This window comes from Mesoplodon densirostris, chromosome 20 (genome assembly GCF_025265405.1).
Source record: "Mesoplodon densirostris isolate mMesDen1 chromosome 20, mMesDen1 primary haplotype, whole genome shotgun sequence".
NCBI classification, from domain to species: Eukaryota; Metazoa; Chordata; class Mammalia; order Artiodactyla; family Ziphiidae; genus Mesoplodon; species Mesoplodon densirostris.
This window is the reverse complement of record NC_082680.1, coordinates 15,111,825-15,183,913: the sequence shown is the minus strand read 5'-3', so window position 1 is coordinate 15,183,913 and position 72,089 is coordinate 15,111,825. Positions and strand designations below refer to the sequence as shown.

The window sequence follows — 72,089 nt, the reverse complement described above, 5'->3', positions numbered from 1 at the left end:
AGTGGGGTGAAAAAAGTAAAATTCTTTTCCTTTCCTGTAAAACAATACTATATTTTAGGAAATGAACAGAAATTAAGTGTTTATTAGATACAACCATCAGGGATGAAATGTGAATTAGGTTCCCTGCTCCTCCGCTGATTCATTTTGTAACCTTGGTAAACTTCTCAACCTTTTTGGTGTGTGTGTGTGTGTGTGTGTGTGTGTGTGTGTAGTTTCAGAAGTAAACACTACATAAATAGAAAAGGTTTTTGAAGATCTTTTCAGTGTATTGTGCCATGTTTGATTACTTATTTGAAAAAGTTAGATCGTAAGTTCTAACATAAGATCAACAACAACCATATATATATATATATATATATATATATTAGTTCCTTGTTATAGAACTTTGTTTATATTTTTCTACAAATAAAAATATAACCTTGGTCTAGGTGTTTAAGATAAAAAGCTAATTTCTTTTGTTTAGAATTTAGTCACAGTAGTGGAACAGGTAATTAAATTCCTGCAATGTAGAATTGTGAATATTTAGAAATGCCTAATAATAAGATTTGTCTTATTTTATCTATTTTTATAGTCTTTCAATTAAAAAATTAGTTATCCTAATTATATATTTTAGTATGCTTTTAACTTTTTACTGTATTAGAGCTTGCTTCTGTTTATATCAAGGGGGCACATTTTGCAGTATTGGGACATTTTTCTGTGGTTAGAGAAGAGGAAAAAAAATGAAACTAGAAAACCTAAATTAAAAATTGCCACTAAATCAAATCAGAAGTCATTTTTCACATAAACTAAAAGGGCTTTCTGCAACAAACAAAATCTGATAAGAAATCTATAGTGGCAAATAGCTTCTTTTCAAAGTATAGTGCAGGGCCTCCCTGGTGGCGCAGTGGTTAAGAGTCCGCCTGCCGATGCAGGGGATACGGGTTCGTGCCCCGGTCTGGGAGGATCCCATATGCCGCGGAGCGGCTGGGCCCGTGAGCCATGGCCGCTGGGCCTGCGCATCCGGAGCCTGTGCTCCGCAACGGGAGAGGCCACAACAGTGAGAGGCCCGCATACAGCAAAAAGAAAAAAAATAAATAAATTAAAAAAAAAAAGTATAGTGCAATTGGCATTCAGTGTTTTTGGAAGTTGGTTATAAACAACTTTAAATAAAATGCTCCTGTGACTTAGGTTCTGGTAAAGACTTTTATGGAGCGTTGCAGAGAAAAATTCTCACAGACAACCAGAGAAGGACAATTTTGAGATGATGTTTTATATAGAAGTCAAGCTAATGTGTATTTCAAGATTTTGGAAGGAGAAAAAGACGAAGATGAAATAGTTAAACTTACAAAAATTATTATTAGCAAAAAAACAAGAATTCTCTTGATTTTTAATGTGAAAGAATGCTATTTAAAAATGACTTAGCATTATTTTGGAGAATAATTTTATGTAGGATAAAGTTATACATATTTTATCCAGTCTTTTTTTATACACAGTTTGTATGAAAATTATAAATGATAATAATATAATATATAAACAATTATTACGTGTAATATATAAACAAAATTAAATGTAACAGAGATGACCATATATAATATGTATATTTATATATTTATGTACAGTTGATTCTCATTATTCATGGCAGTTATGTTCCAGAAAGTTGCCACCAACACTGAATTAGCAAATGCTGATCCATTGCTCCTGAGAGGAATAGATGGATGGATAGTTAGATAGGTATAGATAATACCTATAGATATGTATACATAGATAGATATGTATAGATACAAAGATAAATGTAGATAGGACTTACATAGATTATAGTCTTAAATGCTGGAAACAACTCATTACTTGAGGCCCCTCCACTAACAAGTGCCAGAGTAGGGATTCAAACCCTAGTCCAAGTAACTCCTGAGCTGGACCTTCTCACACTACACTGCACAGCACTACCCCCTGCCGTCCTCATCTCTGATCATCTCTATCACAGCTGAAACAAGGCCGGGGTAGCTTTGGTGACCTCATCTGAGAACATGTGAAACGGGAGTCAAAATTTTTTCTTTCCCTTTGTATGTCCATGATTGACCAAGAAAGCACCATGAGTATTGATTTTAGGGTTACAAATAAATTTTAGTGAGTAAACAGATTTGTAAATGTAGAATCTGTGAATAATGAGATGGACTGTGGTTAACCCAGGAAGCTACTTACAGTCTTTACGAACCATACCACTCAGGCATGGACTTAACCAGAATGGATGTGTGCAGTAAGTAAATGGCATGGCTGTATTGGTCTGTACTAGCCATCATCCTGAGTTACCCCAAACTATCACATTCGAAAAGCTTTCAAAAACGTATTTCTGCTTTTCCATATAAGATTGCTTTTGTCCTCACAACTGTTACACAGCAGTTCTACATCGTGCAGGTATACTAGATAACTTCTCTTCCCTGATTTTTCAGCTTTGTGCAAATCCTTAAAGATTTCTTCCATTTAATTTGAGGTGTACAAACCCTGAAAAAATATTAAACTATTGTTTTTCCCTTTTACTCTACAGCTCGTTATATAACTTATTTTCTCTTAAAATTCTTAGAAACTTGTATTTGAATGAAATGTAATAATGATTACAAGTATCTGAAGATAACTGGGTTTCAGTAAAAATAACTGTGAATCAAGAGGGTGATAAGTCTCAGGTGAAGGGCAGCCGAGGTCAGTTCCACTTTATATGCTGTATTACTTTAAATACCTGTGAATACTTAGATTCCTCCAGAAAATGCTTTTAATTTTTGATTTACAGGTTTTAAAGTCTAAGGGACAGCAATATCATCTACTTAATTTTTTTTATTTGTAGGTGATTTCAATGGCAATTTTCAATTTTACATATTTACAAAAGGCTACATGTCATAAATATTGAAGTGTGAGGAACAAATTTTCTCTATGCTCTAAATTAAGCACTAGTAATTATTAGCAGGCCTGTGTCTAAAAGTAAAGTCAATAACTTACAAATAAAGCATCCGTATTTCATTAATATTCTACTTGAAAACTTTTCTTCTGATAGCAGGAGTTTGTAGTTTCTTTTCATCCTTCACTTTCCAGTAAAAATGTTTTCCCTTGACATTGGGATTTTTTTTTTTTTACATCTTTATTGGAGTATAGTTGCTTTACAATGGTGTGCTAGTTTCTGCTTTATAACAAAGTGAATCAATTATACATATACATATGTTCCCATATCTCTTCCCTCTTGCATCTGCCTCCCTCCCACCCTCCCTATCCCACCCCTCTAGGTGGTCACAAAGCAGCGAGCTGATCTCCCTGTGCTATGTGGCTGCTTCCCACTAGCTATCTATTTTACGTTTGGTAGTGTATATATGTCCGTGCCACTCTCTCGCTTTGTCACAGCTTACCCTTCCTCCTCCCCATATCCTCAAGTCCATTCTCTAGTAGGTCTGTGACATTGGGATTTTGATTTCATATATTCAATTTTAGTAGCAGAAAGGATATTCAAGAAATATTTCTGCTCTAAAGTGAGCAAGAAGTCTCAGGATAGAATTTGGCACTTATGCCACCCATCATATAGAAGAGGTCTTTTCATTCAAAAGAAGACCAGGCATGCAAAAGATATAATTATTAGCTATTTTATTTGCATGGAGTGCACCAGGCAGCTAGAGTGCGGATACATCCTAGAAATGATTCTCTGCTCATCTGAGAAATAACTAGGAATGCTGGTGACTGTGATAATCCCAGATACCCAGCACGTTTCCATTAACTAGAATTACATAGATGGTGATCTGGTGAATGTCTGTCAGTCTTTCTGCAGTACAGGGCTTAGGGCAATGGAGATGAGCCCTGAAGCACCTCCTGCTCTCCTATAATGTATAGGTCACAGCTCCATTTCAAACTGTAAAAAGGACTTGGCAATACAGATACTTTCTCTGGGCCGGCTCAGACCTGCATCCTCTTCTGGCCTATGTGGATTATATTTATAATTTTCTTTCTTTTAAAAAAATTTTCTGGCCTTCTCTATTGTTAATATCCACTCTGTTGAGCCATTTAGTGTATTGTTTGCCTAGACCAGGTTTTCTCTAGAATTCAAGTATGTCAGTCACTTGGAGATCTTGTTAAATTAATAGATTCTAGTTCCGTAGGTTTGGGGAGGGACCTGAAGTTTTCCGTTGCTTCCGTGCTCTTAGATGCTGCTGATGCTGCTGCACCGCTAGCCAATATGAAGAATCTGGGCCTAAGCTACTCCACCTGCTACTCCACCTGCTTGTTCCAATCAAATGCTTTCCCATAACACACTAAAGTCTTTCCTGTAGTCAAGAAGCTTTTCCTATAGAACCCTCAGAACCCCTGCACATCACTACCTCTTTCTTCCTTACAATGGTAACTTCTATCCTGACTTCTCTAGTTATAACTCTCCAGCCTACGCCCCACTTTGTTAGTGTTTTCCACATAAGCATTCATTCCTACACACTGTAATTTAGTTTTGCTTGTTTTCGTGAACTTTTAAATGAATGGTATTTAATAAATAAAATCACAATATGACATCTTATGTGCCTGGCTTCTTTGCTCAAAATTATCCTTTGTGAGATTTATCTATATTATTGTATATATATATTTTTCTGTCCTGGATAGTATTACATTGTAAGCATTATCACTGTCTATGTATCTTTGGACCCTTGATGAGTATTTGGGTTTTCTTTAGCACTACCAATAATGTTGCAATAAACATCTGGTACATGCACTAGAATACATTTTAGTTTGTTTTTTACCTAGGAGTGAAATATTTGACTTATAACGTATGTGGACTATATATTTTTTGCAACTTTAGTATATAGAACCAAACTCTTTTTCAAAGTGATTAATTTGCTGACCCAGCTTCTGAGTATAAGAGTTCCTGTTGCTGTATAATCTTACCAACACTTGCTATTGTCTATTTTTAATTTTAGGAAAGTCAGAAGGGTATATAAATGGTATCTTCTGTGGTTTTAATTTGCTTATTACTGAGGTTAAACACTTTAAAAATATGTTTATTGGTCAGTTACAATATCTTCTTCTGTAGGACTTTGTTCAAGCTTTCTATCAGTTTGTCAGTCATTTTCTTATTGCTTTGTAGGAGTCATGTTGCTTATATGTGTTGTAAATATTTTCTCCCACCTGTAGCTGGTTTTATCACTCCCTTAATCATTTCTTTGGATACACAGAAGTTCTTAACATAGTCCAATTGAGCAATATTTTATTTGAAAATTCATGCTTTTTTGGTCCTATTTAAGAAATATTTTCCTATTCCAGTCATGAAATCTCATATTATTGATATCTTCTAGAAGCTTCACAAATTTGTTTTCATTTTTAGCATTTAATGTACTTGGAATTAATTATTGTATATGTTATGAAGTAGGAGTCAAGCTTAACATACATTTTTAAACAGATATCCAGTTGACCCAGCGCCATTTATTGAAAAGACCATTTTTTCCATGCTGCTACTTTTGTCATACACCAAGTATACATAAAAACATGGAACTGTCTGTGGACTTTCTGTTGTAATGAATATTTAATTGATCTCTTTTTTAAAAATCCTACTGCCAATATAACACACTGTCTTAATTGCTGTAGCTTTTTTTTGTTTGTTTTTTTGATGTGGACCATTTTTTTTTGAAGTCTTTATTGAATCTGTTACAATATTGCTTCTGTTTTCTGTTTTGTTTTTTTGGCCACGAGGCATGTGGGACCCTAGCTCCCTGACCAGGGATCGAACCCACACCCCCTGAATTGGAAGGCGAGGTCTTAACCACTGGACTGCCAAGGAAGTCCCGCTGTAGCTTTCTTTTGAGTCTTGATATTGGGTAGAGTAAGTTCAAGAGTGCCTTGACTATTGTTGTCTCTTTGCATTCACATATAAATTTTAGTATCTGTCAATAAAAAAAAAGCTTGGATATTTGTTAGATTGCATTCAATCTATAGATCAACTTGAAAGAAAAGACATCTTCACCACACTGGCTCTTTCAATCTATAAATATGTTATATACCTCTATTTATTTAGGCTTTCTTTTAACTTGTTTCAGTAACGTTTTATTGTCCTTGTAGAAGTCCTGCATGTAAATTGTTAAATGTATTCCTAATTTTTATTTTTCCATAAATAGCATTTAAACTTTCTTTGCCTTAGAACATGTTTTTTTAATTAGTTATTTTTGTCATAATATTTTAAAATTATAGATGTAAATAGTACTTTTAACCAATTAAATTTTCTTTGTTGCTAATAGACTTTGGATCTACTAATACTGCAACATTTACTTATTATTTCTAATGATTTATCAGATAGAAAATAAACTCAGATGTGTTTTTAAAGAGGTAGGTCAAAGCCTATCATAATTAACATCATTTAAGCTTATTATTCCATATTTAAGTTGCCTGTTTCTACTTATTTAAGTTTATGCAGTTGTAATCAAAGTACGTACTTTCTACAAGCTCTGTACTTAGGCATCTGAACTAACTAAAAGATAAGACATATGATCCATAGCTGGCTCCTTCTCAAAGAGGTAAAGGTCAGTAATGCCAATAAAAGCAATAAACACTTTTATACTCCTCTTGGCTGATTTCTCCATCAGGTGATTGAATATAAAGCAACAACAAATTGGGATATAAACACATCAGTATATTTTGTGATTCCACAATAAAATATGGACCTGAGGGACCAATATGTACAGATTTAAAAAGAAAACTGGCATGATTTAAAAGAAATTGTAGGAGAATAAACATAACAAAATATCAAATCTTAAGTATGCAACTCAATGACTTTTATATACTTTAATTATATTTTATATTAGAAAATATTAAATATATTTTATATATCCATGTAGCCTCAGCACATATTAAAACAAATTTATAATACTATAGAAGTTTATCTTTTGCCTCTTCACCAATTGCATACTCCAGAGAAAATTAGTATTCTGAATGCAATCCCTGATGTATGATACTTGGGTATCATACATTATCATTTTTTAATGCACTGATGACTTCACTTTGCAAATGTTTTATTTAGAATTTTTAAAATTTATGTTCTAGATGGTCAAAAATTTCTTTTACTGTCCTTTTTTATCTGTTAAATATTTTTCAGTTTTATTGAGGTATATTTGACAAATACAATTGTAATATATTTAAAGTGTGCATGATGATTTCACATACATACACATTGTGAAAAGATTCCCACAATTGAGTTAATATATTGATCACCTCACATTTTTGTCTTTATTTTTTCTTTTACTGTTCTTATCAGTTATATTATCTTTATAAACCAAGGTTAATTTTGCCTCACACAATGAGATAGGTAATTTTCCCCTATTTTTTTGTTCTCTGAAAATTTTGTATAAAATAAGAAATTCTTCATAGACTAAATGTCTTTATTATTTATTTTTCAGATTTTGTTCTTCTTGAATCAAATTTAACATATTTTCTAGAAAATCATTCCTTTGTTTAATTTTGAAATATTCATTTAAAGTTTTTAAATAATCCCATTATGAGTCTTTAAATCCTAAAGTATATCTTTTAAAAACTTTCTCATATTGTATATTGTGTCTTTTCTTATTTTGTTATTCTAAGAGAGCTGTTATTCAGCTCTCTTAGAATGTTATATATCCATATCCCATATTTTCTGTTTCTCTGTAGAGCCCTGACTTCCCATTCCACAGTTTTATTTGCAGAGCAGCTAAATCCAATCCAGTGGAAGCTACACATTTTACTGCCTAAGGAAATGTATAGCTATATGAAAGAAAAAGCAGCGCACAAGTGATTTAAGAGAGGATGGTCCATACTTCCTCCCTGACATAGTGTTACTCTGGGTAATTGTTATACCAAAGTCATTATGTCAAGTTCACATTAAATGTTAACAAAGTTTCCAGCTGAGTTTAATAAGGGAGATGGAAATTCTAGTAAAGCTAATGGAAAGCTCTGGAAGACTATTAAAAAAAAGAGAAGGATTTCCAAAGGGGAAAAGATGGTGGTAGTGGAGGGACTGCTCAATTATACACAAAAAAGGAGAAAGAAAAAAAGAAACGAGAGTGATGAGATATGGTCAAAGCCACAGCACTGGAGTCGGCATCATTCTAACAGACACACGGAGTCCAGAAGGAAGGGAGAAAGGAGCCTTAAGCTTCTAAAAAAAACTGCTAAATTGAAGGAACACGAGGAAGCCAATCTGAGCAGATAAGGAGGCAAGAGAGCCTAGAGATCAGAGGCTGAGGGCCTGCCAGTGGATCACGATTCGGGGCAATCAGGTGGGAGTTAAGATGTTACAGGCCACCAAGTCTGTGCCTTGAGAAGTGAGAGGAAAACTGAGAAGAGCTGAGAGACAGTGGAAGCCCTCTCTGTTTTTGCTCGACTCCCCTGGGAGTGCCAGCCTTCTGTTTCAGCTTCCGGGGTATTTTCATGTTTACACTCAAGGCACCATCTGTTATTTTGCTGCCTGACTCATTACGAAATCCCCTATGTGCTGGAGCCGCTGAAATCTCTGTACCTTTACTCCCTCTGGGAGTGGACATTGTGAATGGCTAGGAATTTAGAGCTGCATGCAATTTTCTCCCTGATCCAACCTGTCCGTTGCTCTGGGTCACACTGGGTGATTGTGACCGCCCACATCTCCAACTGCTGGTCATTGGCAGGTTGCTGCAGGCTTCTGCCTGGCCTGATTAATGAGAGGTTGCTTTGGAATGGTTTATAAGCAGATGCAGCAGTGGATACTGGAGGAATGTGACCAACACCTTGCTCTAAGGGATAACTAAACTGGGATGTATCACAAGCATCCCAGTTACATCTGAAGAGCTCAAGTAGGTATTGAAGATTTCCCCCCAACCATATTATTTAAGTGTAGGGAAAAAAGACTGGGAAATTAAATCTGAGCTCTACTTTCTTAATAAATGCTTAGAGTCTCTGAACCAATTTTCCCAGCTCAATGTAAAGGTAAATGTTTACATACAACTGATAAAACTCATGTAGAAGGGAGCTAGGGAAGGAAAGGATTAAAAGATTATTGGTGACAAATCTTGAAATTAGAGTGTAAATTGAAGCTTCTTTTTGCATCTTCTTTAGATTAAGAGTTTTATTTTTTGTAGGGCTGGAAAAAGGAATACAAATCATAATAAGCTAAGGGTTTCTAACCTAATGGCATTAGTTTTAGGCCAAGGGACCCGCAGCAGAGCCAGAATGTGTGGTGTGTAGCACAGAGGCCTCTAGGGCCTTCTCTGGGCTCCACATCTGTCAACATGGTGCTCCATTGTCAAAGGCTTCTGTTGTGGTTTCTATCAAAATGGCAACACTGTTCTCTCTCTTAAGGATGGATATAGCAGCATCCTCTAAACCTTTAGACAAAAATACCTGGTTCTGATCCTGAGGAAACGGTGTAAGCATTTGACTCAAGTACTCAATGTATACCATCTCACTCTACCCCTGGGAAGACAACTAAGAAGGATTTATGTAGATATCAAAGAGGAGAACACATTATTTAAATTTAGAAACTTCTATAATATATATCAGTGTGTACACTTGTACATTTATATATGTCATTGTAATATATATATATAACATATGCTTTATGTATAATATATGTGTAAAAATCTCAAAAGGAGACTTTTGACCTGTATCTCTAACAAACAAGAAGCACAGTTCTTAAAGAATCACAACTGGAGGATAAACATTTAATCTTTGAAAGAGGAGACAAACTCTGGAGCATAGTACAAAGAGATGAATGACATTGTCACAAAATTCTCACAGATTATCATGTTCTACCTGAAACTGTTTTCAGTTCATTGAATTTTCTAGTTTTGATCTGAGATAATTTTCTCTGAAATGGTAGAAGGACATGTTAAGCTCTGAAGACATCCATATCCCTTCAGAGTGACAGGTATCATTTGATTAGTTTTATCTGTTTTACAAACTCTGGCTCCTACCTATTTACCACAGTACTATGTTACTGTTTTTTCATTCAAGCATTCTATGGTACTTTCTTGACATTGGAGACTTTCTAAAACCCTAGAAAAGCAGCACATTTCCTTGACTTGAACAGAAAATTCGTTCTTATTACTTTTTCTGCTGCTTAATTTCTTAGTTTCAGGTCAATAGAGAGCAATAAAAAATAACCAGCAAACTAAGGGAAAAAAATACATATACATATCAGTGTTTAATGAATTAGTCTATATTTTCAATAGACAGATGGCATTGTGAATTCTAATACTTGCTAGATTGCCTTCTGTGTGCTATTCTGAAGAGTAAAAAATTAACAGAAGTATTTTTATACTTTCCAGCAACATCAGCAGGAGTGTGAAATAATTCTTCTTTTCAGTCTGCTCATCTTGTACTTGGTTAGTCTATTATGCTATATAAAGGCTATGGAAAAAAAAAAGCATACTTCAAGCATGTTGTCTGGCACATCCCAGACTGGAAAAGGGTACTAGACTGTTTGCTCAAGAATATGATTTTTCCCTTTGTCATAATTAGCAGTTGGAAGACTGCAAGGCATAAAAATGGGGTGACATAGAAAAATAAATGCATACTCACCTGCAGCCAGCAGTGTTCTAAATTATTTTCTCTTTTTCTGAAACTGACATAGTCATGCTAGAAAAACAATGATCTGATTTAAAAATGTGAGAGAAAATGTATGAACCAGAAATATAGTGCTTTATATAAGTATGAAGATCTTTCTGTGACCCACATAAGCATTCTTCACTCTCTACATTTTGTTTTTTATTAAGTCACATTTGAATAGTGTGATTATTCAGAATTTATTTTAAAAAGAGAAAGCACTGCCTCTGGCCTTTGAAAAGGCACTGCAGAAATATAGAGAACATTGTTATTTTGGTTTTAATTATTATTACTAGTGATGAGATTTGTGTCTGGAATCAGATTAGAGTCTGATGACATCCAAAGGTTAGTGAAGCCATGATACCACGCCATTAAGTGGAATTGCAAAAAGTGCCATTCAGTATTCAAATAGCATTTATTGAACATCTCTTCTATGGCAGGACTGTATTTGGCATTTTTCTCTAAGTAGGGTTACCAATTTAGCAAAAAGCAAATCAGAATGAAACAAACCAATAACCAGAATAGGATGCCCGGTTAAATTTGAATTTCAGATTAACAGTAAATTACTTTATCATTATGATCATATTCTTATTCCAGTATTATTCAAATACTGCATGGGCATACTTATACTAAAATGATTTATTTACTTGAAACTCATATTTAATTGAGCATCTTGAGTTTATCTGGCAACCTTGTTTCAAAGAAAAAGTCGTAATCTCTGATGAGAAACTTGCTGTATTGAGGAAGTCAGTGTGTACGTATTACTGGTTGGAGCTGCAAAAGAAACAGAGCAGCCTGCTTTATGCACACAGAGGAAGGTGTAAACTAACTTCATTGGCCCAGCCCTTTTTTTTCCCTCACTAGAAAAATGCCTACAGCCTGATCAAAAATATTTTGTTGTCCTCCAGTGCTGAGGTCTTCCAACCCTACATAAGACTGATTTTTCTCCCCACCTCTACTCTTGGTAAAGTCATGTTCTCAAAAACAGCACAGAATTGGAAGTGAATAAATAAAGCCAGTTCATCTCATCTGACCAAGGCTGTGGAACTCTCCCTTCCCTGGGTTTGTGTAACTGGGAAACTTCTGAAGTCATGATAGCAAATACTGATTTTAAGCAGCATATAGTACAAAAGTAAAGTTTCTAACTGATCTGGAAGTTGCATCTGGTGACATGCTTTATTTTTTACCTTTAAGAAATGGATGGTGCCATTAGAACTACATGTTTGTTTTTCACCACCAACACACACAGGCCCTAGCTGAGTCCCTATCCAAATGCTGAATTTCTGTCATGAACTCATAACCACCCAGTTGTTGACCCTTAGTGAAGTGGAAGCTAGATTTAGAATCTCTGCACTCTAGCCCTTGCTCTGCCTAATTTGCTACATGCCTCGATTCTAAATTAAATTAGTTGAAATAGATGCTTTCTAAAGATTTTGTAACTCTACAAATTCATAGCTTTAAAATTAAGAAATACAGATCTAACCCTCTATTTATCCTCGATTTAAAGCCGGGGCCCCCAAAGTCAAATGCCTACAGGGGTCAGTTTGGTAACTAAACAAGTGACAAACCAAATGGAGTCCACCATGGCTTGGAGGCCATATGCAATTTCAGGCTAGTAGGTGGATCGTCAGCTCCAGACAGTGGTTATGATGAGGGAATGAGGGCCTTTTCGGCTAGATCCTGAAAAGTCAGCAACATATTTACAGTAGATGAAAATGTATATTTTTACATGAAATATTCTGATCATTAAATGGGAGTAATTAATAAAATAATTTTTTAAATTGAGAAGAAAAACTCTGCCATGTAGATGTGGTCTTTATACCTTGAGTTTGTCTCTGATTAAAAGCATCATTACATCTGTAAGGTTTTTTTACCCGCCCCCCCGCCAGCTTTCAAATCACTGGAGTTTCTGTCCTACTTATTGCCTTTTTCTTATATTATAAAGTAATATGCAGATTTTAAATAAATACTCTAGAATTTGCATGTGTAAATTAGTGTTGTCTTCTTCCAATTAGTTATCTTGTAGTAATAAGTATGATTAACTTCTACTGAGCATTTATTTGGTCCAGAAACTGTTCTAAGTATATATGTATATTTTCATTTCATCTTCAACAAAACCCTGTTAGATAAATGTTATTATGCTATTACACAGTGTTTCACTTGATCGTTGCTCTTTAACAAACTACTCCCAAACTTAATGACTTAAAACAACAATTTATCATTTCTGATGATTCTGCAGATTGGCATTCTGGATGGTTCTTCTGGTACAACCTGGGAATATTCATGTGGCTGCCATCATCTGATGGCTCAACTGAGGCTGGAGGGTCTAAGATGGCCTGGATTACGTGTCTGACTATTGACTGTCAGCTAGGGTACCACATGTCTTCTCCACAGGATCTCTCATCCTTCAGTAGGCTAGATGGGGCATCTTCATAGCACGATGGTCTGATTTTAAGAAGGTGAAAATGAAAGCTGCAAAGTCGCTTAATTCCTAGACCCAGGACTTGCATAATGTCACATCTATTATAGTCTGTTGGACGAAGCAATTCATAACGCTAGCCCAGATTCAGTGTGGGGGAGAAGACTACACAAGGGCATGCATTTAGAAAGGTGTATTTTATCCAAGGCCGTTTTGTAGCAATCTACCATATACAGACAACTAAACTGAGGCAGAGAATGTTGAATAACTTGCCTTAGATTATCCTGTTTGTAAGTAGCAGAACCAGGTTTTGAATCCATATAGCACTCTGGTGACTTCAGGCCAAAAGTTGTAATTCCAATAGCATTGCTATTTATTCAGTGTAACTTTCTTGAAAGCTAACACTTACTTAGAGATATGTTTCTTTATCTTTGTTTCTAAAATCATCTTATAATTTTTCTTGGACTGCCCATTTACTTAAAAAGCTGCCTAGGGAGAGTTTTAAAGTTACAATTAATACTTAATGTTATGCACTTTGGTTTAAATGCCAAGAAAGATAGAAAAACTTGGTTCACATTTAGATCTTCATTTTTGCCTTTATAGATAGAAAAGGTGAGTTAAATGATGCAGAATTAGTTGCATCAATTTGTTCCACCTAGAACAAGGTGGGGGGGGTAAAGGATGGTAGTAAATATATCTTCTATTCAAAAGAAAAAGAGATAAAAAACTGATCCGTAACCATAGATAATTCTGAGAAATATCTTATAAAAATGTTCTTAGCTTGTCTTTAATGGGGTTAGGTGTACCTTTTGAGACTTGAATGCATTATTGGAAATGATTTCTCCAAGCAAATAAGGATTTCATATCCTAGAAAATTAAATTGCTGACCAACATGTCAGATTAGACCAATGTGATATTATTTCTTAACATTCTAGGAAAGGTATTGGGATATTTAACGCAAGCTAAAAGGGCTGTTCATTGGTAAGGTTGACTGAGTGTTCCATTTTGAGATACTAATCAACCTACAAAGTTCAAGTTACAATACTTTATTAACTGCTCAAAAGTTGACCTAAACTTTTCTTTATCAACTCTTAGGAAAGCTAGCTTCATTTTGATTGGTCATCAATTATTTATAAATTGCTTTCTCCAAATAGTATTGCATATTTTTGTGATTCTATTTAGATTTGTATACAGGGGAACAAACCAGTGAGAGAGTTAGATTGAAATGGGTTTAAAAAGAAGAAGAAGAAATAGGAAACTTCTAGGGCTGTAAGGAATTGTCAAGATTTGTGAGATGTCAGAGTTCACAATTTGAGTCAAAGACACAATATTTATTCACTTCTTGGAGATGAGAAAGCTTGTGCTCCTAGGATAAAATATAGAAAAATCAGAGGCTCTGTGTTCTCATTCCAGCTTTGAACTTGTCAAATAACTTTCCTTTATCCCAGTTTCTATCCGTTATAATGCCCATAAATACTCCAGCTTGCCTTAGTGACAGAGCAGGATATTTTTGTTCTTCCTTAGTTTTAAAATAGCCTCAGGTGACCGGTGAGGAAGACTCCAGGCCTCATAATGGCATTGCTCTGGTCCTACCTGTGTGTCATCTGTACAGGACAGTAATGGGTGGAGGTCAGGGTGGTGGTTCTGGTACTCCTGAAATTGGAAGAGTGAACAGTGTCCCCACAATGGACAGAATAGGGTGAATAGGCCATTTTTCCCCTCCACTGCTCTGTGAGTCTACCCCCTCATGGAAAAGTCTAGATGTTTCTTGCCTATGAGCATAACTTATGAGGCAGATATGTTTTCGTATAATAGTACAAAGTAAACTGAACTCTAATTTTTTTTTTCTTGGAAACTATGATTCAGTCTTGATATACTATTACAGAAAACTTAATCCAATGTACAATACTCACACTCAAATTCCAAGACATGCTCACAGATTTTGAGGGAAACTGGTGTAGCTGCTTCAGCACTTAAAAAAAAAATCATGAAAACACCAGAAATCTTTAAACTAGATATTAATTATTCATTTATTCAACAGATACTGATGAAACAGTTATTACATTTGGGGTACTATAATTGACATGGAGATACAGTCTTAAACAAAACAAGACATGGTCTCCAGGTTCATGGGACTTGTATGTGAGAAACTGCTTGCTTCAGAAGGAGAAATCTAATCCTTGCCAACATCAGTTGAGTGAAAACCATCCCCAGGATCCAGAGAATAGTAGTCTTCATGTAATGTGATTCTAAACTACATCATAATAAATGTGGCAGTGTATATACAGAGAACATTTTGTTTTATGTAACAGGGATGTGTACTACAGTTTATTACAGCCTCCACACATATAATTTGTGCTGAGATATTTCAAAGGACCAGATTTAGGAATAAAAAAGAAAAGCAGCTGTATTTATTTGCATATATTTGCATGAACACTGCACATCCCATCCTTCACTGGAAATTAGAATTCTTAAAAGTTACCTCCAAGATGTAATTTCCAAGCTTTCTTTTCTCAATACTCTTAGAAACCTATTCACGGTTTCACAAGTATCCACACCAGAGGTTTGGAATACATATTTAATAGCTTTTCCTTGCTAACCATATTAAAAAGATACAATGTTTACCTTTCATAAATGTCATAGATTTGCAAACTTGCTGAAATTTGAGCCCAGAGAAAGGGATAGCCAGAGTAATTACAGAGTGTCTAGTGCTGGGGATGATGAAAGATAAAATAGTAATCCCACATCCCATCTTTCTTCTAAATTGGAGTCAAAGATGTGATTCCATTTGTGTCAAAGGTGTGATTCCATTTGTAAGTCCCTTCATATTGAGACAGAAAACAACCCTTCAGTGTATTTTTGGATAGTTCAAGCATTCATTGATGGTCATTTCTCTTCTTGTTTTCCAATCATGGTTGTTTTAATAGTTAACAACAACAACAATAATAACAGCTATCATATATTATTTCCTTGATGTATACCAGTCACTTTGCTAAATGCCTTTGTCATTTTATTTAATTGATAGGGAAAAAAATCCTATGAGGTGGGCAGTATATTTATGTTCAGAGAAAAAAACTGAAATTCACAGAAATGACTTGAACAAAGACATAGAGTTAATAAGTAGGCTAGCCAAGGTTCAAACTAGACCTGTTTGATTCCAAATATTGGTATGTTCACTTCTACTTACCCTCCTGAGAAAAGCAATAGGCAGTAATTAAAATAGAACAAATCACGCATGTAAGAAAAGCAAACCCAAACTATTAAGATAGGAATAGAGATAGGGTTAATATATATGTAAAGTATCTATGTGAAAACATGATTCTTTATATAAACTATATTCACACAGAAATATAGATAGTAAAATAGATTTTTAAAATTCTCACCCTCTTTATTGAAAGCAGCAGTTTAAAAAAAACACAAAATCTAAATGATAGCCAAGTATTGGATAGGTGGATATGTCTGGAATACTAAATCAGCCTTCCTGCCCCTTTCTCACTGGTTGTTCAGTATCATAATAAAGCATGCCCACTGCTTGAACTGAAAGTTTCAAAACTTATTGGTACCAATCTGATAATTCTTAAATAAGAGAATCATAAAATTCACATGTTATAAAGAAGAAAATTAAAATAAGATTGCAAATCCAGGACTATTTACATTACAACTTGATTTTTAGCCCTTTAAATCATTTTGCTTCAAAAGAAAGTGACAATTTTCATAATTTAGGAAGCAGTTGATTTGCTTGCACACTGTGCTCAGACTTATCAAAAATATGTTCTTCTTTAAATGTAAATGTTCTTGAAAAACTATAACAAATCACCAGCCTGAGAAGAGGTATGACTATCCTAAATAAACATTGCTTTTATGTCTTCAGTGCTCCCAAACCTACAGTTGTCTTGTCCATCAATTCAGAAATGTGGCTCCAAGTTCCTCTACAATCTGACGTCCCTATACATGCCTCACCTTCTCTCCTTTCAATCAAGCCAGCATCTTACCTCTGATGCTTGCATACACATCCACTTCCTGCCTCACACCATTGTTTATAACACAGTGTTTATCTATAATATTGATACAATGTCTTTTCTCCTTTTCTTTCCCTACTATAGATTCAGTTAAGTCTTACCTGTACACAAGACACATTCTGAAGAGTTCTTTTACGTTTATAACCTATTACACTTATAATCGTTAGCACAAAGCTTATTATATTGTGTGTGTGTCTTCTGTCACTCAAACTGACCTCTCTATAATCTGCTCTGTAGCTCTAGGATGGAAATATATGACCGATATCACATTTTGCCATCTGGTTTCTGCCTACAGAAGGCACTAGAGGGAGACAGGAAGTTATCCCTTTATCCCCTTGTTGTCTTTCCAGGCCTCCAATAATTCCCTCTGTTAAAATGCTGGCATGGTTTCTCTTTTCATGGCAGCGCTCTGACTGAAACACTCCTGAAAATGAACTTGAAATAAGTTCAAAAGACATTAAAAAATGTGAGTAATGCAGCACCACCTGAATATTATATAGGAGAAAAGAGAGTGCAGTGTTTTAAACTGCAGGCTTTGAAGTTGGACAGACCAAGTTTGCATCTTGGCTCAGTGACTTGCTATGGTGTGAGACTGACATTTTGGAATATCTGTTTCCACACAGCTAAAATGGGAAAATACTTATTTTCTTGGGCAGAATCAACAGTAAATAAAATAGTAAATGTGAAAGACTTAGAACAGTGTCTGGCACATAATAAGTATTCAATAGTTGTATTTAACATGTTAGAAATAAAAGTTGACTCAAAGTGGATATCTGTGTTCAAATTGATACAAAGTCATACATTTATATTCTGTATGTGTGTGTGTGTGTTTTTGATGTTTCCCTTTAAAGACTTAATAGATTGTTGTATTACTACTAGATATTCAAAAGGATTACCTTATCAATTTTTGGAAAACTTAGCATTGAAATTGAATTCTAAAAGAATCTATCTAATGAAGGCTCATTCACATATGTAATAAGTTCCTGTCTGCCACTTACTTGCTTCTCGCTGTCTCCTATTTTCTATTTTAATAAATTCCCTTTCTCTAATTCATTTCCTTCTTCGCTATGTCAGGCATTTATTTGTATTTTTTAAGCTCTTAGTCTCTGTCCAGCATTGAGTTAGCAAGTATAAACCATTCTATTTATTGGTTACTTCATCTTTACAGCATGCTAGATTTATTTCAAGTAATTCTTTAGTACAAGTCACTGAAATAAACCAATGCTCCAGATCTCTTTCACATTTGATTTAATCATCCTTGACAGTCCCTACTGCATATTTTCTCACAGGAATGGATAAACTGCATCATACAGATAATAGTTTGAATTTTGGAGCATTTAAATTTTTTTGAAGTTTCTTAAAATATATATTATGAGCCTCAATACTTAAAACGAACCTGTTGTGGAATTATACACGTTTTACAAATAAAGAAACAGTGGTATTTTAAGTACCCTTCTCAAGGTCAGATGTATTTATTGGAGAGTCAGGAAACCCAGTGAAGTCTTCTTTCTCACCATATAAAGTCATTTGATTATCTGCTCCATGAACTCTTAAGGTTACACAAATATGAGCTGTTCCTCCTTGGCTACAACAGTCATTGAGGAAATGATTGAACTGAACTTTTATTTATGTCCAGTTTCTCTACTTTTATGTCTTGTTCTCAGTATGAGGGTTGAAGTGGGCAAAACATAGCATGTTTGAATCATCTGGGAGACTTTTTTTTCCCAAATGATTTTGGAGAGTGTGTGTGCATGTGAGCATATTGAGGGGTAGCTAAGGGGCAAGGACAGTGAGGGTTGAGAACCTTTGTGTTAGAGGTGCCAAATGAACCCATGGAACATCCTTACCTAAAAATGTTTTTAAACTAGAATATTCCTCTGCCTAAAATGGGTTAAATTATTCTTGATTAAAGTTAGAGAAACCAATTTATATTAAAATAATTGCAGATATACACACCCATCATAATGTTTAATCTGCTTTAATATTGCTCTTCTATAAGGGCTTCAGAATAAATTTCCAGGATCACATGTTCATTAAAATGATTTATTTTACTAGTTAATTTTTATCAGTTTTTCAAAGAGCTAGATTAACAACAACACAAAAGGATAATACAGTGCCATTTGTGAGGCAGTGCAGTGTGTTAGAAATAGCACTCAACTGAAGATTAAGCAATTCAGGCTTTCTTCCCATTTCCGTTACTCATTAGTTTTTTGGCTCTTGGAAGACAAGTGCTTTCCAGTATATTATTTATCACATCTGTAAAATGAGGTGAATGAATGAAATGGAGTTTAAAGATCCCCCAGCACTAATTCTCTAATTTCTGATCTAAAAAAAAAAAAGGGTTTTGATTACCAGATGAGTTCAAAGACATTCAGGGATGTAACTACTAAAACCCTGTTAACATATACATACCACACACATACACTAATACACACATCTGAGTGGTTTTATGGGTTCATGTAAATGAAAAGTATAGATGATTATTATTTTATATATTTTATATCTCTCTATCTCCATCTCTCCTTCTATCTCTGTCTACACACAGAGTGATCAAACAAATTAGCCAGAGTGCAGTCTTTTGAATTCTAACAAACAGATGAAGGGTTTAATTTGCTACCTTGCTCCATTGCCCGCAGAAAATGGGTTCTCCATATAGACCTGTTATTTCTAACTTTTTCTTAGGAAGGAAAAAATAATAATTTCTGTAATGTTTTGAAGTAAATGTTTTTGGGATAAATGTATATATAACTCCATGTGTGTATATATCTTTATATGTCAGATGAACCTGAGGATTTTTCAACATATGGAAAAATTTCTCAAGATCATATTTAACTAGAAATTTCTCTCTCTAATATATATATTACATATACATGTAAAAAATTGGTTGTATAAACATTTAAATATTTAACATAAAATTTAATTTTTTCTTTGCACTTTAAAAATTATTCTATTAAAAGTCAAGAATTCATTGCCTTTGTAAAATGTGATATAATGTACTTTATTACACTTTGACAAATATCATCTTTCATGATAGGAGTAACAGAGTAGAGCCACATCGGAAGATAAATAAATTATTTAATTAGTGTAATAATCTGTATAATACGAAACCAAAAGTTTTATTTTGAATTATCCACACTTTTTATCCAGGCTTTATTTTGACACAAACATCTTTGAACACTCTCACAAGCGAGAATTGAAGATTCAGAAAGGGGTCAGAAAGGAAGTCAGTTAGGATCAGTGGCCCCAATTTGGTCTACTCCCAATGGTCCATGTGGAATAAGCAAAGGTGATAAAGAATAGAATTCAGTGGAGAGCTCTGAACTCATATGTACAGAACAAGATAAGACTCCCTGTAGAACCCGGTATTAGTTTATCTTTTAAGTTCCTAAATCATTTTGATAGAACCGTTAGACTTCAGTATCACATCAGATGCATTTATGAACACTATCTATTTGTTCAGCTTGCTTCCAATCTATTTCCTCTTACATCTTTACTATTTTTAAGTGTACACAATCAAGAGTGTTAAGCAATGACAGGATAAATTGTAATGCTTTTGAAATGCTTTATTTATTTGCATTTGGGGATCTTAAAACTAGGCATGTTAAAAATATGCTGTGCTTTTTTATATAGTTCTTTATGGTAACTAGAGGTATCATTGAAGTAGTTTGCTGTGACATGTTCAAGAATTACAGCTTAAGTATATTTTGTTTACAATATTAGTTCTACATAATATTTTATAATCATTCTATAGTTTTGTTTCCATTTGTGGCATTTTGTCATGGTCTTGTCTCATATACTATGGATAGAAGACTCACTTTTTACAGAATATGAAAGACAGTTAATTTCATTTAAAGTACTTTTTGATAAAAGTCTGTGCTCAATTAAATGACATGTATATTCCTAAAAAGAACATCTTAGTATTTTCTTTCTAGTCATAACTTCTCAGTGCTCTACTACTTATAGATTTTTGGTAAATATTTTGTGCTTAAGTTTGTAAGTTGACCTTTGCCAATAAATGTAGCCTAAGATCTTAGGAAGTAAGGGTTGAGCCAAATAGAAATTCTAATTCCAGCACAGGGACTTGAATTCTGTGTTGTTCTGGTTTCCAGCAAGGGTCACATTTTCCAAAGAAAGCAAGAAAAATAAGTTGATCTCTTACTCAGTAGTGTTAGAAATCATTTGTGGGAAGTATTTTTGTATCCAGATATTTCAAAGGAAGAAGGAAGAAGAGGAATAAAATCATTGAAAGATAACTCAGGAGATTTGATCAAAGGAAGGTTTACTCAGAGAAAAATGTGGGTGGAGAAGAAAGGGACAGTGGAGTTGAAAAAAAAAAAAGGTAAAGAAATGACAGGAAGATGTTCAGGGAAAAATGTAAACTTTGGGTCTGAAAAGTTATTAATAAAATATTGTGAGAAATGTATAATGAAGAACAATGATAATTGCTTTCTAAAAAGTAAGTTTCATATTTATTTGAATGATTGTGGAAGAACTCGTGCTTCACCCTGCAGACCTTGGAAGCCTTCCTGAGTCCAAGAGCTCTAATACTACACACACCATCTGCACTTGAAACTTGCTTTTATTACCATATATTTCATCCTTGCCTCCCAAGTTATTATGATAGTAATTGTTGAATTTCTCATTACAGAAAGTCAGCCTTTCATAAATATTATATGTGGCTATTATTGTCAGACACAGTGTCAGTTTTTAAAGAAATATGGAAATTCTGTAATTTGAGGTGATTCATTATGTTTTTTATAATTTTAATGAATACAAGTGTCTCTTATTCATTAAAAATAGAACAACAAAAATATTCATCTAGTCATTATCCTCTTGATCTATCTTTCCCATTAAGCTAAAGATCCAAGCAGAGTACCTGAAAGCACCTTAATTCTTTTTCAGAGATCATCATCACACAAAAATTATTTGCTTCTGGAGATCATTAATTTCTTTTTATGGATATGAGAATTTTTTTTCTGGATTGAGGTAGATTAGCATTCCTTTTCATTCACCCCATTCAAGGAATTCTTAGTAATAAAACAGAGCTAAATGGCACATACTAAACATCAGTCATTTAATCTTGGGGGAAGGCAGTTCCAAGGAAAGTTTGAAGAGTAAGTTGAGAATAGTTCTCTGATCTCATTGTTGGAGTGACAGGGTATTTTGTTTTATTTTTTAGAAAATACATAGCTATATATGTTACGTGTGCATATCAAGAGGTATAAAATGATCGCTAATTACTCATCATTATTTAGATGCCAGAAATTCTTGGTATTGACACTTGTGCCCCTTGCTCATCTTTTGAGGAGCCTCTTGGCTTCTGCAGTGTTGCTTCTTGGTGATCCTTAGAATGACTAGTCACTTCCAATTAAATCCAAATCATTCTGAATGAACTGCTGTTCTGACAATTAAAGAAGGAAAAACTTCTAAAGATGGTTTGGCGATGGGAAAATATTTCATGTGATTGTAAAGAAAATACACAATTTTTAAAGAAGTAACCTTCACTTCTCACTTCTGACTACTTTTTGTTAGTTAACATATGTACCAAATATAAGGCAGTTGTCTTTCTGCAAAATTATCCTTCAGAATACAGCACTATCTGTGTCCCTAAGAAGTCTCTCATATAATATGTCTCTCTCAATCATTTCATTTTGAACAACAAAGTTCAGGTTTGCCTGAAATGATTTCAGACTTTGCTGGATTTTGATGTATATAAAATTCACCTTACCTAGTGGGTGAAAAAGGAAGGAAAGGTATTTAAAACAGATTTAGTGATTATTCCTAGGGGTAAAGTCTCACAATTGCAAATGTGGATGTGGTTGTACACGAGTCTTTTGACAGTCACTTGAAAATAATTTGCAGAATGAAAGCCTTTGTCATTCCCGTATAGATCCTTTGGTTCCTGAGAACTTGGAAGAACAAAGTACTAAACCCCAACGCAAGAGTAGGACTGTCTTCAAAGAAAATGGTGCCTGAATTTCTTTCTTTTTCTTTTTTCTTTTTAAATAAATTTATTTATTTTTGGCTGCGTTGGGTCTTCATTGCTGTGCGCGGGCTTTCTCCAGTTGCGACGAGTTGGGGCTACTCTTTGTTGTGGTGCATGGGATTCTCATTGCAGTGGCTTCTTTTTGCTGTGGAGCACGGGCTCTAGGCACGCGGGCTCAGAAGTTGTGGCTTGCGGGCTCTAGAGTGCAGGCTCAGTAGTTGTGGCACATGGGCTTAGTTGCTCCGTGACGTGTGGGATCTTCCTGGACCAGGGCTTGAACCCATGTCCCCTGCATTGGCAGGCAGACTCTTAACCACTGCGCCACCAGGGAAGCCCCTGAATTTCTTATTGTGCATCTTGTCTCCTCTCCTCAATCTCATTTGAGACATAAGAATCAGGGACACACTTTTCTTGTTCTATGTTCCTATCTTTGCACATACCATTTTTTCCCTCAACCTTCTTTGTATTTTAAAGCAACTTAGAAGTCAAAAATTACATGCTGTGTAAAAGACTAAATAATACATCTAATGCCATTGTAAAGATAATGAAGGTAATGTTGTCTAAAATGAATGTGAAGAGTTTGAATGAGAGTGGAAAAGAATGTTTCTAAAAGTAACTTTAATTTTCTAGTGCCATGTTGTCCAACTTGGTAGCCACTAGTCATGTGAGCCAATTTAAATTGAACTTATTTAACATGAAAGAAATGTAAAAATTCAGTTCCTCAGTTGCACTAGTCATGTTTCAAGGCCTAGTACTACACGTGGCTAGTGGCTACCATATTAGACTAGATACAGAACATTTCCATCATTGCAGAAAGTGCTGCTGGATGATGCTGTACCAGAGTATATCTTTTTTTTTTTTAGTAAATTTATTTATTTTATTTATTTATTTTTGGCTGTGTTGGGTCTTTGTTGCGGTGCACGGGCTTCTCATTGCAGTGGCTTCTCTTGTTGCAGAGCACAGGCTCTAGGCGTGCTGGCTTCAGTAGTTGTGGCCCACGGGCTAGTTGGTCTGCAGCATGTGGGATCTTCCCGGACCAGGGCTCGAGCCCGTGTCCCCTGCATTGGCAGGCAGATTCTTAACCACTGCTCTATCAGGAAAGCCCCAGAGTATATCTTTAAATATCTGGGTTATTAAAATAATTTGTATTAGAAATAGACATTTGACTCTTTCATTTATATGCCTATATTTCAAGTTGATTAAAAACATTTTGGGGGCTTCCCTGGTGGCGCAGTGGTTGAGAGTCCGCCTGCCAATGCAGGGGACACGGGTTCGTGCCCCGGTCCGGGAAGATCCCACATGCCACGGAGTGGCTAGGCCCGTGAGCCATGGCCGCTGAGCCCGCGCGTCTGGAGCCTGTGCTCCGCAACGGGAGAGGCCACAACAGTGAGAGGCCCGAGTACTGCAAAAAAAAAAAAAAAAAAAAAAAAAACATTTTGGGATAAAATATGAATTACACTTGAGGTCATTTTATATTTGGGCATGCATAGTAATATATTTAAAATATAAATTGACTGTGTTTATTTTATTAAACGTCAGTGCCTTAAATTCTCAGTGCACTTTGTTAATTTTGGGACATCGCTGATACTGTCCCCAAATTTTGAAAAGTAAGTATTAACATCACCGATTCTAAGGTAGCAAATGTAGGATTTCATATTTAGTGAAAGTTTCACAACTTCCATAATCCCTCATTTTATTTCATCATGACATTTATTACTATAGGCTTCTGTTCTACAAAAGGTCCCAGGGGCACCAAATAACATGTTATGTGAAAATGTAATATAGAACAGTAAAATTTCTATTTAAGAAAGGGTCAGAATTTTACTGCCTTTAAAATATTTTCTCCCTGCACCTGATAAGCAATCTTGTAGGATTAGTGTTTTCTCCTACCAGTTGATACAGAGCACAGCCTCTATACTGTGTCTTAATGGAATTTAGAAAAAATATATGACTAGTTTCCAAATTTAAAAATATTAACCTGCCCAGGGTTCTAATCAGAAGTTCAGGAGGTTTTTTTGCAGGTAAATTTCTTTGGTTATATGGATTTCTGGAAGGAATATTAGCAAAAGCCTTTCACTGTAATGGATCTTCTGATTCCTCTCATGCTATTGCTTGCCGACTCTAAAAACCTCCTTAACTTTTGTTACATTTTGTTACATTAGTATTGTATAATCCTCTTTTTTGTTACAGTTTGCTTTATTATTTGTGTGAAGAAGTAAGATGATTAAGATCAGCATTCTCACCATCTCCCTCTGCATCCGGATCCCTTAGCTTCATTTTACTCCTCATTTTTGAATTTAGAAAGGACAACAACATTTGCACAGTGAAGTGGAAGTTCTATGCACTTCCTCCCCAGGGTGTCGCCCAGAGATGTAGAAAGGAAGCTGAGGAAGTGACATCAAGAAATGTAGTGCAAGTGCAAGGAGGGCATTCTGAGGAGGAATATTCATTTATCAGATATTAATTGAGCCCCAACCATTTTACTGTGCACTGTGTAGGGGTTCCACCTGAAGCCATCAGCTAACACATAAGCTTCCATGACCCTGTGGAGTTAATTGTGAGCTGAAGGAGAGAGACAATTTAATCATCCCACAAACACATGCAGCAGAATGTGTTCAGTGACTTCTGAGTGTCAGCCACTGTTCTAAATTCTGGCAGATAGCAATGAACAGGCAGAAAGGGCTCTGATCTCAGCAAACATATGTTCCAGCGAGGAGAAGCCAACAAGTGCATGCAAACAACCAAACAAAGAAATAAACAAATAGAGGGTAAACCTTGGAGAAGGGTTGTAAAAGAATAATCTATAGACTGATGAGAAGATGTAGCAGAGGTTTCTGACTTGCTCTGAGGGTTTGGGAGAGTCTTCTATTAAGAAGTAATATTTGAGCAGCACTTTAAATGCTGAGTCAGCTGAGACGAGGAGGTAGGAGGGGAGGAAGGGAGATTGAGATGAACATCCTGAGTAGAGGGTCCATCGTGTGAAAAATCCTAGGAAGGGTAGGACAAGGCACATTGGAGGAGATGAGAGAAATTCTTTGTGGTAAGAGAAGGTAAAGAAACAGGAAGGGTAACTGAAATGACACTGGAGAAGTAAGCAGAGGACCGGTCATTTGGGGTCATAAAGGCCAAGTTAAGGAGTCTGGATTTAGAGTTTATTTCACATGCAATTAAGCTTTCAAGCAGTGCAGGATGGGGTAGATTGGGATGGGATGGGGCATGAGTGGTTCTGGGGAGGTGAGTTAGGAAGCTTTGTGACATCAGATGAGAAATGTGGCAACTTGGCTTGGGGGAGTGGATTTTAAAGTTATTTTCAAATTAGAGAAGTTGACTGAATTATGTTTTTGGACTGGGAAGCATTAAGTAAGCCTCAGAAATACCCAACCTTTGAGAGTAGAGCTCCACTCTAAAATGGAGAGGAGATGATTTTTGGAGAGAGATGGTTCTTGTTTCCTGTCCATCATTTTGGATCCCGTGGTTTATTGTAGATTGTAGATTGTAGACATTTCATCTCTGAAATGTCATAGACGTCTCACATAGCTGGACATATTGCCAAACTGTTTAACACATGTTCAGTGTTTTACAAGTGCTATCTAGTTAAATTCCACACCATTCCATGAAATAGATACTATTATCACTATAGATAATATTATCATTTATACTTAATGAAGAAATTGAAGTTTGGACAGATTAAATAACTTACTGATGGGATTATGTAACCCAGCATCCTCATTTTACAGATGAGGATTCTGAAACCAATAGATGAGCATTAATCTCCCTGTGGTAGATTGGTTTGTCTTTAATTCTGCACTCCCTCCCTCTGCCATGTGAATTTGCAGAATGAAGATCAGGGGGATGACCAGCAGGAGGTGATCAAGGATGATGACAAAGGGGCTGAGGATGGAGAGGATGACAGAGACGGAGTCAACGGTGAGGATGACTTTTAAGCACATAGTGGGGTTTAGAAATCTTGTCCAATTATTTCTTTACCTGGGCACTTGTCTAAGATCAAAATTTTCACCAGATCCTCTCTCCTGGTATCTTCAGCACATGCTCACTGCTCTCCCCATCCTTGTCCTTTCCGTGTTCGTTAATTGATACTGTCCTGCACCCAGTCCCATTTTCACTTCCTTTGACACCCTTAGTAGTTACGTTAAGTTTTGCCCTGTAATTTTTGCTTTTAATTTTGATGCCTCTTTATGACTTAACAGTAAAAGGATGTATGATTTAAAATAAAAGTATATTTCTCCTTTCCTCTGATGTTGGGCTTGACCCCATAACTTCATTCGGCCAACACAATATTAGTAGCACTGTGCATAGAGCATGCCATAATAGCGACTTCTCTTCTGCCTTGACCCTGAAAGAGACAAAGGGAGCAGAACCAAACCTAGAGCCTAGTCCTGCGACCTGCAGGCTGATGCAGAACTGCCCCAGTTGGCCTGGAAAGCACTCTTTTGAGATACGACTAATACACATTTGTGCACTCTTTGTACATTGTATTTCAAATGAACTCATAAATTTTACCTAGAAGCAATTACTTTGTGAAATTTTATGTCATGCTGTTCCACTTGCAATTATAAAGATTTTACCCTATTTCTACAGACCTTATAGTTTTTAATGGATGCTACATGAAGTGAATTAATCATAATTTACAGTTTATTTCCTGAGAATATGTTCCATGCTTGTTCTGAGATAGAATTACTGACTTAAATAGTATAAAGACTTTTAATTCATGTTGCCAAATTGTTTTCCAAATGGTTGCAAAAATTTAGGATGTTACCAGAAATATGTGAAAGTGATTCTACTTCAGTGCTGTTTTTAATGTAAAACTTTTCATATTTATCACGTTTCAACACTTTCCCACATTTTAAAGCCAATATTTAGTTAAAATGTGCTATCTCTTTTGTGAATTGCATGTTCATATCTCTTCCATTTAACTAATGAATTTAAAATTTTTATTTTTTTTGTTATTTTTCTAATTTGTGTGGTTTTTTTAAACATACAAATCTCTTTTTTGTTGTTATCCTCAAATCTATTGATGCTTTTATTAAAAGTTTATGAAATAAAAACTCAGGTAGAGATTTGGGGAAACAATGGTAGTATATCTGCAACTATCTTTATAACACTTTAAATAGAGTTATTTTTGGTTTATGGTGTGAAGTATGGTTCTAAATTGATCCCCCCCCACCCCAAATTGCAAAGCACTTAATTCAAACAATACTTGTTAAATACCCCTTCCATTCTGCATAGTTTTGTGACATCTCTTTTAGTATATGCTAAGTTGTTATGCAGATAATTTTCTCTTTTTAGGTTAGCTCTTTTCTTTCCGATGGTTTGCAAAGCTGTTCTTTAATGAGTTTTTGGAGAACAGAAAATATAAGTAACATTTCCTTTTATTTCTCAGTATTCTGTATGGAACACAGACGGTAAATGTTTATTGTTGTTGACACTGGAATAAAACACGGAGAAGAAAAAAGTCTCTGCTACTCCATCCTGTACTCTGTATCTGTTCCTCTCACCGAAGTCAGCAGTAACACAAGGCATTTTCCTCCATTAAGCAACAAAACACTGATTATGTGATAATCCTGAGATGTAAATGAATCTCACAGGTGGGTCCAGTTGCTGAACATTGAGACTTATTTTGGGACTTTTAAAGTGTACTGAATAGGGAAGATTATAGTCAGAGGATTTGGAAAAGATTCAGAATGACAGCCCTGGAACAAAAAGATAATTGGAGTTTTAGAAAAGGCTGATGCAAAGAAGAAACACATAAAAATGGAATCAGTGAGGTTGCTAAGAACCATCAATTTTAGTTTCTTTGTATGTCAAAGAACATGGATAGTAAGGTAAAGCAATTTAAAATTCCATTTAATTTTTATAATTTGCTTATTGTTTTTATTTTTAAAAGTCCTTTTCTTTTTTCATGTAGTATTTATTAGTAAAAATTGTTTTAAACTCAAAATAAATTCTAACTATTAAGGACAAAAGGGAAAAGAGAAACTAAGTAATATTCATTCTTAGTGTATCTGAAAGATGAAAGTCTGAGTGCTGATAACAAAGAAGTGGGCCAGATAGACCAATCATCAAAGCCCAGAGAAAAATAACAAGAGAAAGCTTTGGAGCTATCCCAGGAGCAGAAGTGGTGCTGAGATGAGAGCTTCTGGGAGGCCTGGGTGCATGTAGGATCTGTTTGCTATTTCCCTTCCTTTATGGATCCTTCTGTGTCCTTCTCTTCTTTCTTCTTCAGCGTTTTCTGCCTGGTGGATGTGTTTATCTCTTGGACCTTCAATTTAAAATATCTTGCTGGGTGATATCAACTATATGCAAACCATCTTCAAATTTATGGCTCTGAGTTTTCCTATTCAATTCACTTAAATGTCTCAGACTTTGCTTCTGAGATAATTTTTGTGAGGGCCCCACAGGCAATTCAAATTCAGTATTTTCAAAGCCAAGTTCTTTATTCCTAGCCATTCTTGACCAGCTACTTCTGTATTCCCTTTCTTAATTAATAACTTCAGTAGCCACATATCAGTCAAGCAAGAAATATTGCAGCTTCCCCAGTTTCCTGCTATTTCATACCTCAAATTCAAATGTTTTAACCCCATATTCAAGTCAGCCCTCCTCTTTGAAATGTCTCTCAGTTCAATCTTACCATTTTTATGAGATGAGCCCTTTTTAAAGTCTTGCCTGGAGGATCACAATAAGTTCTTATTTTACTCATCTTAATCTTTTCCATCTCTGATTCATTCTTCTTTCCATTGGATATATATTTTTTCTAGAATACATATCTGAAATTGATAGTCTGTTTTTATTTTTATTTTTTAAAATTTATTTTTATCTTGCTTTGATTTAGTTTGGTTTGTGGCTGCACCATGCAGCTTGTTGGGATCCTAGTTCCCCAACGAGGATCGAACCCAGGCCCTTGGCAGTGAAAGCGAGGAGTCCTAACTATTGGACTGCCAGAGAATTCCTGATAGTCTTTTTTTTTTTAATTAATTAATTAATTAATATATTTCTGCGTTGGGTCTTGCTGCGCGCAGGCTTTCTCTAGTTGCAGTGAGTGGGGGATATTCTTCGTTGTGGTGTGTGGGCTTCTCATGGTGGTTGCTTCTCTTGTTGTGGAGCACAGGCTCTAGGTGAACAGACTTCAGTAGTTGTGGCACGTGGGCTCAGTAGTTGTGGCTCGCAGGCTCAGTAGTTGTGGCGCACGGGCTTAGTTGCTCCGCGGCATGGGGAATCTTCCCAGACCAGGGCTCAAACCTGTGTCCCCTGCATTGGCAGGTGGATTCTTAACCACTATGTCACGAGGGAAGTCCCCTGATAGTCTAATTTTAAATAACCACTAATATCACCATTTTGTTTACTGTATAAAATCCAAAACTGACCTCCACCTACCTTTCCACCTTATTAATTGCCACACCCTTTCATGCATGCTAAACTTGAGCCAGGCCAGGCTATTTTCTTTCTCTAAATACGTTATGCAGTGTCAGTCTCCCTGACCACATGATTAATTCAAACAGACTCATCAAAGTAGAATCAATCCTCTCACTTTTGTTCTCCCATAGCACATTTTTTAATACCGCGTAGCACTCAGCATTGTTTTATAATAGTGGTGTTTATCTTTGTACATTACAGAAATATGCACTCATGGAAGGCAGGGCCAGTGTGATCTCTCCATTTTTGCACCCTCCCGTGTCGTCTATAAAATTTATTACGACTGTTTGCACATGGGAGGTGTCCAGTGATTTTGCTTTACTAAATTGAATCTCACCTTCTGTTTACCTAAAATATTCTACATTAAGCCCTAGCTCTCATCTGTTCTCTACAGGGCTTGGCACTTCAAAACCCACATGTATATGCACAGAAAATAACTCAAAACGATACACAAAAAATTCCTAACAGTGGTTATTTCTGAAGAGGGAGATTGGGTGGATGAGTACAGTGGGAAACTGGAACTTTTCACTCTGTGATTTTCTGTACAGTTTACAATATTATACTACCTACTTTATAATAAAAGCAAATGAAACTCCACAGCCCCTGACACAGACTCAGTCACGCTTGTTTAAGGACTTGAATATACTTCAAGACAACTAATGTTGATTCAAGAGTACATTTCAAGAGTGGAGAATTATGCAGTTCTTTTTTTTTTTTTTTTTTTCAAGGTTTTAAAAGCAGTATTTATTGATTGAAAATAAATGTGTAGATAAGCTCTCAGTAGCATGGACTCCACATTATTTTTTAATGAGCTTGAAGTACACGAAGACTCCTTAAATCTTCCGCCATTTATCTTGTGTGTGCTTTTAACCAGCACCACATTCAAATGTGGGTGAATTTTCAACATTTTACTCAAAAAATTTTTTCTTTAAATTCTTCCTTCAGCAGTTCTTCATAATTTGACAAACTTTTGGAAAGAGACAGATAAAAACACACAACAGTGGTGTACATTGGACATTTATTACAACTAATTGGCGATGTGATAAGATGTGCTCATGTGGCCTGAATATTGGTCACAAGCACAACAAAGCTTAATCCAGCCCAGCAGATACAAATGAAAGTGTAAACTGTGAAGACATGTTTACATACATAGATGTATAAAAGTGACATTGAAACAACTATATATCCTTAAAAAATATAGAGCCCGCTAGTGCCATTTTACCTCATTCAACTCACACTTTCATATGAGAGGTGGTATCTGTTTTTATATTTATGACTTCCAATAACTAGGCAGTGCCACAGAAGGGAAGGAAGCTGCCCTAAAGTTTGCTGCACTTCTAAGTGGAGGGAAGCAATAAGGGAGTAAAATAAATTTGGCTGTAACGAGCACCCTGGAAGGAATATTCGTGCTTTAAACAATGACTTATGCAACACTTTGTGAAGGGAGTAAAACATTTTCCGTAACATACTGTTATTAAGAATCCCTGGTAAGTCAACATTTCCATTTTATTTTGGGGGCATCAAAAAGAATACAACTAAGTGACTAAATGACTATGACAACAAGAAACTTATCTCAGGAGTCAAGTGTTCCTTGGCCTTAAAAATAACGTGCTTACTATTATGAAACAGCTGATCTCTGTTCCTCGTCCCAGGTCTGGAATGCCTAAGAAATAATTTTTAGTGTAAAACAGCATCATTCCCTTAGTCTTTTGTGTATTCCCTTTGTTTTAAGGTGTTTAGTTTCTAATAAGGGTCTTTGGTATACATTTGTTTTTTTTCTAAAGTTTCAACATAGAGTGAAATTTTTATTCATTTGATATGTGACATGTCAATTCCCTTTATTCGCACATATACTAAAATGCACTAGTCTTTGGTTTCATAAAACCAGGTTTCACATAATTTAACTTTTTTGCCAAAGACAGTAATTAATAAATGTATATTGCCTGATTGTGTCATATTCATAGATACACATAATCAAGGTAATGATAATAATCTATTCAAGAGAAACAGACCTATAAACTTTAAAATAGCCAGAAAAAATATCTTTCTTTTCCTGCATTCGTTCTAATTCGTATTTAAGTCCCTTATTATCACTTGATTAACCAAAATTCCCTTTAAAAAAAGATTGTGTAGGCCTGAATGAAGCAGCTTAGCAGAACAGTAATACTGACAAGACGTCATCTTACACCATTAGCTAACATGGACATGAAGGCAGTGACCATCTACAGTGTGTGAAATGCCACAAGAAGTCATCAACAGGGGAGGAGAGTTATGTCAGTCCAATTTCTTCAAGAACGCTACGTGGGGTTTCAGCTTCCTCCTGTAGTAGATCAGCCTGCTCAATTGCTTTAAGGACATTTTTCTTGGATGTTTCCTGAACTTCTCCTCCCAAAAGAAACTCATCCAAAATAAAATAAGCCTTCTCAAAATTAAAGATGATATCAAGTTCACACACACTGCCAAAATACTTGTCAAGTAATTCCACGTAACGATGAATTATTTCCAGGGTAATTAGTTCATTGTCCTGATCCTCAATAGCACAGCAAAAATACAGACTGGCATATCATTTCTGCAGTCGAAGCTTTCCCTGACGACTAAAAAGCAACATAAACTGCATGGCGGCCGCGGGCCGCAGGCGCGGCGGGGCTCGGCCGGCGGAGGCGGCGGCTGAGGGGAAGCCCCTGTCGCTCAGCTGAGGAAGAGAAGCCGTGTTGCTGTGGGTAGAGGACCCAGTTCGCTGCAGTTCTTTTTTAATAAAAAAGTTTTATCATGCTAAATTCTAGAGGAATAAATGACATGAGAAGAGTTTAAAATTTATTCTTTTTTAAAAAAATTAATTTGTTTATTAATTTATTTTTGGCTGCGTTGGGTCTTTTTTTTTTTTTTTTTTTTTTTCTTTTTGCGGTATGTGGGCCTCTCACTGTTGTGGCCTCTCCCGTTGCGGAGCACAGGCTCCGGATGCGCAGGCCCAGCGGCCATGGCTCACGGGCCCAGCCGCTCCGCGGCATATGGGATCCTCCCAGACCGGGGCACGAACCTGTATCCCCTGCATCGGCAGGCGGACTCTTAACCACTTGCGCCACCAGGGAGGCCCTGCGTTGGGTCTTCGTTGCTGTGCGTGGGCTTTCTCTACTTGCAGCAAGCGGGGGCTACTCTTTGTTGCGGTGTGTGGCCTTGTCATTGCAGTGGCTTTTCTTATTGTGGAGCACGGACACTAGGCACGTGGACTTCAATAGTTGTGGCTTGTGGGCTCTAGAGCACAGGCTCGGTAATTGTGGCACACAGGCTTAGTTGCTCCGCAGCATGTGGGATCTTCCCAGACCAGGGCTTGAACCCATGTCCCCTGCATTGGCAGGTAGATTCCTAACCACTCTGCCACCAGGGAAGTCCCTAAAATTTATTCTTGAATGTGCATATATATAAGATATTATTTCAGATTTTAAGACAGAAAAGGAGATAAAATTGGATGTATATAGCTAACTAATTGCTGAAATTTTAAAATAAAATAAAAGATAACTGTTTGATTTTTATAATTACATTATAATTTGAGTAACTTCTGTTTTAGAGTTGAAAAAAACAGCTCTCCATAAGGCAAAGAAGAAACTAATTGTAGTTTACATATTTATCGCAAGATATATTGGGGCATTCATGCTTTTGTTTTAAAAAATAGTTATTTAGAAATATATATAATCAATTTATGCGTAATTTAAAATGTATGAACAGTAAGACCATGAAAATATTACTACACACAACAGGGTTAATTAGCCATAAACTTATCCTGAACAAAAGTTCTGTCTCTGGATGGGTCTTATACATAATTTGTAACTTCAATGATATGATCTTCCTTCTTCATTTTACCATACTATTATTAGAGATGTATGAAATATAAATTATTCTTTTCATTTATGGTGCATGTTGAAGAATTACATGTCATAAAATCCCTTGACATCATCCTATTTTACCAACAGTGATTGTGGGATATAAAAGATGGTTCTAAGAGCAGCTTGCACTCCTTCTCAGAAGTTGACACTAATCTCTTGAGAGCAAATATAGAAAGAGAAGCTGACAAATTAGGCAATTACCAAGGAAACTTTAATCTTTTCACTAGGCATGAAATGTACAGCCTAACTAAGCAAGTATTATTTACCTCTATAGGAGACTTTTCATTATTTTAGAAACATAAAGAACATCAGTTCCAGCATTTTCATGAGGTTAAAATTTTGGTAAGTCTGATATCTTTGATATCCTAATTAAAGCAGAGTTTGGATTCTTGAAAGAAAATAATTTCATTAAGACTGAGCTCTGCCCACCAGAGCAGCAGTCATCTCTACCCACCACCAGTCCCTCCCATCAGGAAACTCACACAAGCCTCTTAGATAGCCTCATCCACCAGAAGGTAGACAGTGGAAGCAAGAAGAACTACAATCCTGCAGCCTGTGGAACAAAAACCACATTCACAGAAAGACAGACAAGATGAAAAGGCAGAGGGCTATGTACCAGATGAAGGAATAAAATAAAACCTCAGAAAAACAACTAAATGAAGTGGAGATAGGCAGCCTTCCAGAATAATGATAGTGAAGATGATCCAGGACCTTGGAAAAAGAATGGAGGCAAAGATCCAGAAGATGCAAGAAATGTTTAACAAAGACCTAGAGAATTAAAGAACAAACAGAGATGAACAATACAATAACTGAAATGAAAACTACACTAGAAGGAAACAATAGCAGAATAACTGAGGCAGAAGAACGGATAAGTGACCTGGAAGACACAATGGTGGAAATCACTGCTGTGGAACAGAATAAAGAAAAAAGAATGAAAAGAAAGGAGACAGCCTAAGAGACCTCTGAGACAACATTAAATGCAACAACATCCACATTATAGGGGTCCCAGAAGGAGAAGAGAGAGAGAAAGGACCCGAGAAAATACTTGAAGAGATTATAGTTGAAAACTTCCCTAACGTGGGAAAGGAAATAGCCACCCAAGTCCAGGAGGCACAGTGAGTCCCATACAGGATAAACCCAAGGAGAAACATGCCGAGACACATAGTAATCAAATTGGCAAAAATTAAAGACAAACAAAAATTATTGAAAGCAGCAAGGGAAAAACGACAAATTACATACAGGGGAACTCCCATAAGGTTAACAGCTGATTTCTCAGCAGAAACTCTACAAGCCAGAAGGGAGTGGCATGATATACTTAAAGTGATGAAAGGGAAGAACCTACAACCAAGATTACTCTCCCTGGCAAGGATCTCATTCAGATTCAGTGGAGAAATCAAAAGCTTTACAGACAAGCAAAAGCTAAGAGAATTCAGCACCACCAAACCAGCTCTACACCAAATGCTAAAGGAACTTCTCTAAGTGGGAAACACAAGAGAAGAAAAGGACCTACAAAAACAAACCCAAAGCAATTAAGAAAATGGTCATAGGAACATACATATTGATAATACCTTAAAAATGAATGGATTAAATGCTCCAACCAAAAGATACAGACTGGCTGAATGGATATAAAAACAAGACCCATATATATGCTGTCTAGAAGAGACCCACTTCATACCTAGGGACACATACAGACTGAAAGTGAGGGGATGGAAAAATATATTCCATGCAAATGGAAATCAAAAGAAAGCTGGAGTAGCTATACTCATATTAGAGAAATAGATTTTAAAATAAAGAATGTTACAAGAGACAAGGAAGGACACTACATAATGATCAAGGAATCAATCCAGGAAGAAGATATAACAATTATAAATATATATGCACCCAACATAGGAGCACCTCAATACATAAGGCAACTGTTAACAGTTATAAAAGAGGAAATAGACAGTAACACAATAATAGTGGGGGACCTTAACACCTCACTTACACCAATGGACAGATCATCCAAAATGAAAATAAATAAGGAAACAGAAGCTTTAAATGACACAATAGACCAGATAGATTTAATTGATTTTTATAGGACATTCCATCCAAAAACAGCAGATTACACTTTCTTCTCAAGTGCACACGGAACATTCTCTAGGATAGATCACATCTTGGGTCACAAATCAAGCCTCAGTCAACTTAAGAATATTGAAATCATCTCAAGCATCTTTTCTGACCACAACACTATGAGATTAGAAATGAATTACAGTGAAAAAAATGTAAAAAACACAAACACATGGAGGTGAAACAATACGTTACTAAATAAAGAGATCACTGAAGAAATCAAAGAGGAAATCAAAAAATACCTAGAGACAAATGACAATGAAAACACGCCGATCCAAAACCTATAGGATGCAGCAAAAGCAGTTCTAAGAGGGAAGTTTATAGCTATACAAGCCTACCGCAAGAAACAAGAAAAATCTCAAATAAACAATCTAACCTTACACTTAAAGGAACTAGAGAAAGAAGAAACAAACAAAACCCAAAGTTAGCAGAAGGAAAGAAATCATAAAGGTCAGAGCAGATATAAATGAAATAGAAACAAAGAAAACAGTAGGAAAGATCAATGAAACTAAAAGCTGGTTCTTTGAGAAGATAAAGAAGATTGATAAACCATTAGCCAGACTCATCAAGAAAAAGCAGGAGAGGATTCAAATCAATAAACTCAGAAATGAAAAAGGAGAAGTTACAACAGACACCACAGAAATACAAAGTATCCTGAGACTACTACAAGCAATTCTATGCCAATAAAATGGACAACCTGGAAGAAATGCACAAATTCTTAGAAAGGTATAACCTTCCAAGAATGAACCAGGAAGAAATAGAAAATATGAACAGACCAATCACAAGTAATGAAATTGAAACTGATTAAAACTCTTCCAACAAACAAAAGTCCAGGAGCAGATGGCTTCACAGGTGAATTCTATCAAACATTTAGAGGAGAGCTAATACCCATCCTTCTCAAACTCTTCCAAAAATTGCAGAGGAAGGAACACTCCCAAACTCATTCTATGAGGCCACCATCACCCTGATACCAAAACCAGACAGAGGTACTACAAAAAAGAAAATTACAGACCAATATCACCGATGAATATAGATGCAAAAATCCTCAACAAAATACTAGCAAACAGAATCCGACAACACATTTAAAGGATCATACACCATGATCAAGTGGGATTTATCCCAGGGATGCAAGGATTCTTCAGTATATGCAAATCAATCAATGTGATACACCATATTAACAAACTGAAGAATAAAAACCATATGATCATCACAATAGATGCAGAAAAAGCTTTTGACAAAATTCAACACCTATTTATGATAAAAACTCTCCAGAAAGTGGGCATAGGGGGAACCTATGTGAACGTAATAAAGGCCATATACAACAAACCCATAGCAAACATCATTCTCAATGGTGAAAAACTGAAAACATTTCCTCTAAGATGAGGAAGAAGAGAAGGATGTCCACTCTTACCACTGTTATTCAACATAGTCTTGGACGTTCTAGCCACGGCAATCAGAGAAATAAAAGAAATAAAATGAATACAAATTGGAAAAGAAGAAGTAAAACTGTCACTGTTTGCAGATGACATGATACTATACATAGAAAATCCTAAAAATGCCACCAGAAAACTACTAGAGCTAATCAATGAATTTGGTAAAGTTGCAGGACACAAAATTAATGCACAGAAATCTCTTGCATTCCTATATAGTAATGATGAAAAATCTGAAAGAGAAATTAAGGAAACACTCCCATTTACCATTGCAACAAAGAGAATAAAATACCTAGGAATAAACCTACCTAGGGAGACAAAAGACCTGTATGCAGAAAACTATAAGACACTGATGAAAGAAAGTAAAGATGATACCAAAGGATGGAGAGATAGACCATGTTCTTGGATTGGAAGAATCAATGTTGTGAAAATGACTATACTACCCAAAGCAACCTACAGATTCAATGCAATCCCTATCAAATTACCAATGACAGTTTTTACGGAGCTAGAATAAATAATCTTAAAATTTGTATGGAGACACAAAATACCCCGAATAGCCAAAGCAGTCTTGAGGGAAAAAAACGGAGCTGGAGGAATCAGGCTCCCGGACTTCAGACTATACTGCAAGGCTACAGTAATCAAGACGATATGGGGCTTCCCTGGTGGCGCAGTGGTTGATAGTCCACCTGCCGATGCAGGGGACACGGGTTCATGCCCCGGTTTGGGAAGATCCCACATGCCGCGGAGCGGCTGGGCCTGTGAGCCATGGCCGCTGAGCCTGCGCGTCCGGAGCCATTGCTCCGCAACGGGAGAAGCCACAACAGTGAGAGGCCCGCATACCGCAAAAGAAAAAAAAAAAAGAAAAACAAATACGTTATGAATTCTCTTATCTGTGTAATCTAAACAAAGAAACAAAAAAAGAAGCTTCTTTTTTTTTTTTTTTTTTGCGGTACGCGGGCCTCTCACTGCCGTGGCCTCTCCCGTTGCGGAGCACAGGCTCCAGACACACAGGCTCAGCAGCCATGGCTCACGGGCCCAGCCGCTCCATGGCATGCGGGATCTTCCCAGACCGGGGCACGAACCCACGTCCCCTGCATCGGCAGGCGGACTCCCAACCACTGCGCCACCAGGGAAGCCCCAAAAAGAAGCTTCTTGATACAGGGAACAGATGGGTGGTTGTCAGAGGTGAGAGGGTGCAGGTTGGACAAGATGGGCGAAAGAGGTCAAACGGTAAAAAAATTAAAATAAATAAAGTTTCCTTCCTGATTTACATAAATGAAAATAAAAGCTATGGCTCAAATTGCCAAATATATATTTATATGTAACTCAGATTTAACAATTACATAGGAAAGTAGAGTGGTGGCCATAAATACATAATAAATGTCTCTTTCAATGAATCACAAATTTTGTATATATTTCAGAAAGTCATCTCCTTATAAAGTTATTTTCCAAGATAATGTTTCTCAATATTTAAAAAGATCATAAAAAAAAGGTAAAATGGGATGCAATCCGATAGGGGTAAATAAAAGATGTCCAAAGAATTTAGCTCTCTGCTTCTCCGGAATCCAGTCTGAATTGCTTCCCTAACTGTGCCATGGATATGCTTCCTCAACTCAGGATCCATCTCTATATCATTTCCCCTGCATACACTTAGGAAGATTTTTCACCACAAAGCTGATGTGAATATTATCTATTTAAAGTTCATTTTTTAAAAAAAGTTTAAAAGGAACGAAGCATGAAGCAGTGCCTAGGGTATCGGTAGTTACTTAATTGAGAGTGACACTTGTCAGAATTAATGCAAGGCCTGTGGCTTGTTGCTGTTAAACCTACAAGTTTTGTACCTCAAAGAAAAGCTTTTTTCAACTGATAGAGTTTCTCAGGGATGAATCCCTTTATTTTGCAGACTCCTAAACTTCAGTAAATGTGTTGGAAGAATTCTTATTTAAAGGCACATTACCTTGAAAGAAATAAGAATGGAAAGTGAGAGAATATATTCATATGTATATGTGTATATATACATGAATATTCACTGCAGCACTATATGTAAGAGGCCAAAAGTGAAAGCTACTGGAATGGGAAAGTGACCTTGGACAAGATACTTACCTCTGTTTTTTGTTCATCTGTAAAAGCAGGAATCATAATAGCACATTATTATTATTATTATTTATTAGGGTGGTTTTGAGGATTAAACAAGTATATGTAACACTTAGAACAGTGCCTTGTGAATATTAAGTGATATATAAATATCTATTATTAAGATGAAACTCAGAGCAACAAGAAAGGTTCTGTTGGTGTCTTCAGTTTCTGCTATGGCGGGAGCACATTTTGCTTTTGTTCAGAACTATTTGGGGAAAACTGACAAAGGAGAAAAATCCATGCGTGTACTGCTTGTCTCATTGTGAAACAAAGAACATCCTTAATTGTCTCTCCACTGTGCCAGGCATCCTCATTATCAAGTCAGACAGCAGCATTTATTACCTGCTCCCTGTGTGCAGGTGCAGAAAGGAGTATTTATTAAATGTCCATTTTCACATTGTGTCATGTTCTTTCTAAAGCTAGTCAAAAAGCAGAGTCCTGGTTCTAAAATAAAATCGTGACTTACAGTTGTATAAGATTGCAGTTCTTGTGGCTTCGAATAACACCCCGAACAGTGTGAGTTCCAACTTATAATTGTGACAGACATATTCTTCGTATTACTTAGCACTTACAATGATGCTTCTATAGACCAGTTAGCAGCATTCTACTGTCAGGTGTAATGCAGTTGAGACTATAATATTGATCAGCTCAATTAGTCTTGAATTCTCTGCAAACAGAAGTATTCACAGTCAAGGAGCTTATGATTAGCTGGTGTTCTACTTCATCATTTTAAGAACCGTTCAGTTAGAATAGATACAGTGCTGGCTAAGGTGCAGACAGGCGTGGAATGAGACATAGCAGGGCAAAGGAGATTTCTGAAAGGCTCTTTACAAGTGGTTCTGAATCTCAGTGTTTATTTCAGGGGCTTTGGTTAATACTAAGGTGGAGACCATGGCTGGAGACCAAATAGTGTTCTCCGTGACTTTGAGTTGAACTCATCCACTATAGATCTTTTATAGGCGTTGCAGTAAGTAGGATCTTGATGAAGCTTCTGGACAGAAGCCAGAGGACTTTGATTTCAGTTAACGACTAATAGATGAGCTAGAAAAGTTCTTTCCACTTATTTATTTGTTTTTAGTGTGTGAGATATAAAACCAGTGAGAGTAGTACCTGCTTCCTTACTAATGAAGAGACATAAACCTTTAGTTGAGATTCTATCTTTCAAACCAAGATATAATTTAATTTCTTCTTTTAGTTTTTAAAATATGTTGATTCTTTATAGATTTGAATGTAATTATCTTTTGAGATTATTAATTCTATATTTCATAATTGTTATGCAAACTAGCTCTAAAACTGAAAAATTTGATTAGAATTCCAGAAGGAATACCAATTTGTTGATTCAAGTACCTCCTTCTAGATATAATTTCCCCCTCCATGTGTCCTAATTTGCATGTTAAGAACCTCTCTGAATAGAGAGTGTAATATTTTCAACATATCTGTTGAATCTATTCATTTATTCTTTCCTTTATTCAACAGATATTTAATGCTCACCTATTATGTACCAAGCACTTTTGTAGGGACTAGGAGTAGAACAGTGAGAAAGACATACCAGGTCCCCACTACCATAAAGTTTACGTGACAATGAGGGGAGAGAGGCGATGGACAAGTAACCAAATACATGAACGAGGTAATTTCAGGCGGTGATTAATATTGTGAAAATGATTAAATAAGTGATACTCCAGAGAGTTCCTAGGGGGTATGCAGCTGTTTTCTATAGCATCACTAAAGAGTATTTGTACTGATGTCCAAATAAGAACCCACCTATGATAAGGTCTTGAGGGGGAATATGGTTCATTGTTATGTTGTCCTTTATTCAATAAATGTTTGTTAAAGGTCACAATTGGGGGCCAAATTGTATGACTTTATCCTGGAATTTCAGAATTGTATAAGTTGATGAAAAGAAAATATCTGTATATACCTATGTATATACATGTCTGTGACACGAACTCAGCAGCTCCTCAGATCTCCCTACATTAGTGAGCAACGTAAGTTTCACGGATAGTTGGTGCTGAAGGAGGAGGAGCAAATCCATGAATAAGCTTCATTAGTCCTGTCTTTCCTTTAAAATCTGATTGTTCAACCATCATCACAGTTTTCTGGGGGGTTTTTTTGCCCTTTCCCCACACAGCTTCAAATTGCCATCTTCATCTTCTTCCTACTAAATTCCTTCCCTTATTCTCACCCTTCACATCTCAAATGGCTCCACCCTTTATTATCTAATCCTGTCCCAACTTCTAAATCTTTGTCTCTCCACATCTATCACTGGTGCGAACCAAACAAAGGGCCTCATGGAAGACAGAAAGATATTATAAAAATTAATGCTTATTTTTCTACCAAGTCATTATATTCACAATCTCATCAGAAAAGGTCATCATTGTTCTTCCATGAGATGCCCCTTATTGAATCTCCTGGAGTCCTCACTTGGCTTTGGGGAGTGAGAGGAAATTGCAGGCCAATAACTCATGACTTCAGTGATTCTCTTCTCTTTTATTCCCTCTAATGTCTGTACATAGATTGTGAAGTGTGTGTGTGTACGTGTGTGTGTGTTTTGGGGACGGGCAGGCATGTATGCAAGCATGCACATGGATAAATGCGGCAGTGGGTGAGCCAGTTAGGAAACTTCTTTACAATAATATGGTGACTAGCATTTATTTAACTTGTCATCTGAAATCATCCCTGCATTCCTGAGATAAACTCCACTTGAGCGTGATGTTTTTGTTTTTTGGCATATTCTTGGATTTTACCTGCTAATATATATTTTTAAAGAATTTTTGCCTTTATGTTTCTGAGAGATAATGGTTTATAATTTTCTTTCTTGAAATATCTTTATCTCATTTTGATATTAAAATAGTGTTGGTCTTATAAAATGAGTTGGGCAGCATTTCCTCTTCCTGTATTTTTTGAAAGAGTTTGTGGTTTGTGGAAAGATTGGTGGTATATTCTTCATAAACATTTTGAATAATTTACAAGTAAAGTCACCTTGGCTCAGAGTTTTTATTGTATGAAGATTTTATTACAGCCTAAATTCCTTTAACAAATATTAGGCTATTTAGGTTTTTAATTTTTTTTTTCCTGTACAGTTTTGGTCAGAGGAATTGTGCAAAGAGTATGTCCATTCCATCTAACTTGTCAAGGTTCTTGTCATAACATTGTTCATAATAATATCTTATAGTCTTTTAAAATCTGTAGGCTCCATTATGATGTCCCCTCTTTTATTTCTAATGTGGTAATTTGGTTCTGCTCACTTTCTAGAATATTATAATTAGAGGTTTATCCTTTTTTTGGTTATTTCAAAGAACTAGCTTTTGGTTTCATTGATTTTTCTTTATTGTTTGTCTGCTTTTCATTTTTCTGATCTCCAATTTTATCTTTATTTTCTTCCTTCTACATAATTTAAGTTTAATTATTCTTATTTTTCTACCTTCTAAGATTAAAGATTTTAAGATAGAAGTTAGGTTGTTGATTTTAGATCTTTCTTCTTTTTCAATATTAGTATTGTTTTAATTAATTGTTTTAATATTAGTATAGCAACAATATAATAGTAAAAGATGTTATATACTTTTTGTTATATTGTTCATTATCATTCAGTAAAAAATGTTTTCTAATTTCCCCTGTGTCCTCTACTTTGCCCATGGATTATTTAGAAGTGTATTATTCAGTTTCCAAATATTTGGAATTTCTAATTTAACCCTATTGTGGTAGGACAACTTACTCTGTAGTATTTTAAGGCTTTTAAATTAATGAGACTTGGTTAATGGTTCAGCAAGATCTTTTTTGATATTGGGCATGTGTCCTATGAATATCAGTTAGATCGAGTTAATTGATAGTGTGATTCAAATTTCTATACTTTTCCTGAGTTTATCTCTATTTGTTCTATCAATTATTAAGAAAGGAGTTAAAGTCTCTGATTAAAACTATGAATTTTTAAATTTGTGATTCCAGTTTGTCTGTTTTGCTTCTATTTTAAACTGGATTATTACTTATAAACATTTAGGATTTTAATGTGTTCTTGACGAATTGAAGAGCATCGAGAAGAGTCCCCCTTTGGGACTTCCCTGGTGGTCCAGTGGTTAAGACTCTGAGCTCCCAGTGCAGGGGGCCCAGGTTCAATCCCTGGTCAGGGAACTAGATCCCACATGTGGCAACAAAGATTCTGTGTGCCGCAACAAAGGCCCTGTGTGGACAAATAAATAAATATATATAAAAAAAGAATCCCCCTTTAATCCTGGTAATATCTCTTGGCCTGATATATACTTTGTTATTAACAGAGTCAATTCAACTTTCTTTTATTAATGTTAACATGGTATACATTTTTCCATCCTTTTACTTCTAATGTACCTGTTCATTTATATTTAAAGTATATTTCCTATAGACTGCTTATACTAGTCACTTGTTTACTTTTCCTTAGTCTGAAAATGTATGCCTTTTTATTGAAGTGTGTAGACCATTTGCATTTATTGCAATTATCAATAAGGTTATGTTCAAGTCTATCACTTACTCTTTGTTTTCTATTTGTAACATTTGTTTTGTTTTCTTTTTTCCCTTTTAACTTGCCTTATTGTAGATTATTTCTTAGTATTCTGTTTTATTTCAACAATTGAATTTTTAGCTAAATGTCTATTTTTTTCAGTGAATGATTAGTGTTTACAGTATACATATTTAACTTATCATGGTTTACATTAAAAATATTCCGTTTCATGTATATTTAAGATGTATACTACCATATACTTCCTTTTACTCCTCTCGTTCTTGATGAACTCAATTTTTACTTTTACATATATTACTTTACTATTATGATGGTTACATGTCAACTTGACTAGACCACAGGATGCCTAGATATTTGGTCAAACATTACTTTGGGTGTGTCTATGAGGGTATTTTTGGATGAGATTAATATTTAAATTGGTAGACTTTGTAAAGCAGATTCACTTCCCTAATTTGGATGGGCCTTATTTAATCAGTTGAAGGCCTGAGTAGAACAGAACCTCCCCCCAAAAAGAGAATTCTGTCTGTGTGAGTGCCTTTGAACTGAAACATCAGCTCTTCTTGGGTCTTGAGCCTACTGACCTTTGGACTGAAACTGTACCACTGGCTTTCCTGGTTCTCAAGATACATACATATATATCTGGTTCTTTTCTCTGGAGAACTCTAATAAAACTGTTATACTTTTGCATATGTTACTAATCTGTCAATTCATTATTATTATTTTCATTTTAAATAATCACTTATCCTTTAAAAAATTAATAAAAGGAAACTATATTTTATATTTACCTATACATTCTGTTTCTGACAGTCTTTATTTCTGAGATTTGAGTGTCATCTGATATTATTTCCCTTTCTCTTGAAGAATTTCCTTTAACATTTCTCATAGTGCATATCTACTGACAGTAATTTCTCTCAGTTTTCATTTGTCTTGAAGTGTTTATTTTGCCTTCATTTTTGAAAAATATTCTTACCAGTTATATAATTCTACTTTAGCAGTTTTTTGTTTTTTGTTTTTTAATCAGCACTTATTTATTTATTTTTTGGCCACACCATGCAGCATGTGGGATCTAGTTCCCTGACCAGGGATCAAACCCACGTCCCCTGCATTGGAAGCATGGAGTCTTAACTGCTGGACCACCAGCGAGGTCCCAAATCAGGAATTTTAAGATATCTTTCCGTTGTCTTTTGTCTCACATTGTTTTTTTTGTGTGTGTGTGGTACGTGGGCCTCTCACTGTTGTGGCCTCTCCCGTTGTGGAGCACAGGCTCTGGACGCACAGGCTCAGCGGCCATGGCTCACGGGCCTAGCCGCTCCGCGGCCTGTGGGATCTTCCTGGACTGGGGCACGAACCCGTATCCCCTGCATCGGCAGGTGGACGCTCAACCACTGCGCCACCAGGGAAGCCCTCTCACATTGTTTTTGATGAAGTCAGAGATCATTGCTATCTTTATTCCCTTATATGTACATGTATTTTATTCTCTGATTGCTTTTAAAATAAAATCTTTACCTTTGATTTTTGAGAATTGTGATTATGATGTGTTTTAGTGTGATTTTCATTTTGTTTACCCTGCTCGTTGTTGAGATTTTGGGAAATAAGGTTCATAATTTTCATCAAATTTAAAATGTTAAGCCATTATTTAAAAAATATTTTTTTTACTCCTCTCTCTCTTCAGGGATTCTAATTATATGTATATTAATTCACTTGATATTTTCCTCCAAGTCCAAGACTCTGTTCATTTTTTGTTTTGTCTTTGTTCCCTTGTGCTTTAGTTTCAGTAATTTCTATTACTATAATTTCAAGTTTACTTATCTTTATTTCAGAGTATCTAAAATAAAGTCTAGAGTCTTGGCACCACTTGGGAGAGGTATTTAGCTCCACCTTTCTTAAGCTTTATTTAGAAGATGGAAATGTTAATATCCTTTTATCCTCAGCTTTGAATACTACTGACCAATTTGGGGGCATTAGGAAAAGTTTCACTCAATATTTAATTTCATATATTCCTTGTATACAACTTCATTGAACATTATATTAATCACCCTAAACTTTGATTAGGTATTGGACATGAAATAGTGAATAATAAGTCACCAATCCCTATCGCCAGGAACCTTCAGTCTAAGAGATAATCATACAAGTAACTAAAAGTTCCCTAAAAAGGTGATAAAGAATGCAGTAGTGGTAGAAATAGAGACCATAATCAACCAGCTAATATCATTTTTTGAGTTATGGAAAACTTTCTAAAAGAGATGTCAAAGCCAAGACCTGAATGATAAATATTATGGAACAAGGTAAAAGGGGGAAGGGGGAAAGGAGAGATTCAGGTTGTGTGGATTATTTGAAAAAACCCAAGGGAACAAGGGAAGATATTTATTTGATAAACTCAGAGTTTCATTAATGTAAAATTTAGGCTGCCAAGAATTATAGTAGTGGTAAAAGGGCTTGTTGTGAAGCTTATAGAGTTTATAGAGTTATGCAATGACTAAACCATGAATGACATTCTAAGCTGTGTTAAGGAACTTGTATTTTATCCTGAGGACAATGGGGGCCTATTGAATATTCTGAAGAAGAGAATGATATAACCAGATTTATATTCTAGAAACATAAATTGGACTCCAACGTGGAGAATGGATTGGAAAAAAATCAGGGGCAGGGAGATGCATAAAGAGGCCATAACATTATTCTAAGCAAAATATATAATAATCAAAAATATAATAATGGCAGTGAAAACAGAAAGAGTGGAAGAATTAGAAAGATATTTAGAAGGAAGAAAAGAGAAATTTGTACGATTGGTTGTATGGGAAGTGGTAATGAAAAGAAGGGAGAAGTCGAAGATGATTGCTAGGTCTTTTGCCTGAACATGTGGCAAATTTATGCCACTTATGAAGTAGGGAACACATATCAAAATCGTCAAGTATTTGTTTGTTTTTTGGTGGGGGAAAGAGGTTGAGCCAAATTTAGACTTTCATTCCTTTATATACTTAAGTATTCAGGCATTTAGCGAATAAATCAGCACCTATTATATGCCAGGGACCATGTAGGTCACCAGGGATATAACCATAAACAGGCAGGCAAGATCTTGTTCCATGGAGCTTATATACTAGTCAGGGAGACAGAGAAAACAAGTGAACAAAAGAAAAATGTTTTTATAAATGTCAGGTGGCATGTTGAGTTTGAGGGGCCTGTAGGATATTTATTGATATGTGTATAATACACCCCAAATTTTACAGACTTATTTCCATTTTCCTTTTTTGTTGTTCACAGATTTTCTCCTGCTTAAAGCAGCTCTTTCCTGTTCAGATAAGATCTAGCCCCATTTCTCTTCTATCCTTGAAATCCTTTCCAGCTACTTCAGCCCACAGTGATTTCTCTTCATCCTCTGCACTTCTGCACTCATTATGTGTGCAACTCATTTGGTGCCTAACAATTTGCCCCCTTTGCCATTATGTGACGTGTTACAGCAGGAGAGGCAATAGAGTGTAAGAAGTAAGAGCATGAACCCAGGAGACAAACCAGTTGAGTTCATGTTCCAATTCCACCATTTCTCCACCATTTCTTCCTTTTTTGTTCTCAATTTTCTTATCTGTAAAATGTACATCATCATAATAATTTTACCCATTCTGTAGGGTTGTTGTAAGTATTGAATGAGTTAATATAGGTACTTAGATATGCCTGGCATATAGTAATCATTATGTATTTATGTACTAGATTGTGTTATATATAAGCATTGTATTACATGTATTTGCTTTGTTATTATAATTATTATTACTATATAACTTACCTTGACTGGACGGTAAGCTTCCAGGGACCTGGATACAGGTTTGAAATGTCTTTCTATACTAAGTTTCTAATGCTCAATGGATCTTTGATTAATATTTTGGAACGTGATTGTTTCATTCTAAGAGTTATTTCACTGAGAAGAAACCCACACTATTACCATAATATTTTAGTGGGCATATACTGTCGCCTTGAATCAGTAAGTGTTTCTAAAATTTTATATTTTTAACGAAGAAATCATAACAGGGATTCATCAGATGCAAAAAGAATTATTTTTCATATATATTTTATAAGTTGAAGGGAAGAAGAATCTTTAAAAATTGAAAACTCAGGGGCTTCCCTGGTGGCGCAGTGGTTGAGAGTCCGCCTGCCGATGCAGGGGAAACGGGTTCGTGCCCCGGTCTGGGAAGATCCCACATGCCGCGGAGTGGCTGGGCCCATGAGCCATGGCCGCTGGGCCTGTGCGTCCGGAGCCTGTGCTCCACAACGGGAGAGGCCACAACAGTGAGAGGCCCACATACCACAAAAAAAAAAAAAAAAAAAAATTGAAAACTCAGGTGCTTCCAAAGTGATGCAGTTTCAGAGCCTGGAGATTTGACAGGTGTATAATTTATTGTAGAATACTGGAATAATGTCACTTGCTGCCTTCCCTTTTTCCTTCTAACTCTAAATGGGGCCAGTGCTTGTATAAATAATGATATGCATCAGGGTTAAAGTTTGAAAAAGGGCATTATTTCAACCTGTATATAACTTAATTAAGGATCTGCAGAAAATTCCTTGTGCTAGTAATGATAAGCCTTCAAAGCAGTTTTAAGAAAAAGTTACTTAAGTCCTTCTCTGCCAGAGTGTAAATGTAGCTTGGCAAATGACAAATGGTTGTAGTTTCTGCACCGTTTATGACTTTATTAGTATTCTTTTCCCATGTGGCTTTGTAAAAGCCAAATTTAGTTCAGTCAGTAGTATTTGAGACAGTTTTTTCAGTAGATGGAAACACATTATGTGCTCAAAAAAGGAGATAAATGCAGAAAAGTAGAAGATTATGGAAAATGTATAGTAGTATATAAATGTTTTGCTTTTGCACAAGATTTAAAAATTGAACTTTCAAGCAGAAACTCTCCCCACCCACTGATGTAGATGGAGATTTCATTTTAGTTCAGTGATGATATTTGGGGGACTTGGATTTACATTTAGATTATTGTACTTTATTCTTTTTACTGGAATCATTCACAAAATGAGAGGAATATATTTAAAATTTAACATAGCCCTTTTTATTCTCTCCTTCTCAAGTCATATGATATTTAGTATATTTCAGCCCAGTGAATTTCAAATTTTATTTTATTTTATAAATGTTAGCTTTTTAAATCCAGCCCTACCTCATATACCCTATACTTAGCTTTGTATAGAGATTATTTGGTCACATTTTAAATAGAAAATCCATATTTGTTTATATTGTACCTCCTGAAACCAAAATATGAATCTTTCTATGTTAAACAAAACACATTGGCTAAGTTTTGATTTTCAGAATGATTTCACAAGTACAATCATTTTGCGTATACAATTCTATGGAATGCACATGACTATTGTATTTAGCTATTTACCCTTGTGAATGAAGTCTGACTGGACTTTTGAACTTACTTCTAAGTCTTTTGAATCGATTAATGTTTTTTCTTGTGTCCCATGAACTGGCCAAACTTAGTGATCTATGGAGTTCACTAGGGGTGTATTCTTTTGAGATAATCCCAAAGTTCCCAAAAAAAGCCATATTATCATCATGTATGTTACTACATGTATAGTTACTACATCTATAGTTTATTTAGGCTGTTGATGTAATGGATTACAGTAATTGATTTTCTAATATTGAGCCAGCCTTGCATACCTGGAATAGATCCCAGGTATGATCATTGTGTATAATTATTTTTATACATTTTTGGACTCAATTTCTAATATTTAATTGAGGATTTTGCATGTATGATCTGAGAAATATTGTTCTTAGTTTTTATTTCTTATAACGTTTCTCTGGTATTAGGATAATGCTGGCCTCATATTGAGTAAGTTAGGAAGTGTTCCTTCTGCTTCTATTTTCTGGAGCAGATTATAGAGAATTAGTATCATTTCTTCATTAAATGTTTCATAGAATTCGCTAGTGAAACCATCTGGGCCTCGTGCTTTCTGTTTCAGAAAGTTATTAATTGTTGATTTAATTTCTTTAATTGATACAAGCTGATTATTTTCTTTGTGTGAGTTTTGGTATATTGCGTCTTTCAAACAATTTGAAAAAATTTAAATTCATCTAAATTATTAAATTTTGTGGTTATAGAGTTGTTCATAATATTCTTGTATTATCTTTTTTTAACGTTTTTTATTGGAGTATAATTGCTTTACAATGGTGTGTTAGTTTCTACTTTATAATGAAGTGAATCAGTTATACATATACATATATCCCCATATCTCTTCCCTCTTGGGTCTCCCTCCCTATCCCACCCTCCCTATCCCACCCTTCTAGCTGGTCACAAAGCACCAAGCTGATCTCCCTGTGCTATGCGACTGCTTCCCACTAGCTATCTATTTTACATTTGGTAGTGTATATATGTCCATATATACACTACCACTCTCTCACTTTGTCCCAGCTTACCCTTCCCCCTCCCCATTTTCTAGTAGGTCAAGTCCATTTTCTAGTAGGTCTGTGTCTTTATTCCTGTATTGCCCCTAGGTTCTTCATGACCACTTTTTTTTTTTTTTTAGATTCCATATGTATGTGTTACCATACAGTATTTATGTTTCTCTTTCTGATTTACTTCACTCTGTATGACAGACTCTAGGTCCATCCACCTCACTACAAATAACTCAATTTCATTCCTTTTTATGGCTGAGTAATATTCCATTGTATATATGTGCCACATCTTCTTTATCCATTCATCTGTCGATGGACATTTAGGTTGCTTCCATGTCCTGGCTATTGTAAATAGTGCTGCAGTGAACACTGGGGTGCATGTATCTTTTTGAATTATGGTTTTCTCTGGGTATATGCCCAGTAGTGGGATTGCTGGGTTATATGGTAGCTCTATTTTTAGTTTTTTAAGGAACCTCCATACTGTTCTCCATAGGGGCTGTATCAATTTACATTCCCACCAGCAGTGTAGGAGGGTTCCCTTTCTCCACACCCTCTGCAGCATTTATTGTTTCTAGATTTTTTGATGATGGCCATTCTGACCAGTGTGAGATGATATCACATTGTAGTTTTGATTTGCATTTCTCTAATGATTAATGATGTTGAGCATCCTTTCATGTGTTTGTTGGCAATCTGTATATCTTCTTTGGAGAAATGTCTATTTAGGTCTTCTGCCCATTTTTGGATTGGGTTGTTTGTTTTTTTAATATTGAGCTGCATGAGCTGCTTGTAAATTTTGGAGATTAATCCTTTGTCAGTTGCTTCATTTGCAAATATTTTCTCCCATTCTGAGGGTTGTTTTTTGATCTTGTTTATGGTCTCCTTTGCTGTGCCAAAGCTTTTAAGTTTCATTAGGTCCCATTTGTTTATTTTTGTTTTTATTTCCATTTGTCTAGGAGGTGGGTCAAAAAGGATCTTGCTGTGATTTATGACATAGAGTGTTCTGCCTATGTTTTCCTCTAAGAGTTTGATAGTGTCTGGCCTTACATTTAGGTCTTTAATCCATTTTGAGTTTATTTTTGTGTATGGTGTTAGGGAGTGTTCTAAGTTCATTTTTAACATGTACCTGTCCAGTTTTCCCAGCACCACTTATTGAAGAGGCTGTCCTTTCTCCACTGTACATTCCTGCCTCCTTTATCAAAGATAAGGTGACCATATGTGTGTGGGTTTATCTCTGGGCTTTCTATCCTGTTCCATTGATTATCTTTCTGTTTCTGTGCCAGTACCATACTGTCTTGATTACTGTAGCTTTGTAGTATAGTCTGAAGACTGGGAGCCTGATTCCTCCAGCTCTGTTTTTCTTTCTCAAGATTGCTTTGGCTATTCATGGTTTCTTGTGTTTCCATACAAATTGTGAAATTTTTTGTTCTAGTTCTGTGAAAAATGCCAGTGGTAGTTTGATAGGGATTGCATTGAATCTGTAGATTGCTTTGCGTAGTAGAGTCATTTTCACAATGTTGATTCTTCCAACCCAAGAACATGGTATATCTCTCTATCTATTTGTATCATTTTTAATTTCTTTCATCAGTGTCTTATAATTTTCTGCATACAGGTCTTTTGTCTCCTTAGGTAGGTTTATTCCTAGGTATTTTATTCTTTTTGCTGCATTGGTAAATGCGAGTGTTTTCTTAATTTCACTTTCAGATTTTTCTTGTAGTATCTTTTTAATGTCCATGAGATCTGTAGCAATGACCCCTCTTTCATTTCTAATACTGATTTGTGTCTTGCATCTATTACTTCTACTGCTTCCTTTTTCCTAGGGCATCAAAATGCATCATGTATCTAGAGTCAGAAGGGAACCCAAGAAGTTAATGGTCATATGATCCTGTTGGTGGTGGAAGAACATAATCTATCTCATTTTTTTTTTTTTTTTTTTGCGGTATGCGGGCCTCTCACTGCTGTGGCCTCCCCCGTTGCGGAGCACAGGCTCCGGACGCGCAGGCTCCGGACGCGCAGGCTCAGCGGCCATGGCTCACGGGCCCAGCCGCTCCGCGGCATATGGGATCCTCCCAGACCGGGGCACGAACCCGTATCCCCTGCATCGGCAGGCGGACTCTCAACCACTTGCGCCACCAGGGAGGCCCCTAATCTATCTCATTTTAAGGATAAAGACATTAAGGCCTAAAGAGGACTAGTGAGCAGCCCAAGTCTGCTGGCTGGTTCCAGGAGAGCCCATGTAAGACCCAAGTCTTACTCAGTAACTGCACAAAATTTTCCACGTTTCCCTTTTCCCTCTTCTAGTATTTTTTTTTAACCCCACAACTCCCATTCACAGAATTTTGTTTACATACTTGCGACTGGTAAACCTAAAAAACTGAGAGAACCATTTTCTATAAACATTTAAAATGGTTCTCGTTCTCAGACTACATCATGGGTCATGCCAGATCGATAGAAAGCTTCTTGAGTACTTGATTTAGAGGATAAATATTATTTTCCCAGATATTGATTATCTAACTAATAGCCGATACTTACTATAAAACCCACACCATCCTTGTTCAAGAAATGAAAGCAGAAGCAGATGCTGGGGTGTCCCAGAATGAAAGGTTTCAAGTTCATTACTTAATTCTAGCATTTAACGAATCAGTGGCTTCCACTCACCCTCTCTGAACTAAGACTATTTAGAAAATCTGAACCCGTAACTCCCTTATTCATTGTTAATGGAGCTCAACTTTCTTCATTTCATAAAGTACCATTTTTCATTTCTGTGTACCAGCCGTGTAACAGGGAATGTATGTATGTGTGTGTGTTTGTGTGTGTGTGTATGTGTTGTAGGCTATGAGCTTCATAGGTTAAAAGGAACGTAAGGAATTATAAGAGGGGACAAATGAGTAAACTGGAAGTGACTATGAAGAGATGAATAACGGGAGGATGTGATAAGAATGCTTGATTATTTCCCCTGAGAAAAAGAAAGTCACAAAATATTTTACCCACTTATTTCTAAATCTAGGAATAGCTGTTTTATAGAATAGGCAGAGAAAAGCTTCATAGAGATTCAAACAATTTAATTGGATTTGGGCTACAACCAGGAAAAAAAATTTGAATAAATAGAAATTTCTTGACAATTTATAAGATATCTAAGTTATAATACAGGCATGACAGACAGCTTGGTTCTCCAACAATAGTTGCCTATAAGAAAAAAACTTTTGATTCTCTAAAATAGTTTATGTCTAATCTCATATTTGAAGGCAGGACATTAGAGGTACTAATGATGGAAAGATTTATAATGACAGATATTAGTGGCAGTTGCCTTGCAAGTTTCTCCCTAACATAGCAGTTAATAGTTTTGGGATTAGTACACACATGATTCTCATCCCTGGACTTCACAATGGTGAAGACCCTGCTCTGGTTTTCCTAAAATCCCTCAAACTGACTCAATATTTAATGTTGATAAAGTGTTGCTACTATTGAAGATGATGATGTTGATGATAATGATGGTAAAGATGATGATACCTTTTCAGGAACACTGAGTTTAAAAGGAATATACCCTCCATAAACTCCATAAGTCCCTCAGCTTAGCCAGCCCATGGGAAACAAAAAAAAAGCAAATGATTCGATAGAGTTAGCGCAGGGTTTTTCTATCTTGACACTGCTGACATTTTCGGCTGGATGGTCATCTGTTGTGGGAGGCCTGTCTTCTTCATTACAGAACATTCGGCAGCATCCTGGCCTCTTCCATCAAATAGCAGCAGCACCCTCCCACTTATTCCACTCCCAGTTTTGACAAACAAAGATGTCTCTAGACGTTACCAAATGTCCTCCCAGTGTTAAAATCACTCCTAGTTGAAAATCATGGATATACAGTTAAGACTGAGAGTCCAGGTCAGACTTCACTTTTAATGCAACCATTTAATAGACTCCCTAATTTGACTCAAAGTTACTATTACATCTCCATGAGTATTTTTATCTATAAAGTCAGGATTCTTATTCTTTGAGAGCTGTTTTTGAGCACCTGTTACTGTAAGTTCCTTGAATGTATGATTATGGCTATTGTACTCAAGCAGTTTACAACTGAGTAGACAAAATGAGATATTCTTAAATGACTGGAATGCACCATAGTCTATGCTAAATAACATAGGAATGGATAATAACATGCACTAGGTGTTCAGGATGAAGCAAATCTAGTAATAAAATAAGCCTCATAAGAGTAACATTTGAATTTTATCTTGAAGGTTTGGATGGGAGTTTCAAGAGGTGAAATAGTAATACATTCCTGACAGTAGGATTGTCCTATGAAATGACATGGATCTTGAAGGAGTGTCTAGTCAGTCTGATAAGGTGACTTTATGCTTAGGTTGACTCCATGAAGGGAAGGCAGTTCTCTGCTGACCAGAGAATCTGACATTTAGATGGAATAAGCCTTCAATGATGTATGTGTGTCCACTCTCAAAAGACCAAATTATTTGTAATGTGATAAAAAAATCAGAGTTCTGAGTGCATAAGGCTGTGTCATCCAGACTGCTGAATCACATTTAGCACTTTGTGAAGCATCTTCTCACTCAGCTGGCCACCTCTGTGGACAGGGACCCTGCTCACTTTAATATTCAAAAGCAGTGGTAGAGATTAGAAATAATATGTATAATGAATACTCATTGTGACCCCCATCTCTGCTGACACTCCCCCCACCTTTGGTAGTTGCAACTCTTTGGAATACTTATAAATGACAAAGACCAGTTTGGTTGATAGAATCTGAGGAAATCTCTGAGTGACATGGGGGGCACTCAGGCACCATGAAGTACCATCAGCCCCCCTCTTCCAAGCCCAAGACAACAGCTCGGTTAAGTCAATCTTGTGACAAACATCTAAATATTTCTGAATAGGTAAAATGATTGAGCTTATAAAGTGAGCCCCATCAACAAATTAGATGTCAACAGGAACATTATTGGTATTTTGGGTGGGACAGTTCTTCATTATGCAGATTTGTTCTGGAGATTATAAAGTGTTTAGCATTTGTGGGCTTTTATCCACCAATATCTTTAGCAGTCTCGAGTCATTGTGACCTCAATTCTCTCATTTTCATGGCTTCTGTCATTATCGCCCCATTGAAAACCGCTGAATTGTATGTTTGACTTTGGGATAAGGATGTGGGTCAAATGGGTACCAATCGGAAATCTTCCTTTTGTTCTGCATCTCCTCCTACTGCCTTATTAGCCTCTGGGCCAAGGGGGTTCAGGGGAAAGGACATACATATCCACACGTGATCATTGGGAAATCTCCAAATGGCTCCAGACTCAACTGACATTTTGGCGTCAAGGATACTAACATATTCCATTGATTGAAAGATACACCGTTATTTTATACTACTAAAATAGAGAAAATGTGACCAATGAATCTATGAAATAAGTTTTTTTTTATCACACAGACTTTTTTTTTAACATCTTTATTGGAGTATAATTGCTTTACAATGGTGTGTTAGTTTCTGCTTTATAACAAAGTGAATCAGTTATACATATACATATGTTCCCATATCTCTTCCCTCTTGCGTCTCCCTCCCTCCCACCCTCCCTATCCCAGCCCTCTAGGTGGTCACAAACCACCGAGCTGATCTCCCTGTGCTATGTGGCTGCTTCCCACTAGCTATCTATTTTACGTTTGGTAGTATCACACAGACTTTTAAAAAAATTTATTCTTACAAAAGAGCTCCTTGAGAGTTAGACAAGATTTTTATGATGCATTATTTTTGTGGATTAAAAAAAGAGTGTTGGGACTTCCCTGGTGGTGCAGTGGTTAAGAATCTGCCTGCCAACGCAGGGGACATGGGTTTGACCCCTGGTCCGGGAAGATCCCACATGCCACAGAGCAACTAAGCCCGTGCACCACAACTACTGAGCCTGCGCTCAAGAGCCCACAAGCCACAATTACTGAAGCCCACTTGCCTAGAGATCATGCTCCACAATAAGAGAAGCCACTGCAATGAGAAGCACGTGCACTGCAATGAAGAGTAGCCCCCACTTGCTGCAACTGGAGAAAGCCCGCGTGCAGAAGCAAAGACCCAAAGCAGCCAAAAATAAATAAATAAAATAAATAAATTTATTAAAGGAAGGAAGGAAGGAGGGAAGGGAGGAAGGAAGGAAGGAAGAGAAAGAGAGAGAGGAAGAAAGAAAGAAAGAAAAGAAAAGAAAAGAAAGAATGTTATAAGCAAAATAAATTGGGAAGGTATTCCCAACTTCTTCACATTGAGTATGAGTTTTCTAAAAAGCATTGTCACTTAGTGTCCATTTTTTTCTACCTGATATTACTCACCATGACATCAAAAGAGTGTTTTATTATCACCACTGAGATTTAGCAATGTCTTCTGCCTTCTGTTGCATTTTTTGACCTGTTACCGGTATTAGTTTTGCCTGTATATCAATACTAAAATATAACACATCTCCATTTACCTGTGGATATGTTCTTTAAAGCTCTTTGTTGTTGATTTGCAAGAAAACATGGAATTTTGGTTGTCCCTCACTGTCAAACTTTTTTTTTTTTTAACTTATATCAAGTTTATCCCCATTTCTTTATTCTCATGTCTTCCTGCGAACACATCTTTTTCTTTCAGAAACAAATTATAGCGCAGTCCTTCTGAAGATATTTTAAGTGATAAGTAAACAAGAAAAGAGGCTAAAAGCAGGTAGCAGGAACCCAGTCGAGGGCCCTGTCTAGTGATCCAGGCTGGAAGAAAAGAGGAGGGTGAGTAGGGCTTCAGCCTCAGCAGAAGGGAAACTGAGAGCCAAGGTGAGTGTTAGAGACAGCTAGTTCTCAACAGATTGCATTCACTCCTTCCCTTAAAAAGGAATCCAGTCAAGGTTCTTTGCGGTGCTAGAACACTGGCTGGCGAAGGCCCTGAGTGCCCTCGATCCCAGTGGACTTGCAGTGCGCTTGTTGGCATCTGGAGGTGGTGTTCCTACTGATGATGGGCAGACGACTGGGCTGGAGAGGGAGGGTCACGGAAGGGTTTGGACCCATTCAGCATGCTCACCCCAAAGGCAGCTTCAGGCACCAAGGAAGACCCTGATTTAGTCTCCATCAACAAGTGAATAGTGGGCTGCATCTGTGAAGAAGACAGCAGTGCCGTCATCTGGTTCTGGCTGCACCAAGGCGAGACTCAGTGATGCAACTGTGGAACCTACAAGCTGGTGCCCCACCAGTTGGCCTACTGAGCCCCTGCATTAACACACTCAAAATGTGCTATAAAGTTCTTTCTTTCCAATAAAGACTAGCCATTGCATTGGCTCTTCCCCCCACCACCAAAAAAAAAAAAAAAATCCCAAGTCTTTCTTGGGCTCCTGGCCTTTCAGCCAGAGGTATTTTCCGTCATTCCTTGACTCCAGGTGTCATCAAGTATCTAAATGGAAACAGACAAAAGTGATGTGGTGGCCGAAGCATTTCTGAAATAAATGGAAGTTATAAGTGTACAGTTAGTAACCATAATGGAAAATATGTAGAGGGACAAGAGGCTGCAAATAGACCTATGAAGCATGGGAGTGAAACAGAACCCAAACAAGATTCTGAAAATACATGGCAAGAAGGAGGCTGAAGGAAAGAGGTTGAATTGTGTGAAAATCAGGTTATGCTAAAAGAGAGGATGTTTCAAGGAGAAGTCAGAGAGGGTCATGGGCAGAGAGATAAAGGCAAATGAGAACTGGTTCTAGTTGCACATATTTCTGTGATGACGGAAACCAGGTCTTTCCGCAGAGTACGCTAGGCTTATTATTTTGGCCTCCAAAATACAACTGGACTTAATATGTACATCATGGCTTTATTTCACATGAATTAAGAAATTAGTTTATGTATTTTCATGCACTCCAAGTCTATTCCTGCTCATTTACCCCATTGCTTATAGTTTCATTACTCTTTTCATAATTAATTTTCTTGTATTATTTAACATGATTCAGTATAACTGAAATCAGGCAAAAAAGTAAGTGTCTTAATAAAAAGGTTATTTTTCCAGACGTGGGTATAAAGGTCTGCTTAATGCATCCTCAAAGCATTCCTTATATGTTAAGCTTGAATATTTCTTTAAGTGAGGGGCAAAGGAAAGCAAAACTTGTATTTTGAGGCTGAAATTATTAATGGAAAATAAAATTTTAATATTATTCAATCAGCCCGGGAGAGTTTAGACATCATATAAAATGAACTATTCTATAATTTTCTTTTGAAATTGGCACCACTCAGTGAGAATATTCTTAGTTGAACAAACATGTAATAATGATGTGTAACATTTATTAAGCCCTTACTCTGTATTAGAGACTGAGAAAAATGCTTAGTTCACTGCTGCACTTTCACCACAAACAATAGGCAGGAAAGCCAAGGCTTAGTAAAGTCAAGGGAAGTGTCCAGGTTTCCCAGGTGGTGAGTAATGAGATGGGGTTCAGACTCAGGCTGTTGGATTCTAAAGCTCGTTTAATTAACCATTATTATATATTGCTTAATTTGAAGACAGGTGTGTTTTTGCTATTAGCCTTTTATTGAGATTGTTAAAATATTTTTCCAGGTATCTTTTAAGTGTAAAAGATTGTCTTTTTATACTATAGAGGCAAAACACTAAATCAGGTATATTTCTTGAAAAAAAGGAAAGTGTCTGCTTTTAATTTTCTCAGAAAGGAGAATTTCATTAATGCACTAAAAATAGCCTTTGGATTTTATAAGGTAGTTGCATAAGGATATTATAGATATTACATGAAATTTATCTAGATTAATAATTTTATTTATTTGGTTAATTCTTTCAGTAAATGAATTGAAGTCCTATGTCATGTTAGGAGGTGTAGAGAGGAATTACAATTTAGCTTTTGCACTGAGGTCCCTCACATTTAATATATAATGGAGATAACTAGTCAATTCTTTATTTTCTTCATTAGAAACAAAAGAAAAACAAATTCTCTAAATGTTCCATGTGCAAATAATGCTTTTCAGGAAATTATTAAATAATCCTAAACTCTATCACATGACTATAATTTAAATAGTTACTAATATAACAATACTTGCAAAAACACATTTAATTATCAAGAATATTCTTAGGGGCTTCCCTGGTGGCGCAGTGGTTGAGAGTCCGCCTGCCGATGCAGGGGACACGGGTTCGTGCCCCGATCCCGGAGGATCCCACGTGCCGCGGAGCGGCTGGGCCCGCGAGCCATGGCCGCGGAGCCTGTGTGTCCGGAGCCTGTGCTCCGCAACGGGAGAGGCCACGGCAGTGAGAGGCCCACGTACAGCAAAAAAAAAAAAAAAAAAAAAAAAAAAAAAAAAAAAAAAGAATATTCTTAGGAGACGAAGAAAATAACGTAGGAGACAAAGGCCTACATTACAGTGTATTGCTGTGCTGAACTATAAATTCTTTGTTTACTCTTCTATCCCCAGTCCCTGTTGGACATGATATAGATGATACCCAATAAATACAGCATTGAAAAATAAATAGGGATACAAAAGAGAATAAGAATTTCTAATGACTGGAAGAACAGATAAGTAGATAATTATAATACAGGGTGATAAGTGCTTTGATAGAGTTAAAGCAAGACAAGGAGTGGGGTCCTCACAGGTAATTTCCAGAAGATAATGCTTGAGATAAAGACCTAAGGCTATATAAGTAATAAGCATCTAGTCCTTTCCAGAAGAAAGGTGTCATGTGTGTAAAGGGACAGAGGTACTGTCTACTCTTGTATAGCCAGTGCTTTGTACAAAGTCACCTGGCCAGTAGTGCAGCTGAAATCCAGTTGTATCCGTATGGAATTCTGATGACCCTGTGTCTCACCTCTGGCCCTCTACCACTTGACTTCTTACCCCACTCCACTCTGTACTCATTTTATGCCTTATTTCATTTCGTTTTGTATCACTCTTCTTATTTATTCACTTATTCATTAAAATATTTATTAAAAATTTATTATACATTATACCTAGGTACCACCCTGCTGGATGAGGTTCTTATAGCCTTAGTTGGTACATGATGATTTGAAATTGGACAGTTCAGTGTATAGCATCATCATGAAAGTAGTTAGAAATGGTGATAAATACTTTCCACCCACCTGATATCACAGTGGCTTCCAGAGGCTTGCCATCACTCTGTTGATCATTTGTAAAACCTGCCCAATTTTCTTTTTTGTTCATGCTCCCAAAAGTTTACCCTGCTGCTTCCTCATCCTATTTGGTTTCTGCAGATAACCAAATAGACAATATTAGCAGTAGCTCTAACATTTAGCAACTTTTGTTGCTTTCCTACTATGTACAAGTCTCTGTGCTGGGCATTGACAACAAAAAGATGAATACAGTACAGTTCTTCCTTTAAGCAATTTGAGATACTATGGCGAGGGTGGGAATGCATTTAATTGCATTTCTCAAATTAAGTCACCAGATTAAAAAAATAAATTTAAGTGCCCCAGAAAATATTCAGATCGATATATATTTTAACTTTTTGTTTAAAAGAAATTCTTAAGAATTATTTTTAAAATACTTTTTAGCTGAAAAAAATTGCTTTTTAAAAGTAAAAGTACCATTTCCCTCCTGAATTGCAGTTAATGATGTGGACATATCTCTTTATTTGGGGCTCTAATAGTATAGTTTCATGTTAATAGTATTTTAGTGGTGTCTTCACTTTCAAGTAATTTCAATTGTCTATTTAAATACAAATGCAGTATTTCCCTAGAAATATCTTTAGTTTTCAGTGTTCTTAAAGGGAAAAGGCATTACATTTACAAGGCTTAGTTAAAGTCTTAAATACGCCTATGTAAAATTGAGCCAAAACAGCTTTAATAGAAGTGCAAGTCTCCTTTCTAAAGTGCATACATAACCTAAGCTCCTTGAGGGCAAGGATTTCATTTGATTTACATCTTCAAAAAGTCCCAGTACTATGCTTTGTTGTAGAAGATGTTCAGAATGTATTTATTGATCTCTATTGTTAGATCAGTGCATCTTCTTCAAGTGTTTCCACTGACAAGTGATAGATTATCTATTCTGAGTAATTTCTTCCAGGATTATGTAAGTCACAGATTTTTGAGTTGATGTTTATTGTTGTCTCCAGCAATTTAAAAAGTTGAGGGCAACATGAAGACTAAAGAGTTAACAAAATAATACAGAATTACAGCATTAGAAAAGACAAAGTGTTCTGCTTTTTTTGTTTTCCAGTTTTTCTGGGATAAGGATTTCGTAATTTTAAGCCCATGAATTACTAAATTCCCTTAAAAATCTTTGAATAAAGTTGTTTTTAAACAGTGACAATATATATGTACACACACACATAAAGTATACTTACTACTGGCAGAATAACTAGTTAAAATATGAAAATGAAATCAATAATTTATAATTTATGTTGTTTACCTATTTCTTGTACTCAGTTATCTTTTAGGTCATGTTTTTTGATTTATTTATTTACCTTTTAGCATTCAAAGTTGGTCACTAAAGCAATTTTAACTTTAACTCAGTAAGACAGATTTAATGCTACAAAAGTTAAGGATGCAAATATTTCCTGAAGTATTATCCATTGGGAATTTGCTTTGCTTTATATCTGCAAGAACAGGCTCAAGATAATGTGAATATTTAATGTTAATTATATGTGATACTTAAAAAACCTACACACACTTCAGAATTTTATGGACACTGTACAAATCTCACAGGACCACGGGATGAAGTAACATAACACCCTCCAAAAGGATTCTGAAAATTAACATTTAAATAAAAGTCATGCCCAAGCCAGTAGACAAATAGCCAAAGGAATAGTTCGTGTTTCACGTGGTTACACAACATAATTTCCACATTCTATGGAAAAGTACACATTGAATTTTATATCTTCTGGCAATTAACACAAACACATTTAATTTTCATAACTAAAACAGACTCCATGTGTTACCAAAAAGTTCTGAGTTTTAAAACCAATGCTAAAGGCAAAAACATAATAATTTTTTTTCTCACATGGATAAACTGAGAAAAGATTTCTTATGATATAGTTCTAAAGGTTTTTTATCTATCTGTAGGTCTTGGGGTCTTCACGGTTTCTAGTGGGCTACTGGGTGAAAGCTTTGAGACAAATTTTGGTTTAGAGATTGTAACCTTGATAACTAATCAAATGGGTATGGCCTGAGGAGGCAAGAATTAAACCAATAGCCTAGAGGAGAGAGATCCTGCCTATTACAACTCTGGATCTTTGACTTCTTGCCTCATTCAAGACCTTATTATCTTAATAATCAAGTTTCTTCCTGTTATCTCCAAATTTTCTCTTTCCATCTGCTTTTTGTTCTCTATTTCAAACTGTATACAGATGAAGTTTTCAATAGAGCATTTTCTTCTTCAAGTTACCCTCCCATTTTTACAAAACTATTTAAAAAATATTTCTTAAACATCTTTACTCTACTTTGTAACCAGCACTTACCTTTTCATTCCCACATTGGCTGTCCTGTTTGGAGTTTCAGTCTAATCTTGGCATGGTTGGATTATAAGAATAATATGTTTTTATTGATAAAACTATAAAAGGAAGTTTCATTATTTACAGTGTTAAGAACAATGGCTTTTCCCCTCAGTTTGCAGTTTTGCTTACATTTGTCTATAAAAGTTTATCAAAACCTCTTAGATGCTACTCACTATTAAAGTGGAGGACACACAAGTTAAAATGCTGGAGAAGCATATTTATCTGAGGTCACGTGAGCAAGCACAGAATAGTGCATTAATTCAGGCACTGCCGTGAAAAGAAATTATAAAGAGATAAAGCTCAGTTTTATATTTTTCAACAGCTTCTGTCATCTGAAAATTTGTGTTTTTTTCTGCACATGATTGTTTAAGCATGAATTTGTTTAGACCATGTTGACATCATGAAGGTCTGAGTTCATTGTTTTCACTGCTCTTCCATGGGTGCAAGTAGCACCTCACAGTCCTGGAATCATGGAGATGTGCATTTGGTGCAAGGCCTGCAATCATGTCCTTGCATTGATATAACAGAATGCATTGTTAACTGCCACTGAGGCTGCTAATATGTCCCTCTACTGGGCCACAGATTTCTGCCCATTTTCATTAATCAAAACTCATAGATTCACCAAACAGAGCTAGAATTACTTTCGGAGGTCACTTTTGTCTTTTACAGACATGTATGGAGCCCAGAATTCTTTCCATCTATTGTGCGTTAGAATTAAGAAGGACTTATTTCATGGGTTTCATTTTCCTGGACAAAAGTTTATCAATATGCCTCAAAAGAAAAACCAAAAAAAAAAAAAAAAAAGAACCTTTATAATTAGAAGATGTTGCCTGGAACACTGTGAGAATGATTATCTGACCCATTTTTGGTTGCATTTAGTATTTATTTCCAAGACTCATAGTGTATATGCTTTGATGCTTTCATTTTTTTGTCTCAGGATAACATTTAAAAAAAAGAATGATTCTAGCAAGTAGGTCCTGCTCAGATGTTCTTCCAACATTCTGAGGTGGACATATTCCAAAAGTTGATGATTATGAGGATTTTAGTACATCATTCACATCAAGTATTACGTAGTTCACCCTTTTATGAAGGTGAACTTCTAGACTGCAACTGCAGGTTTCTGCTCTTAACACGGAGGTTGTTTCCTATTCTAGGTAGAATGGTCACAAACCTGCTATCAGAATTCTGTACTTAGATGAATGAATAGAAAGAAAATAGAAATTTCTTGTAAACTGTTTTATATTTGCCACCACATTATAAAACTATTACCAAAAGCTCTTTAACTTGAAAATATTTCTAAGCTCACTGAAAAGGTAAACATTTGCAAACTGTACTTTGTTCAATGAGTTCTTCAGTATGAAGCACGCTTTAGCTACCTTGTTAGCAGCAAGACAAAGTTTCTTGTAGAGCTGTTGAGTTAGATTCAATATTTTTTAAAAAGAGGATTATTGTAAAAAAAAAAAAAAAAAAAAAAAACCCCAAAGAGCATTAAGTGGCTCTTAAAAAAATACCCTGTTACAATAATGACACAAAATGTCATCTAGGGTGTTAGAATCTGTTTGTTTTTTTTAAATATTTATTTATTTATTTACTTTTTTTTGGCTGTGCTAGGTCTTCGTTGCTGTGCTCGGGCTTTCTCTCTAGTTGCAGCCAGCAGGGCTACTTTTCGTTGAGGTGCGCAGGTTTCTTACTGCGGTGGCGTCTTTTGTTGCGGAGCATGGGCTCTAGGTGCGTGGGCTTCAGTAGTTGTGGCTCGCGGGCTCTAGGGCACAGGCTCGGTAGTTGTGGTGCATGGGCTTAGTTGCACCGCGGCACGTGGGATCTTCCTAGACCAGGGATGGAACCTGTGTCCCCTGCATTGGCAGGCGGATTCTTAACCACTGCACCACTAAGGAAGTCCCTAGAATCTGTTTTTTAAAATTTGTTACATCCTCTTATTCTTCCAGCAACAAAGCTGCCTAGGGCCCTGGTCCTGCTAAGTCGCCCCTGGAAACCACTCTTGCATTCTTGTACTGCAGACGTGTTCTTCAGGTAAAAGCTCCCTTTAGCACTGACCAAAAAGAGGGAGAAAAGGAAAAGAAAAACAGCGGAAAATAACTAGTCACCCAATATTAAATGACTCATGATTTCATCATCAAAAAGGGCTATTTTACCTCTTTCAGTGCACTGACAGCAAAACACCTCACTTCATAAAGGACCACGGGGGCCCGTTTGTTGCAGACCATAAACCTTTAGTCCTGCGCATAGGCCTGAAAATTGATGCTGGCCCTGGTTCAGATGGTAACGACCCTCCAGAACTCTAATCTGTGATACACACAGTCCAAATCCTGATAGCATCTGTTACTGTCATCCTATAAGCAAACTTAAATCTGTAGACAGAAAAATGTAGTTCATTCTACTAGAGTGCCCTTCTGACAGATGGAATAATTATTTTTGACCCAGCTTTAGAGCTAGTTATGTTATTTTAAACAGTCACATTGATAACTGTTTTATTATTTGCTGGGTTTTGATATTTTATGGGTGCATAATAATTGTCCTCATTTATTAAGTTTATCACTGCTTTACAGAGGCATGAATACATTTCAATTAGATTTTGTATAAAATGCTGAATCACAAATTCTTTTCAAATAGAATGAAATGGTCTATCATCTTAGTTCAACCCACTCAGATAATTTGATCCATTAGGCTTAATACACATGTAAAACAAATTGCTGTAGTAAATTTGCATGTAAAATAGCATCAGTCCTAAAGGCTCTAATATAAACAATTAGTTCCATGGTTTTATCTTGCAGAAACACTGGTTTCCCACACAACAAAAAACCACCTTTTGAAGTTTATATTTCAAAATTATGTTAGGGAGGAAACGGTACATGACACAAATAGTCCACCTTTTCTGCTTTGCTGTTCAACAATGAAAAGTTCCCTAGACCATTTCGAATATATACTAAAGATATCTGCTTGCACTCATTAAAATCAAGGGCACTATAATTCCTATAATTCTGAGTTTACTTCATTATTCACACTGAGCAAAAATTCTACTGGAAATACCATTTAATTTTTGAAGGATGCTAGGCTTATCTTAATATGCAGGTCTACACAACCTATATTTTAAAACTATAAAAAGTTCATGCACCCCTTATTGAAACAAACATATTAGAATATGCTCTTGAAGGATCTGGAAAGTCATGAAGCCTGAGGAGAGTTTATTTTTAAAAGCATGGTAGTGGGCTTCCCTGGTGGCGCAGTGGTTGAGAGTCCACCTGCTGATGCAGGAGACACGGGTTCGTGCCCCGGTCCGAAAGGATCCCACATGCCACGGAGCGGCTAGGCCTGTGAGCCATGGCCGCTGAGCCTGCGCATCCGGATCCTGTGCTCTGCAACGGGAGAGGCCACAGCAGTGAGAGGCCCGTGTACCGCAAAAAAAAAAAAAAACCAACAAAAAACATGGTAGTGTAGCAGTTTTTCCTTGACTAAAATGGGTTCAGAATATATGGGTCATTAAACAAAGAATATTGTATTTAGTTCTTTCAGCACCTTGATGAGCCAGTGCAGATCCTTGAAGCTGATTACAGAATTCACAGTGGAATTTTGTTACATCAATTTCAGTCAGTAATTTTTCTAACCTGGAGTATGGTGTGGCATATTGATTGATTGATAGATAGATAGATTTTACCCTCATTTGCATAACTGTGGACAGCTCTGACATGCTTTAGAAATTAGTATTAGAAAATCTTTATAGCATTTAATATGCTCTCTAAGAAGACTTTCTTCTTCTTCAGAAATCTTAGCATAACAAAGGCATATAGTCAGTAACGGACTGACAGTAACATACAATACAATACACCTATAGGCACAGTGTTGCACAGGAACTCTCTAGAACTTATTCATCAGCAATGATTAACTTTAAGATAATTTTCCAAATTATAAGTTTAAAGAAATATGTTGTTTTGGATTTGACCAGGAGTACATTTTTTGGTTTTATTATTATTATTTTTTAATGTGGCTGCTTTTCTTCCTCAGGATAAATTTGCTCTTTATCAAATCGTTGTTTTTACTATTTGAAAATAGCAAGTAGCGTGTCTTCCCACTGGATACAGTCTGATGAGGCATACAATTTCCAGAGCTCTGTATTTTACAAACTAATTAGCACTAACTTCCTGCAACACATACTTGTTATGAGAGTAAAGGCTTATGGCAGGAAGTTACCCATTTTATCATCTGCTTTCAGCAAGCCTAGTAAAATTGAAGATTTACAGCTGTTAAAAATACCTATTAACCATTTTCAACTTCCAAATTTTCTTGCTTAGAGCTTGAATAGCTAAAAAAATTCTCAGCAAGCAACAGTTTCAAGCCAGGTAGCACTGGTTGATATTTGATGACATTTTTGAGATTGTTCCTAATTAAACCAGGAATTCCCTCCAGGTTTAACCAACTAGAGAATGACAAGAGAATCTATTATAATCTAAATAATTTTTAAGTTCTTTCTGAATACTCTGTCAAACATGGGGAGCTAGGCATGGTTGAAATTATTTAGTACTTCTCTAACTGGATGGCAGGATTTATACGTTTTGATAAAATGCAGTGCTCAGCTCAGGGCACAATTCGCAAATTTCTGGTTGGCTGATAGTGAAAGTGATGATGCCTAGTAGCAGCTTTTTGACTTCAGATAAAAACCAGTTAAGTTTTTTCCATAGCAAATGTTTTTATTTGTTAAATAAAACTAAAAGCCCATTATGGACTTCCTTGATCAGTCCCTTGCTAGATTATATATATTATTTGGGACACAACTTTAAGAGAAGCTTAAATCGTTCTCAAAGATAAAGGTTGACAATGATCTTCACATACTTTAACTCATTTGATTCCCTTTCCACCAAGGTAACAGATAGTTAAAGAATATTTAATATCAGAAGTGAGATCAAAAATAATATATGTTATCTTGCACTATTTTTGTGACCAAATTCATATATCCACTTGGATTTTCACAATGTCTGGCAGGCAGCTGACATATATCAGGACATAGATTAATTTCAGAGAGAACCAAGTGGGACTTCGGGCAAAATTTTGATTTATCAACAAACTTTTCTAAACTGTGTTTTAACAAATATAAGGGTATTTCCTTGCTCAAATAATTATGGAAGATATTTGGGTTAAGTAAAGTTAAACACGTTTCTTTGCAGGACTTCTCAGAGCCTTTAATACATGAATATATATGGCAAATCTCTAAGGATGCCATATGGTTTGCATCTGCTGGTGCTGCCTTCAGGAGCAATTTCTTTTTTTTTTTTAAATTTATTTATTTATTTATTTAGGGCTGCGTTGGGTCTTCGTTGCTGCGCACAGCCTTCCTCTAGTTGCGGAGAGCAGGGGCTACTCTTCGTTGCAGTGCATGGGCTTTTGATTGCAGTGGCTTCTCTTGTTACGGAGCACGGGCTCTAGTTACGCAGGCTTCAGTAGTTGTGGCACACGGGCTCAGTAGTTGTGATTCATGGGCTCCAGAGCGCAGGCTTAGCAGTTGTGGCACACGGGCTTAGTTGCTTTGCGGCATGTGGGGTCTTCCCGGACCAGGGTTTGAATCCCTGTCCCCTGCACTGGCAGGCGGATTCCCAACGACTGCACCACCAGGGAAGTCCCCATAGCATTTTCAGAATGCCAGTTTCCTTCCTAACCACTTGGCCAGGTAGGCTTTCTTTTGGGTGAAGTTTCCCAGAGGGTAGCATTCTGATAAGCTGACTCCTGATCCTTAGCCACTGGCTTGCCTCTGAGTTTTCGAGTCTGCTGAGACTACCCCCCCACCCCCCACCCTGCTTTTTTTCCTTCAAAATGTCTACGCAGGGTGGCCTAGTTACCATTTAGAGTTTATAACTTTTAATGTAATTTAATTTTATTGCTGCTAATTGTCATGGTTTGCTGTTATTCTTCGCAACTTTTCTTATTACTGAACTGTACAGAAAGAGAGCCTCTTAAATCTTGTGAAAAATAAGAGCTGACATATGCTGAATCTGACAGTGATGCAATGTACTTGATTTGATTAGCATTTCTAAAAATGACATTGTCTTTTAATATTTCTCTAGCAGAGCATCATAAGAATTAGCAGACCTAGAATAAATTGTTAGACGACAGTGCAAGGAAACTATAATCTCACATGTCACCAACTTGTGTCTCTTCCTAAGCAAAATGAACACTTTAGGAAATAAACAAACAGTCGATTTAAGTCGAGGAAATGAGGGTCCTTCTATCTTAAGTCACCGTGATGCTGTATTTTCTGAACTTGAGAAGTAACTGGAACAGAAAGATTCTGGAAGGGACCTTGATGTTGCAGGAAATCGGTGAGATAGGGAAAAAAAGATAGTCTCTAGATCATTTTTTAAGGTGATTATATTGAGGCATCTAAAAAATCCAAGGCATACATCTTTAGCATCCATCAGTAGAGGAAAACTTCATGAAGCACACTAAATACTCTTTTTACTTTTGCCTATAAATTCGTAATACATTAAATTGTAGGTTCTTGATTTGATTATTTGATGTGAATATCTGCAGCACTGACACATTCAAGAGATGCACTAGTACTGTTCTCTGACCTTGCCCATGCTCATTGCTCAAATTATCAGGGTCAATTGAATACACAGAGGAAAAACAATAAAATTTCTTACCGTGCTATTTGGACATTCCATGTTTCCTCCTAGCCAGGTTGTACTTAAGAAATCAAATCTCTCCTTGCCTGTGATTTTCCAATACATGTGCAATAAGAGTGCTACTAAATGTAAAATGTTTACATTTTCTCCCCTATATCCCAGCTACAGTGTTAACATCGCTTTCCGATTGCAACCAGTAGCCTGTCCACGCTCTAAATACATGACTCCGCATCTACTATCCAAATAGTAGGAACTTTTCCAGGATTCCTAAAGATGAAATAATATACTCAAGTGAAAAGCAAGCCTCTGTTTAAAGTCGTGAGTCCAATTCTTTATTATTGTTCAATCATGACACAACAAAAGGACACTTACTGAATTAAAGAGCACTGTATGTAGAAAGAAGGAAATCACACTGATGATTTCAGGAATCGTTACCTGAGGTCGAACTAATTATTATGACCAGGCCTGGCAAATTTTAGAAAGAACAAATTTGATGATCTATCTCAAAGTCTAAACTAAATTTAACTAACCAGGTTTTGGGTCAGGAATGTGTTCTTGACATCAGTGTGTGGAGCACTGAGCAATTAGCCAAATGCACTGTGGTGTGTTCACAACTTTTCCCCAAGAATTTGAAGGCAGCCTGTTGTGACCAGTAACTGTTGTGTTCTCTAGAGTGCGAATCCTTTGTTTCCAAGGTGGCCTTTGTGGTTGCTTTGATGAGTTTTCTTTGACTCCAAGGACAGTGTGCATTTCAGCTTGCTTTCTTTCTTCCTTGTTAAAAAGAACACGAACCCATCGATAACTTTCTTAAATGCAAGTCTGCTATTGTTTCTACTCAGCTGAACTAATAAAATGAATAGCAATGGGAAATTTTCTGATGGATGCCTTCTGAATGATTACTATTATTGGATGCCTTTAAACTTATGGTAAATGGGGATGGCATGCTATGAAACAAACTTTTGCTATTTTTAGTATGTAGATAGGAAAGCACAAGAAAGAAAAAGAAAGATTTTTTTTCCTTTGTAATTTATAATAAAATAAAACCAGATTGTTTTGGCAGTTTTACTAGCCATTCATTTTTTTCTATATTGCCTAAAACCAAACCAAAACAGAACAATAACCTTCTCTCATATCTGTATATCAAGGATTAATCTTTACAGAGTTTCAGATTATTCTTTATGAATCTTCCAGACTTTATTGTCAATATATATTATTTTTTGGCAGAGTGAAATTTACTCATTTTTTCCTAACGTACTTCTTTTTTTTTTTTTTTATTGCGGTACGCGGGCCTCTCACTGTTGTGGCGTCTCCCGTTGCGGAGCACAGGCTCCAGACACGCAGGCTCAGCGGCCATTGCTCACTAACGTACTTCTTTAATAATATCCATCCTCAAACTAATCACCAGAATTTAAAATTTTTAACAAAGAACAAATGCAGTCACAACTATTATCAGAATCATCTTTGTTTAGCTAGTCATATTTTAATTGGTAACTTTGCAATGTCTAAAATATTCATGGAGTATGATTTGTAGTTTGGCCATAGGTATATGGTAGGATCAACCAGCTTTTAAACAGATTTAAAACAACTGAAAGTAGCATTGTTTTTTACCAAATCGAAAACACTACAAGTTAATTCCTGTGAGGCACAGAAGTAATTAAAAGGAATGAATGTTCCTGGTGTAGCTTATTAGCAATGCCTGTTATCTCCACCCAGAGAACACACCCCAAATCTATTCAATTCCACATTTCCACTATTTCCCCTTTAGTTCAAGGTATCCCATCTCCCCTTACACTACTGTAATTTCTACTCTCTGGTCTCCCTGATAAGACTCTTTTCCCTGCTTCTGTTCTATCAGAAACATAAATAAGATCCAACCACAGCCTAAGAAAACCCTCCATTGATTTCCTTTTGTACTTAAATCCAAATCCTGAATTTGACCCATGGTTAAACCTACACTTTCTTGCCTCCCTGACTTCATCTCACATCGGCCTCCCCCATTCTCCTTTTGGGAGCTTGGCTGACCTCCTCTTCTCAAATATGCTGAGCTTTTTCCTTCCTGAGGTCCATGGCAGTAGCTGCTTTCTCTGCGTAGAGCTCTCTTCCCTCAGAATTTTCCAGGGCTCACTCTTTTTTGTCAGTTCATCTCAGCTCAGTGTGATTTTTGGGAGCTTTACCTAACTGTCGAACCTAAAATAATACCGCTCCCAGTTACTCCTTGTCTTGC

At 36.2% G+C, this 72,089-nt stretch overlaps 1 pseudogene; it reads right to left on the bottom strand.

Annotated features, from left to right (window-relative positions):
* Window positions 1–31,547: 31,547 nt before the first annotated feature.
* On the bottom strand, window positions 31,548–60,943 carry LOC132481172 (AP-1 complex subunit sigma-2-like; annotated as a pseudogene).
* Window positions 60,944–72,089: the final 11,146 nt, after the last annotated feature.